Source organism: Lygodium microphyllum, chromosome 20, assembly GCF_053477565.2.
Source record: "Lygodium microphyllum isolate KBCC chromosome 20, Lygodium_microphyllum_v1.1.10, whole genome shotgun sequence".
NCBI lineage: Eukaryota > Viridiplantae > Streptophyta > Polypodiopsida > Schizaeales > Lygodiaceae > Lygodium > Lygodium microphyllum.
This window is the reverse complement of record NC_141154.1, coordinates 76,493,380-76,565,468: the sequence shown is the minus strand read 5'-3', so window position 1 is coordinate 76,565,468 and position 72,089 is coordinate 76,493,380. Positions and strand designations below refer to the sequence as shown.

The 72,089-nt window shown below is 38.6% G+C and overlaps 1 protein-coding gene across 3 annotated transcripts; it reads left to right on the top strand.

The window, feature by feature from the left end:
- The first annotated feature begins 25,852 nt into the window (after positions 1 to 25,852).
- On the top strand, positions 25,853 to 60,860 carry LOC148019048 (glucose-1-phosphate adenylyltransferase large subunit 3, chloroplastic/amyloplastic-like). 3 transcript variants are annotated; one of them, XR_015695070.1, is made up of 15 exons: positions 25,853 to 26,407; positions 27,515 to 27,628; positions 27,715 to 27,888; positions 29,055 to 29,147; positions 30,751 to 30,834; positions 30,977 to 31,032; positions 52,232 to 52,325; positions 52,411 to 52,523; positions 53,377 to 53,449; positions 57,041 to 57,121; positions 57,350 to 57,646; positions 57,767 to 57,873; positions 58,012 to 58,072; positions 60,079 to 60,585; positions 60,681 to 60,860. XR_015695070.1 is itself a non-coding variant. In XM_087701604.1 (15 exons), the coding sequence occupies exons 1-15, from the start codon at positions 26,168 to 26,170 to the stop codon at positions 60,178 to 60,180; spliced, it is 1,584 nt and encodes a 527-aa protein (XP_087557730.1). In that variant the 5' UTR covers positions 25,862 to 26,167; the 3' UTR covers positions 60,181 to 60,860. The 3 variants fall into 3 exon arrangements, 2 of the variants coding, with proteins under 2 accessions (XP_087557729.1, XP_087557730.1); XM_087701604.1 differs by having other exon boundaries at positions 25,862 to 26,407; positions 57,350 to 57,436; positions 57,542 to 57,646; positions 60,079 to 60,860; XM_087701603.1 differs by having other exon boundaries at positions 60,079 to 60,860.
- The last annotated feature ends 11,229 nt before the right edge of the window (positions 60,861 to 72,089 follow it).

Genomic DNA, 72,089 nt, shown 5'->3' with positions numbered 1-72,089 from the left:
AGTTCAAGACAAGGGGAAATTTTTGAGTAGATTGAGAATCCATACGATTTAGAGAAACTTATGGAGAATCAACTAGTAGCCACTCATGCTAATGCCTCAGAAACAAGTAAGGAGGAAACCCTAACATGACAAGCACGTTCAATAGAGGAACTTTGACAAAGTTGAAACAATGCTCCTCTACTCCATCAAGGGACATAAAGTAAAGATGAAGTTTAATGAACTTGGACCTTCAAGCTTTGTTGCATTATCTGTAAACATAGAGTTTAAAACTTTAGTTGGAGAGGAAATTCGATATTTTAACGGAAGTCAAGTCAAGAAATATTATACCCCAAGAAATCCTATGCATGAATCAGTGACAATGGATAACAAGAACAAGAAGATAAGAGTAAATGTAGATTGAATAATCAAAATAGACCCAAAGGGCAAATCAATCGTACTTCTTGTCTATCTTAAGATTAGATAGACTACCAAGAAGGTATATTATTATCAAGATCATGGGATTGCACAAAATGGCCAAAGGAATTAAATAAACTAAAGGAAAAAATGATAAATTTGAAGGAACTAAAGGAAAATGGGAAAAAAACAAAAAAGAATGAACAAAAACACAAAACAAAGTAAACAAGCTAATGCATGCATATACTAGGAACTCCGCACCTAGATTCTCACGATGCTTCACACTAGGATTCAAAGCACATGTGTCAATCCCAATTAAGGCACTTCACATTTGTGCACATTTCATGTGAAAAAAGGGCTCATGGGTGGTTGAGGCACAAAGAGACCAACCAAGAGACTTTGTCTGCATACCTAGAATGGGGTGTCACCTCCCTCACAACAAAAGTAGCATGATTCTCTAGTTCACCAATGCCAATGACCACTGTGCCCTTCAACACAACTGCTTATGATGTAGTGTGAAGCACTCGTTGCCATCAATAGTCTCCCCTGAATATTATGAATTACTGACCTCTCTCTCTCTCTCTCTCTCTCTCTCTCTCTCTCTCTCTCTCTCTCTCTCTCTCTCTCTCTCTCTCTCTCTCTCTCTCTCTCTCTCTCTCTCTCTCTCTCTCTCTCTCTCTCTCTCTCTCTCTCTCTCTCTCTCTCTCTCTCTCTCTCTCTCGTTGCCACACACACACATACACACACACACACACAACATCAACACCGATTCTTTAGGCCTCAAGAGGACCAAAGAAGTTAAACTCGAATGCATGATGTGAAAAGTAAGAAGAGAGTAGGATGGATAATATTTTTAGGATGACATCTAAGGGAGGATTGCTTTGGATGGAAGCTTGTGAGAAGGTGGGCCTTGGTCTCTAGGTTGTCGACATGCCTAAAGGGTGGGTCTATGCTGTCTACATGTCCCTCAAACAACAATAACATGATTCTCCAATGCACCAATGCTAACAACAACATAATGGACACATGGCTCTACAAATATATATTTCAAGGCTAATTCTTAACAATTGCATGATAACATAATTTGATGATCTAATATACTTATAGTAACTTAATTATCTTGGCGGCGAGAGAGAGAGAGAGAGAGAGAGAGAGAGAGAGAGAGAGAGAGGATACATCTCGATAATTAAATATATTATTATATAATAATTATATAATGTATTTATAATATTATATATAATATGATGTACCTTTAATAATTATATGAGGCAATTATAATACAAGTAATATAAAATATTTAATGTAACTATCATCATATAACATAATTATTATAGGTGATCATTATATATATATATATATATATATATATATATATATATATATATATATATATATATATATATATATATATATAGAGAGAGAGAGAGAGAGAGAGAGAGAGAGAGAGAGGTGGGGAAGTGGGGGCGACTGAGTTGGGGAGGTGGTGGGGTGATGGGTAGTGAAGGGCACCGAGATGGGAAGGTCAAGGGATGGTGAGGTCAAGGGGTGTAGAGAGAGAAACACACACACTAACCTACATCTCCATGTGGGGTACCTTGAATTGTGCGCTCGAGGACCTCAAACGACGAGCAGACATGTCAAGTAGGTCGACGGGTGGGATGTTTTGTGGTAGGTGGGTAGGCAATCCCATTCCTCATCAGTCAGGTAGGTCGTAGGGTCCATGCAAATGAAGATGACAATGTGTGGCACCCCCATGGTCATCACCAAAGGGGTCATGGGGGGCTACCATGTGGCACTAGCCCCACCACCCCCCTTAATATTACTATAGATTTAAAAGTGAAAATGAGGTATCCCATGCAAATTTTCAAAGGCATTGGCTAAATGCTAAAGATTATAAATAATCAAATAAGGGAATTAAGAATAAATGGAGAAACATCAAACCTAATATAATGTATATGTATTCTTATGTGTGCCAAACTCTTAGTTTTTGCTATTTGCTAGTTTCTTCTTCACTCTTTGCTTGTTCCATGGTATTTGTAAGAGTGAGAGGGACTTAGAAATGGAGATTGAATGAGTCTGTTGGCATGGATCTCTTTGTCCACTTATCTCTTATTCCTAATGGGAGATCTAGGAAACATGACTTGGTGATTGGAGAGCTTGAATACCATTCAAGGATTCAAGGAAAGGAGAGTCTTGAATACCATTCAAGGATTCAAGGAAAGGATGCCAACCCAAATATATACATTGTCTTAACTACAATGCAAGGATAGATTTGATAAGTTCAAAGTTTGTCTTATGAGGTTATAGGTTGTTGGCATCTTGTGTAAGAAAATGAAGTGCATAGCTTGCTAGCCTAGGAAAAGGAGAGGGATGAGGAACACTTAATTGAGAGGTAGGAAGAACCAAGTGTGATGAGCTCTTGGAGGGGTAAGAGATTCATTCATGTCCCATTGGTGCTAAGGCTTGGGGAAAACCCCAATGTTTTTGTTCTATTGTTAGATTAAATGGAATCAAAGCACTCACAGGTGAGTTCCATGTCCCTTCCACATTGTAAAAATAATCAATGTGATGATTGTGAGTTGGAAGAGTTAACTCTTTGTTATGAGGAAGCATAAGCATCCCAAAACATGGCTAATTTATAAAGGGAAAGTGTTTTAGGATTAAGATTGATTTGGTTATTAAAAACTACAAAAACTTGCTAGAGAATCAATCGAGTGGGTGTATGAATCATCATGTGTGCATTAACAATCAATAATGGGACTCACGCTACATCAACCATAAAACTCCACAAAATTTACTTTGGTTTGTTGTTGAAAAATATCAAGTCATACAACATTGCAGTTATCAAATCATAGTCATGTTGTGGTGGTCATAATACTAAGATACCACTTATTGTATATAATTTGCCAAGCTTAAGCATTAGTTTTGTTTTTCCTTGTGTCTCAGAGAAAAGCATTGTGGTCATCAATCGGTTCTCTCAAGGGGGTGCTTGGTAGTAGTTGCTTCGATTGAAGTAGGGTTGTGCAGTCAATGTGTACCTTTGCTCTCCTCACTTTGGTCAAAGGTGCAAATTTGACCATTATGACATCACAAAAAAAGACCACTACAATATCACATTGATTTGGGTAGTTTTATACATAAACTCACAATGCTAGCTACTATTTAGCTTCTTATGGCATCAAGCTACCTAAATTTTCCACTTAAATTATCACTTTTTCTAGCCTTTAATTCACCCAAAAAATGAACTTTTTCAATTTGGAAGGCAATCAAGACTTTTCAAAACATCAATTTTATTGGATTGTTCTATAAATTGGGGACTTAATTGTGCTATCACATTCATCCCCTTGATTACCCATTCCAACTCGTGTGCCAGCTCCCCTTCTGTATCACCAATATCATCTTCTCCTTCCTCTAATACAGCTACCACCCAACCCTCTAGATTTATAACTCACATTTGCCAATGGTTGCCCTCTTCCTTGCTACTATTTCCCAATGATCTACTAGTGCTACTACAACATGCTCTAGTACAAGCTATGTTCTAAAGCTAGCCATTGTCAATGATCTGCTACTATTGTTGCCCAATGGTGTTGCCTACAACATACTCTACTACATGCTATGTTCTAAAGTTGGTTGTTGTCACTTATTTCCTAGAGCTTTCACTAAATTCTTGGAGATCATCTAGTGGTTATGTTTTCATCAACCAACTTCCATCACCTAATCAACCTATACTCCACTAGTTGTCGCACTTGTAGCATCCACATGTTTCCTAGATATCCTTAACTACCACCTTACTACTACTAATTGCCCTTATGAAGACTTTGTCATTGAGGGACAATTGTGTGCTACTATTTGTGATTCTCCCTCATCCCCACAACAACCCTTATGGTTGACATCAATGACTTGTTGTACTTGGGATCCACTCTCGAAGGATGACACTCAAGCAATTCCCATGAGAAGTAGTACCTATTGGATAACCTTAACTTCTCGAGCACACTTAATTGTACATCTTTTTCTTGTTCGTTCATTCCTTATTATCCTCTTCATTTGTAATCTTTTTTTTGTTCATTCTATTTTCGTTTTTTTGGTACACTCTAGCATCTACTTTACAAACTCTAGTGTACCTTCACATTCTGTTGTTGATTGTCATCTTTTGTACCTGGATTACTCCATATTAGAGGATCTATTATATTCTTTTGCTATTTGGCATCTCCTCAGCCTCAACGTCTATCTTCACATCAAGAATTTTTGTATATTGAATCTCGTGTTGGTTATATAACCTAAAATGTTATTCCAAACATCAACCATTAGTCATTTTCTAGGATATGGCACACTCCATCTCCTCCCTTGACTTAATGGTACAAGACAATGGTTATTGGATGGCCCATTCCTTCTTCAACATCTATTGCATCACACTTTGCAAACGTGGGTTGTTCATTGAGTTTCCTTTCAATGGTTTTCTTTCTCTTTATTCTTCATTTGTGTTCTTATCTAAGCTCATTTGTTAGTCATGTTTGTACACTCTTTGTGTTTTCCCTACAAACTTATGTATCATCACATGGTATTAGACTTGATACTCTTGTAAAGAGGACCCTAAACCATCATGAAATTTATGTTTGCACAAGTGATAGAAATCAACTTGTGGCATCTCAATTAGCCTCATCCTAGGATTATCTAGTGTCCCACCATGTCTCTCCTTCTATGGAGGCCTTGAGGTGGCACTATTCCCTCAACATGGAGGACAGCCCTTCATTCTCTTCTTCTACCCCATATAGACATCTCAAATGTGGAGTGTCTAATTTATTCCAACAAGCTTTACTTACACATTATTGAACTTTACTTCTCAACTCGACACAAACTACAATCAACTCACCCATGATAGAGGTGCATATTAGTCACAACAACTAACTCATGTAAGGATGTGTGCCTTTTAGTTGGAATAGGACAAACCACTTTCAAAGTGATTGGCCTAGATTTCAACCAACTGTATGGGTTTGATTTGTACGACACAAAAACTTTCAATATTGCTCCTTCAATTATGCAAGAACTAGTTGTGAGTTATGTCAAAGATAGAAACTTGTACCAATACGTAAATCTTAATAAAGGATGTTGTTGAAGTAGAATTACTTAGATGTTTATACTTGCTTAGGCTTGAGAGTTTACCTTCTATTTCATATGAGTATGGGTCTTATGCTTTGGCGTTTAGGTTCTCCTTTACCTTCCTTTGGAAATTTAGGCTTATATCCTGCTTTTGCATCATCTAGATTCAATTTAGGTTTTGATCGTACTTTTGCATTTGCTTCCTTCAGCTACTTTTCATTTCCTCAAGCTAGCCCAGACCCTCTTGTAGCTTTTAGGAGTTCGTTAGCTTTTCCTTGTGTCCCATGAGGGAGTAACAATTGCACACTAGTATTTTGTTGTTGGGAATGTCTATCATTAAAAATTCACATTCAATTACGCAAAATTGAGTACCCTTCATTTCCATGTGCTATTTTGTGGGGCATCCACCTTGTGCACTCTATACCTCAACCTCTAGCCACTCAAATGTAGGGATGTCCATTTTGTGCTCATCGCATGCCATCCTCTACAGGTACTGTGGAATTGGTCTAGGGTCTTTTACTCAACTACCATTCCTAATTGCAATATTCCCCCCTTGCATCTAATTTTTTGTCATTTCATTGATTGTGATGTGGAATAATACCAAAAACCTAACACATCACATTGATCATTAGCTCCAATAATTTTCCATTATAAAAGAGGATGGCTCGAAAGTTAGGTCAGCTCAACATAGGTATCTGCTTGTCAAGTTGGCTACCACTACCTTACCCAAGCTAGATGGAAAACATGACACTTTACTTCTAAACAAGCTACCTCCCATCTACCTTGTCTTTATGTAGCACATCATCTTGTGCTTTGCAACCTTTCACGACTTCAAGGGCTAGCACTTTGTCTTTATGTAGCACATCATCTTGCACTTTGCTAGACTTCCATGAATTCAAGAGTTAGCATTCGTATCATGCACGCTTGCATGACCAAACAAGTCCAAAACAAAGCTTCTCCTCCTCTATTATCTTTAGTAGGGGGCTCTAAATCCTTCTTCAAATAGGCAGTCAAGGGTGGTTAAGAACTCTCATGATCACATGACTCAATTGGGAGTCATTGATAGTGAGATCTATAGATATCTCCCTTACTCAAAGCCTTTTATGACACCTTAAGGCATGGTTGATTAGTGTCTCAAATCTCATATGGGCTTAAGGCCCAATAGTCAAAGCCATGAAAACTAAAGGCCTCATCAGTAGGTGTGTCAAAACTCACAGGGACTTAGGCCCTAAGCCCATTTGGTTACCCTTATACGAGAACTCACAATGCATCCATGAAGGTTTCCCTGACCTCCATCGATTAATTATTTCTTATCTATGTCTTTTTGTAGAAGCAAGTTTGTAGTCAACTTCTTTCATGACAATGAGGTTGATTGAGAGCCATACACCGAACTCATAGTTTACCCCCACTCTTGAAACACTTTGAAGCTACCTATAGCAACTTCCACCACTTTATCTATTATCCCATCATGAGTTGAATTCCTAGGGTTGTCACAAAAAGCATTACATGTGGCTTTGCTCCCTCTGAGAATGTATCCATCCCCAAAGCTCCTAGGGATTTGCTAGGTTTGATTAAAGGTGTTGGTAAGCTTAATGTCCGTTCTTTTTACACTTTTTTTTTCATTCCTTGTATCCAAGCTTTGGGACTTAGTTGGATGGCTAATTTTCCTTTTATCAACAATCCAAAAGGCAAGTGCATCTTTGTTGAGGATATGTAAAAGTGAGTTATAGGATGCACAAAGTTTTTTCCAGGCTGCAACTTTAGAAATTTTGCTCTAGTGTCTTCATGGAAGTTGTAGTTTTGAACCGTGGCTAAAATTTTCCTTCAAAAACCTTGGTGATCTGAGTTGTGGATAAACTTTTTTTAGAAATTTAAGACAATGCTATCCTAATTGACAACTTTTTAAGAGAAAGAAATGCCTTATCATGATGGATGCAACATATTAACCCAAACTATGCATGATGATGCTACCACTCCCTCAATGAATTGGATGGTATAGGGTTGAGGATACCAATTGCAAGGGAGCAAATCATGATCTTCAAATATGTGAGGTTGATGAATATGAGGTGTAGGAGCTGGAGACCAGTATACTCATGCCAATGATAAAGAGGATGATGAGGATGAAATGGAGATGTCAAAATGAGGCTTACATGTACATCTCCAAATCCATTTTTCTTGGGTTGCCATGAAATTGAGGCTATTGCCTAGGTGTACTATGAGACTCTTTTCGCTCTTAAGGGATGGGTCGTAGTACTTCTAGAGTTTCTATTCTATTAATGCATGAGGGGGTCCATGTGCACAAGCATAGCCACATTTCTTTCAATCTCCTCAACAAATGTTTTGGACATTTTTATAAGTGTCTCAAGCCCATTCTTTCAGATTGTCAATAACTTCAAGTTGATTATTTGGATTAGGGTAGTCTCCTATGTTGGCAAGATTTTTGAATGTTTGTGAAGGAGGTCTTTTACTGCTCCCTCCATCAAGTGTTGTTCCCATAGTATTACTATCAACTTTCAAGTTGACCTTGTTTGGGACTTTTCTTCAAAATCTATTATTTTCGTTCTTCTTTTGGTAGTTTAGTAATCTCATTAACTAACAATTCAACTTATTCAAGGCAAAATCTATGACCATCAGGGTATTCCTACCAAATGATACCTTAAGGATATTTTATAAGTGGATATGTGAGCTAGATCCAATCTATCACCATCCCATATGTGTAGTAACTCCATCTCCACCCCATTTCATTGGCATTCATGAGCGAGTCCAAAGCATTAGTTCATGAAGCTTAAGAATATGTTATTCATGCATCAATAAATCCCACAAATATTTTTGAGATTTTTCCAATGTTCTCTTTTTTCTTTTTTTTTTGGGGGGGGGGGGGGGGGGGAAGAGGGGTTTATGGACAAGAATAAAAATTTGAGTGAAGGGGAGAAGCCTCTCTCTCTCTCTCATATGAAGAGGGAGAAGAAGAAGATAGGATAGCAAATGCTTTGTTAAAAGTGGACAATCATAGGTTCACGGGCACCCATGGCGTAATTTATGGGCACTCTCTTTATTATTTATTTGGTAATTGGCTAGCCTCTTTTGTGATAGGACAACTCCTTCATTTTTGTGTATATAAGGAGGGAGTGTGGCCATAATCCATTATCCATCCATTCATGTACTTGCAAGTTTTTGGCATAGTGTAATATTTCCACACAATAAAAGTTAGTTGGTTAGTTCGAAAGTTAGTTAGTCAATTAATAAGTTAATAAGATTACTAATTAAAGACTAATTAAATTAAAAACTAACTAACATTAATAACTATTAATTTTTATTTAATTAACAACATATTTTAAAATAAATCGAGAGTCATAACCCGATATTTTTCTCGGATTGACAAGGACCGTAGCCACCCTTCAGGGAAGTTACAACATGAATGAGGCTTATGAGCCATATTAATCACTAGTATTAATGTGTATAGTTTTGATGGTCCAAAAATATTAGATTTTTGGGCAAGAAAAAACAACTAGTATATTTTAGATATTATTCTAAAAAGATAGAACTGAAAGTCATTTAAAAGAAAAGACAAGTGATGTTTTAGTTAGTTTTGGAGATTTTATAAAAGGAAAAAAATAAAGAAAAGTGACTAGTGAAATCACGCACACCACGATCGCAGTCTACAAGCAGTAGACAACACTTCGAACAAAGAAAAGAAGAAGGAGTGAAGAATTGAGAGCTTTCTAACCAAGTGTCTTGGGGTTTTATCCCACCAAGTGTCTTGATACTTTACCCCCCTTTTGGAGCCAATGCAACCATCGGATTTATGATCTGAGCATCAGATCACCGAGTCTTCCAAGAGCCCCTCCACTCTTGTTCTCAGCCTTATCCCCTCCTCTCTAATTCATTATAAATATGAGGCATGGGGAGGCACAAGAGAGCATAAAGAGACCCCGAGAGGCTGTGAGAGAGAGCTGGAGAGAAGGATACCCCTCCAAGAGATTGTGAGAGAGCTTGAGAGAGAGAGAGAGAGAGAGAGAGAGAGAGAGAGAGAGAGAGAGAGAGAGAGAGAGAGAGAGAGAGAGAGAGAGAAGAGTTGCCCCGAGTGGCTACACAATTCCCTCTATCTCGATCCTCGACTTAGCCATCTTCTTTTACCCTCTCCAATCTCAAATCTATTCTGCGGGCTCCAAGCGAAGAATGTCACGTGCGGATGGCAATCCTACAACCAACAACAAAGCTTCGGGCAAAGGCATCACTGTCAATCCAATTGTGGTACGGGTCGTAAGTAATGTATTTTCAAATTGATAGATGCTCGTTTTAATGCTCGCAAGAGATACGTTAGGCTCTATACCTTGTGGTGCTAGAATAGGTCATTGAAAAGGATAAATCGCATCTCAAATATTCAAAGATGAAGTTTATGAAGTGCTTGTATCAAAGGGAGTTAAATTGCACCTAGTTGCTATGTGATGAATCCATGCATAGCATAAGCGGCATATGGGACACTAAAGTATTGAGCATTGATGAGTCTTTGATTAATCTTTACATAGGTCGATATTGTTTAAGTATCGCAAATGCACACAAACGGTACATACATGGGAGAGATTATGTGAACTTTACATCAATGACATGCAACTCCTTGCCTTAGGAGAAAGGAAGATAAAGCCAATATAAAATGTTGCGTATAGCATTTGAACATTTAGCATATGCCTTAGGCTAAAGGAGGGAATGTTAAGTAAAGTTTACTCCTTGGTCCCAAGGGGGAGAGCGAATATGCGATGGAATTATTATCGTGTCTATTCTTGTATTGTTTGGGAAAAATACAATTAGTTTTGTTGGTTGATTGAACAACACCCTAAATGTTTTTCTTTCAATCAATTGATTGTTGCATTGTGATTTGGATAAATATTCCAAGGCTTGTGTTGATGGCAAATGCATGGCAGGGGTCTGTAATGACAAGTTGCCATGGAAATAAATGAATGTTTTCCTAAAAGATGATATTAGGGCTGATTGCCTTGATTGTGCTTGACTCTTAATTGGATTAATTAAGGAATGATATTTTACACGCGTGGATCATCTCCAAGATTGCACCGTGGATTACCCCAAGAGGGCACTGCTTGATTCATAGGCCAATGGTCGAGTGGTGAAAAGTCCAACCATGGAAATGGCATCTCACTCCTAGACTGCTTGTGGATCAGGTGGAGCTCTGGACACCCCTTGCTTGTCCAGAATGGAGTTGGAGATCCCCGTGAGCCCAACGTCCCCAAAAATATTAGTTTTGTGGAAATAGGCAACAATCTAGTGTATCCTATTGCTCATGTTAGGAGTGTCCCATTATCTATGTAATAAGAAAAAGTGAAGTGTTTGATTGATATGCTACATATACCTAATGCTGCAAATAACCTAATTGAACAAATGATTGTGTAATGTGCCCGCCTATCGGTTATCCAAGCACATTTTTAGTGGTCCATCAAGAGACGAAACTAAGCGACGCCACCCGGCACTCCCATGGAATGCTACGGGGCTTGTCGCCTAGGGTTTCTCGAGTCCACCTCACAACGGAACGTTCACAGTCGAACCCACTAGAATCGACCTGAAATTTGGGTTCCTAGTGGTTAAGGTTTCCTAACAGCATTCTAGCGTGGGATCTTGGTCATCTTGCTTTTTGCACAGATACCCAATCCGAAGCAGATCCATGCCACACTTGGTTCAAAGAGAATGAGAAATGAAAGAGATGTGTCGCTCAACCTCTCTACCCGTGGGGCATAGTCCCATTCCGGTCCCCTAAAACAGCATGAATTGGGGTTCTAACCTAACAATTTCTAAGGTTTAGTCATCAATAAAACCTTGTGAGAAGCCTCCCAGTTCTCTAGGACCACCCTGCCACTCGTCAGCGATTCTACCCACTTGTTTTCCTCAATGGGCATTTTTTAATTATCTAATTAGGTCATATCACATTTATGTATGGCATTTAAAATTAGCTTCCTTAATTAAGCCTTTTAGAGAATAGGGTTCATTCACGTAATTTACGACACAAACACAAATACAGAGCAAGCAGTTCTTTTGACAAACAAGTTCTTTAACTGATGTTCAAGTTAATCTTTGTCTCTTGCCCATATAGGAGAAATTGTATATCCCATCTGCCATGCAGAAGTAATTGGTCCAAATCACATGGCACCACCAATTCCATCCTTTATCTAGAATAGGATCTTCTAACGCCACAGACATTGGGCTCATGGCAGTCTTCAACTCTGTTTTTTTGGATTGACAAGGGGTGTCCAAAGCTCCACCTGACGCACAAGCGGCCTAGGAGTGAAACACAAATTTCATGGTTGCCTTTTCACCACTCGACCTTCGGCCCGTGAATCGAGCAATGCCCTTTTCACGTTAATTCGCAATGCAATCTTGGAGATGATCCACGTGCGCAAAATATCATTTCCTTAATTAATCTAGTTAAGATTTAAGGACAATCAAGGCAATTAGCCTAATATCATCTTCCAAGAAAACATTCATCTATTCCCATGGCAACTTGTCATCATAGACCCATGCCATGAACTTACCACCAATCACAAGCACTTGGAATAATCATCCAAACCACAATGCAACAATCAATTGAATGTAAAAGCATTTAGGGTGTTGTCCGATCAACCAACAAAACCAATTGCATTCTTCCCAAACAATGCAAGAATAGATGTGATAACATTTCCATTGCATATCTGCTCTCCCCTTGGGGATCAAATAACGATTCTATGTAAAATTTACTTAACACTCCCTTCCTTTGGCTAAGGCATATGTCAAGGGTTCAAACACCGTACAAGACGTAAGTCCTATCATTTCAATGCGAGATAATCAATCGAGCAAGAGCATTTATGCCTCTTCTCTAAGTGATATTTATCGTTTAGCCTTTCCCTACTATGCAACATTTTATATTGACTTTATCTTCCTTTCTCCTAATGCAAGGAATTGTATATCATTGATGTAAGTTTCACATAATCTCTCCCATGCATGTACCGTCTATGTGCATTTGCGAACCTTAAACAATATTGTCCAAGGTAAAGATTAATCGAAGACTTATCGATGCTTAATACTTTAGGATCTTGTATGTTGCTTGTGTTATGTATGGATTTGTCACACAGCAACTAGGTGCAATTAACTTCCTTTGATACAAGCACTTTGCAAACTTCATCTTTGAATATTTGAGACAAAATTTGTCATTTTCAATGACCTATTTTAGTGTGGCATAGTATGGGTCTAATGCATCTCATGCATGAATCAAAGCAAGCATCTATTAATTTGGAAATACATTACTTACGATCAGTACCGCAGTTGGATTGGCAATGATGCCCTCGCCCGAAGCTCGATGCTCGTTGAGGGATTGCCATCTGCGTGCGACATTTTCCACTTGGGGGCCATTCTCAATCTTCTTCTCTCTTAGACGTGATTCGTACAAGACTTCAATACCTCCTTACTCAATAGCGGGGCCCAATTGGGAGAAATTTTGAGCTTGCGGGGTGAACAATCTCGCGGGAAAGGGAAAAATATAGGTATGTGTGGCCACCCTCTAAGGAGGGGAAGAGAATGAGATCATTCAAAAAGGCGCTCTCTCTCTCTATATATATATATATATGTATATATATATATATATATATATATATATATATATATATATATATATATATATATATATATATATCACCCTCTCTCTCGCCCTTTAGTGTGCCGTTCCTCCTCCTTTTCTTATGATGGGGGGGGGGGGGGACATGGTATTGCATGGTGGCGGGGAGTTTTTGGGGCCTCCCAGTCGCCCACAAACTGGCTGTTATGCCCAAGGGCTCACCATCGTCATTGTTTCCATCTCCTTCATCATCTTCCTTGTCATCGTCACCTTCCCTCTCTAGTCCTTCCTCATCAGCTTCGACTCCTCCTCCTCAACGTCATCCCTCTTCTTTCCCCCTCGCCACCTGTCGGCGATGACAGGGGGGAATTCCTACGCAGACAGGGATGTTACTAATCAAGTAGGTATTACAAGTAAGGTTCAATCATGATTGTTATTTATGGAAGATTTGAAGAATGAATGTAAGCTAATTGCTAAAGGTAAGGTAAAATGTTTGCCTTGGATCTAAATGTACCCACGATAGAGGCTTCTATGTTTGCACATGGTGTAGAAGTTGTGATTGATATTGACATTCGGCATAAATGTATTAGTCATCTAAATGTGCGGTGATTGAAGAATATGCAGATGTGAAAATTTATGATAGACTTGCATAAGTTTAAAGTGGTTGATATACAAAAAGTCTATGAAGCATGTCATTTTGGAAAACATACAATGTATGCATTTTTGCATGATAAACATGTAAGTAGGCTTGGACAGTATACTCAAATGTGTGGGGTTTTACAAATAGTAGATCATTAGTTGAATATGGGTATTTTGTGAAAAAGTAAAGTGAATCATTCTCTCACTTTCAAGATTTTAAGAATATTGTTGAGAAACACTAGGTGTGCAAATTACATGGCTAAGGTTAGATAGAGGAGGAGAGTACTCGTCCAATGACTTGAGTAATTTTTTGAAACAACATAGAGTTCAAAGGAGGTTTATGTGTAGGTATACTCTATAGCAAAATGGTGTTGTTGAAAGGAAGAAGACACACATTGTAGAAATTGCATAAGCTTGACGGAAGAAAACAACGTGCCTGATTATTGTTGGGTGGGCTGAAGTTGGGGTTGAAGTTGTCTCTCTAGCTTTTTATATTATGAGTAGGATTCCCATTGATATAGTATATAATGTCACGTGAGGAGAAGTTTCCTAGCAAGGAGCTATATTTCACACGATAAAGTATTTTGATGCATTGCATATGTATCTGCACTTAATGAGTTAATGGACCCAAATTCTAAAAAGTGTGTTTTCATTGGCTATTCACAAGAGAAAAAAGGTTATAAGTGTTATGAAGAGCACCCTGCCACGGCACCATGAAAACCACGAACCGGCCAAGAGAGGCTGCAAATACATTTGCTGGCCACAAAACCTGCAAGAAAACTCTTCTTCTTCTCACCAAGAACCATGCTCTCCAAACACACAACAGAGAGACACACAAGAAATTTGACAATTCTTCCATCCTCACCCTCTTCCTCTTCCTCACTCTCCATTAGAAATGAGCATGAAGCACAAGAGAGGGAAACAAGAACAAGAAGGCAAGAGTTGTGCCAAAATGAGAGAGGAAGAAATGAACCGTGAGAGGAGAAGATAAAGGAAGAGAGGGTGTAACCACCTCAACCTCCCACCTCCTCAAATCCCACGGCTGCAACCACCTCCTTTTCCTTTCTTGAATTATAAAATTCAAATTTGCATACATTGGCTAAGGTCTAAAGACCTTTCAATTTTTAGCATGAGACAAAAGGATTTGACCTTTCCTTTTCCTAGCAACATTTTATAGTGTGAGCCTTTTTGACTACACATTTTACATTGCTTCATATTTGATTTTTGACAAAGGGGTACAAAAGCAAAGTGTTAGTTTGCAAAGGATGTTTCCATGTTGAGCACATTTTTGTGCCTATTTATGCACATATTTCCTGGTCATCATTCCTCCCACGCTTAAGTGTGAAGCGTCCTCGCGAACAAATTTGAAGAAGAACCACGATCAGCTCTTGAACAAATCTTCATCTTCATCTTCGGTCTTCTTTTTCTTCTTGGATCTTTTAATTTCCATTGAATAAGGAAGGAAATAACACACAAAATAGAATCACAACTAGGACGTTAAAGCCTAGGTCACAAACACTCCACAAGAAAAATTCATCGAGTACACAAAACATAGGGCTCTTAATCAACTTGCACGAAAGTTAACATCACACCCAAGATAGGTTGAAACACAACCACACCATGAAGCTCATTAAAACCCAAAAAGATATAACCATCCAGCATCCCTCACAAAAGATATGGCAATTACGCACTCCACCCGGAAAAATATATTGTAGAAAGAAAAGGAAAGTAAGTCAAAAAAATGAAAATTGACCAAAAGAAAACTTAAGGAGATTCAATGTGTGTAATGGATGACGGTCTTGGTAAAAGAAGGTTGAATTGAGGTAAGATGAAGATAAGCATATGAACCCCCAAACAAGGTATTTATCTAAAAGTAGAATAATCAAGGCCTAAATTTTTTTAAATGCCTTTCTTAAGGTGGATAAAGGAAAGGCATGTAACTGCCGCGTGGAGATAAGAGGAGGGGAAGATAAGGCAAATGATTTCGAATGCGCCTGCTTTTCTCTGCAACAAGGACCAGGAATTTATCCAGCATGAGTACATGCTTCTCCCCCATCTCTTTTCTCTCGAAGTCGCAGAAGCCTGGCATCTGCAGAGCCGCACCAGTGCATTACCCCGTCCTTCCCACACACGCTATTCGGCCTGAAGCAGCTTGTTGGACATGGCGTCATGACCTTGCTCTCGCTGTGCAATGCGGCCATGACCGAGGTGCTTTTCCCCATGGAGCTTCCCTCCCCAGCCTTCGATCTCACGACCTCTCCTCCACCAACTTGCTCGACAGCACCACCATTAAGGCCACCACCAGATTATTTGGGGTTGTTTTGCGCACACGTCGGACGGAAGAAGAGTACATGGAAGGGGCGAAAGAAGAGCAGTAGATGGGAGATGGGGCTAATCGAATGATCTGACTTGCATGTCGTGGACATGAATTTGCAGATAAGATTGGCGAGATAAATGGGAGTTTAGAAATAGGCCGTGGAAATGGAGGAGGGTAGGGAGGAGGCGGAGAAGGCTGTAGGTGGGACAGAGGAAAAGAAGGTTAGAAGGTGGAGGAGGAAGAGTTGGGGTCGATGGGGGAATTGGAGGAGGTGGAGATGTGTTGGTAGCAACATGAAGAAGAGAAGAAAAGATGAAGGTGGAGGAGACTACGAACATGGTGGACATGGCGATAGGACAGCCATGGGAACCAGCAATAAATAAATTTTCATCTTCTTGATCCTTGAAAGTTTGAAATGATTGAAACTTTTCCTTCTTTGTCTTGGAACGCACCCAAGAAAGATGTCATTCCATGTCCAAAAACCAGGCTGCAAACATTTCCCTTGCAAGCTCCATAGCCACCTCTTTCCCGGCCAGTGCACCAAATGAAGAGCACCCTGCCACGGCACCATGAAAACCACGAACCGGCCAAGAGAGGCTGCAAATACATTTGCTGGCCACAAAACCTGCAAGAAAACTCTTCTTCTTCTCACCAAGAACCATGCTCTCCAAACACACAACAGAGAGACACACAAGAAATTTGACAATTCTTCCATCCTCACCCTCTTCCTCTTCCTCACTCTCCATTAGAAATGAGCATGAAGCACAAGAGAGGGAAACAAGAACAAGAAGGCAAGAGTTGTGCCAAAATGAGAGAGGAAGAAATGAACCGTGAGAGGAGAAGATAAAGGAAGAGAGGGTGTAACCACCTCAACCTCCCACCTCCTCAAATCCCACGGCTGCAACCACCTCCTTTTCCTTTCTTGAATTATAAAATTCAAATTTGCATACATTGGCTAAGGTCTAAAGACCTTTCAATTTTTAGCATGAGACAAAAGGATTTGACCTTTCCTTTTCCTAGCAACATTTTATAGTGTGAGCCTTTTTGACTACACATTTTACATTGCTTCATATTTGATTTTTGACAAAGGGGTACAAAAGCAAAGTGTTAGTTTGCAAAGGATGTTTCCATGTTGAGCACATTTTTGTGCCTATTTTTGCACATATTTCCTGGTCATCATGTTATGATCAAGCTACATATATGAGATACAAGTGAGCAAATATGCAATATGTGATGAAATGGACAATTGGCACACTACTAAAAAGCAAGTTATCATAGATTATGTAAAAGAAAAGCTAGTCACAAAAATGCAACTCCTTAGTTTCAAACATTGAGTGGGCAAGTAGAGTTATTTTAGTAGGTTTATTGGGAGACCGTGGAATTGGTGTGATGGATGCTTTTCCAAGTCACCCACTATAAATGGTGAGTCTAATGGCTCAAATTAGAGTATAGATGAACAATTTGGGATTCTAGCTATTCGTATACGTGGCATGAGGACAACCAAGGTTGATGTAAAGGCACCATATCATGCTCCAGAGGTATGTAGGTCAACTAAAATAAGGCATCTTGTGCATAGGGTGATATATGATGGATATGCTGCTCATCGTTAGATAGCAAATATTGTAAAATTGGTTGAACCCACTTGTTTTGAGAAAGTTGTTGGTCATGAGCATTGGGAGAAAGACATGGACGAGGAAATGGTTGCATTGGTGTCATTACTAGAGGGAAAGAAAGCTATTGGTTGTAAGTGGGTTTATACGATAAAATATGATGTAGATGGAAATGTAAGGAGGTACAAAGCAAGGTTAATTGCCAAATGTTATGCACATACTTATGGGATTGATTGTGAGGAGATGTTTGCTCTTGTGGCAAAGATGGCAATTATGAGAGTAGTCATTGCAATGGCTGCATCAAAAGGTTGGGTATTGCAACAAAAGGGTGTAAAAATGTATTCTTGCATGGTGAGTTGCAAAATTGTATATGGACTAGGCACAATGCTATGAGATCATGTGTTGCATTGATTATAAATATGAAATTCCTTTGTCCAATCAAAATGTGCCAAAAAGAATCCTTTAATTGACTTTTTTTTAAGAAGTTCGAACACTATTTGTATTTAAGCTATGTAAAGCCTTGTATAGGGTTGAAACAAGCATGGCATGAAAAGATAACATAGTGTATTGTCTCCATTGGTTTTCATGTTATGAATATTGTGATTACTCACCTTATGCGCATTAGAGTGATAGAAGCATTGTTGTTGTGATTATATTGTATGTGGATGACTTGATCAATGGGGGTAACAACGTGCAAGGGATGGAGCGTGTGAAGAGTCTTCTCAAGTAGAAATTTGACATTTAATATTTGGGAGACATGAAGTACTTTCTTGGCATTGAGGTCATTAGGACATCTAAGGGGATATGGTTGACACAAAGATAGCACTTTCTAGATATGTTGATGATGGTATGGCTGATTGTAAGCTAATACGAGAACCATTGGATAAAAAAGTGATGATGTAGATGAGATATTGGAGAATCCCACAATATATAGAAAAATGGTGGAAAGGTTGATCTTCACTATTATTACTAGTCTAGATTATGACTACACAATTGGTTTAGAGAGTCATTTTATGTAGATACTTTGTAAGACTCATTTGGATAATGTGCATACCTTGCAATACCCGAAGGCCATAGTGGATTATGGTTTCTTCTAAGAGATAGATTTGTTTGTGCAATTATTTGGCTACACCAATGCAAATTGGGTATGCAGAATATTTGATAGGAAGTCTACTACTAGTTATGCATTTTCCTTTGGGAGTAGGGCAATGACTTGGTACAAAAAGAGATAACTCACCATTGCATTATCAAGTATAGAGGTAGAGTAAAAGGGTGTTGCCATGATACCATGTGAGGTAGCTTGTCCATGAAATCTACTCAATGATCTAGGGATGTAGGTAGACACCAGAGTTGTCATTTATTATGACAACATGAGTATCATGAAGTTGGTGAGGAACCCAGTGTTTTATGCATACATTGAGATTCATTACCATTTCATCAAAGAGTAGGTCTAGGGAGGTGACATTGATCTCACATGTGTGAGGATAGAGGAGCAACTCACATTGAGATTCATTACCATTTCATCAAAGTGTAGGTCTAGAGAGGTGACATTGATCTCACATGTGCGAGGATAGAGGAGCAACTTACAAATATTTTCTCCAAGGCCTTGGGAGTAGAAATGCTTCGATGATTTCAAAGCTTAGTTGGGATACATATCATGGAATTGAACTTTAGGGGGAGTGTTGATATGTCAAGCTCAACACAAGCCAACACTCTCGCACATAAATGATCATTCCTACATTTGGTGTGGTTGATACCAACATTGGCATATGCTTCCAATAATACTTTATATGAATATCATCATTTGGAACCCTTTGGATTTATGCACTTGGCAAGTGAGTATTCTTTTGAGTCTACCTCATAGTAGCACATTCAACTTCGATCTAAAATTGACATGAGGGACCTATAATCTAATAATCTCTATTAGAAATGTAGTGCTTAGCCAAGAAGATCACTTTGCAATCAATCAAGGTTAAGAGCAAACTTTTATTGCACTTGGTTCAAAGAGAATGAGAGGCCAAGGCGTCTTTACTCCTCTGCCCATATGGCATAATTGTAGCTCTAATATCCTAAAATGGTGTGAATTGGGATCAATGACACAAAATTTAGGTAGTCATCTTTCGGCCATGTTCCTATTTCCTTCTTTTGAAAAGCACTTGACTAATCGGGTTCACCCATCCATCAAACAGTGTCATGGTGATGACTCTTCACTTGCTTTCCATACACACATTAAACATGCTTAATTATCCACTTAAGGTCCTACCACAATGTGAAACATATAAATATAGATTCTTTAATTAATATTGTTCCAAAAGGATCATTGAATGTCTTTAGATCGTGTAAACAAAAACATTGAAAACAACATTTTCCAAACAAAGTTAATATAGTTTTGCATTTGACATTCCTCTAACCAAGGCTATCAAGTACTCCCACTTCATCTTAAAAATTCTCCCACCTTTCGATACCCCATTATTGTATATTCAAACCTTGAACCCAATCAATCTCATTCTTTACCTCTCTTCTTATATCAATGTCTCTCTGGTGCCCATCACCATGCCGGGTGACCTGACAAGGATCTCTTTCCTATCATAGGACCATCACAAGTATTACCTAAAGGACTAGAGCTCCAATAGTTCTCATACTACCATAAGGGGAAACCTTCCTCATACATTTGACCTCTTGTATAGGTAGTAGTCTACACTCTAGATAGCAATAATCAGTTGGGTTGAAAACATGGCAACAAGGCCCCAAGGTGAGTATATGCCAGCAATAATTCCATCTCATCACATTTAACATAGATCTCATCATTCACATCCACAAAGAGTCATATCCAAACATCATAATTTCTAGCAACTTGTATATTTTTCATTAGCACCAACTAGCTTTTAACAACAATACCATTGCATAATCTCTAGCTTTGGAAATAGGAACAAGGTACTATTTATAGAAGCAACCACCATGTCTACTTTATTCTTTGTCTAAGATGTTTCCACTTTTGCGAGGGACCAAGCACCTCTTTTGAGACATTGTCTAATACCTTCTTATGAACAATTATTTAGCCCTAGTCAAGCAAATAATCCATGAACTAGTTTAGGCCTCTTCCCCTTGTATTAATGGTATACTAAATGGCTCCAAGAACACTTTGCATTGAAGTGTGTGAATGGATGATTAGTTAGGGTAAAGGGGCCAATAGATTGTCATCTAACAATCCTCCATTATAAATTTTTTTTCAAGTGAGTTGCATAAATGGTTTTTAATAGTCAAACTATTTATATTATATAGAGCTCAAAGAAAAAATATTGGGATATTTTGATATTTTTATCAAGTAGCCTTAGTTACAAACGGAAGGTTCATAAAAGAGGGGCAGTGAGGGGCCAATAGAGTGACACTCGAGGATGCACTGCTTAAGGGTTTTACAAAATCTAAAATATAAAATTTTTTACATGGCTCAAGTGTTTGACTTAGGTTAAGCTCATATGTAATTTAAAAGAATCATATTATATTGTTAAGCAACTAAAAAAGCCACATCTTTCTTGTAAAACTGTCACTCAATTGGGGTAGGGTGTGTTTTCCTTTTGGAGGGCACTACTTTATTGGCCCCTTTACCCTATTCCCTATATATATATATATATATATATATATATATAAACCTTCCCTATAGTAGGTGTTATTGTTACTCCATTTGGTAACAACCAATCCAACTTAGGAATATCGATTTCAACAAGGTTTAGTGGGTTTGCATGCTAAAGTACTAGGGTAGTTTCCTTTTCTCTCCCTTCTCTTGGCATCATGGTTTGCAAGGAGAAGTCACCTAATCAATTTAGCTCATTTCCTAGTATTCTTGGTGCACACATGAGTTTGGTAGCTTCCCAAGCTAGGCTTAGAAGGTCATGTGTGCATAACTCCTAATATCCCTAAGGTCAAAACCTTTAAAGTAGTAGGGTACAATATTCCCTTCAAGGTGCCTCTACCTATTGCTAAGAACCAAACAAGGAACCTTGCCCAAACTTTAAACATCAAATGCCCATACATACTCACCTTTACCTATTAAAGGGGAGCATCAACTACACTTCTAAGTTCATCAACTTAGCAAATCAATAAAAAGTTGTCTTGTATGGCTTAGGCCTAGTTGCTTCCAGTAGATGGTATAACTTTTTGTAACTTAATACATTGTGAGAATGCATTAAAAAAAGAAGAGACCCTTTTATTTCAAGAAGTCATTACACTAAGGGTTGAGTGTCAAGTAAAATCTTAATTTGACCTAATCTATAATTATGTTCTTGTACACAAATAAGGAGGTAGAATAACAAGTACACTAGTGCTCCAAGATGGGACCCACGCAAGCGCAAGTCATTAGGCTCTCTCTCTCTCTCTCTCTCTCTCTCTCTAAATCCCAAAACACTACATCATTCCTAAAATCCCCTTACACTTCTAAGTCACCTTGGGCTTACAAATGTTTGCAATCAAGGACCATGTTGACAGTAATTAAACTAAGGAAGAGACTTATACACATGTATAATTCTCTCCATCAAACGTATTAATACTTGTCTCTCCATCAATTGTAACCTAGTTTATTTTTAATAGTTGAGAGAGAGAGAGAGAGAGAGAGAGAGAGAGAGAGAGAGAGAGAGAGAGAGAGAGAGAGAGAGAGAGAGAGAGAGAGAGAGAGAGAGAGAGAGAGAGTGTGTGTGTGTGTGTGTGTGTGTGTGTGCATGTGTGTGTAATAACCATTGTGAGAATCTAATTCATGTTGCATGTGTGCTATACTTATATGGAGAGAGTTCTCTCCCCCTATCTAGTGTATGTAATTTGCAAGACTTAAGCAAATGTTAAATAAAGTGCAACTTGAATTATAAAGCTAAGAAGGTACATGACCTAAACATGCCCATTAAAGAAGTTACTCTAGCACGTTATTAGTAGAGGTAATACGCTTCACTACATAATTACATTCCTACTAACATATAAAAGTACCATGAGTGTGAATTTTTCATTAATATAGCATGTTAAATCAATCCCTAGCATGCTTTTCTTTTGTTTCAACACTTAATTTTATGCAATAGAGACCTCCTCTTTCATTCTCTCTCCATGTCATAATGTCCACAAAATACATTAACGCACTTTAACATGATGATGGGAAGGGATGAAGAGATGGCAAGAATGGGGATATCTACATAGTTGTACAAAATAAAAGATAAAACAAAATGAAAAGGGGACCATTAGGGTGAAAAATATCTCAAGAACTTTAAAACTTGACCTTTGAGATTTTGGTCAAACACACACATTGCATTCACATTGTCTCCAATTGCATTGTTAAAGCACATAAATTCCATCATTGTTCTATTTCACACATTCATGTATGCAATCAAGGCATCCACAGTTAATATACACATAAATGGAACCAAAGCCATCTTACAATGTGTCTACCCTAACTTTACTAACTTGTCCCTCATACGATAGTAGCTTCAATGTTTCCTTTTCCTACCTCGTAAAATAAAGGAGAAGGGGTAGGGGTGGAGGTTGGGAAGCAAAAAATGGAGAAAGGGCTCTCAAATAGCTCCTCTTCCTTCTATCTTGCACACGAGCATGCACAGAGAGAGAGAGAGAGAGAGAGAGAGAGAGAGAGAGAGAGAGAGAGAGAGAGAGAGAGAGAGAGAGAGAGAGAGAGAGAGAGAGAGAGAGAGAGAGAGAGAGAGAGAGAGAGAGAGAGAGAGAGAGAGAGAGAGAGAGAGAGAGAGAGAGAGCTCATCCATTGCAATGATTGTAAGGGAGAGGTGATCTCATTTGCATGATGAGGCAACCCAAGGATCAAGGCTAAGTTGGTAGTAGTTGTGGATTGTTTGCTTTCTTTGGCGGGGGGGGGGGGGGGAAGGAGATGATAGCAAGACATACATGGAAAGAACTCAGAGGTTACACTTGTCATGCAATTGAGGTGTTCACCAAGGTGTTGGAAAAAGGCATTTGTGAAGGGGAGGTGGACTCACGAGGAAGTGTTGTAGAGGATGAGACAGCTCTGTTAGCACATGTACTTGAGGAAAGTTGGGTGTCTCTACCTATCATAACCACGTGGATTGCATCTTGTAATTGACCTTTTCAACTTATTATCATTGTAAAAGTTAATATGGTTATTTGTGTTCTCTAGCACTTCCTATGCATTGGCCTTGTGTGTGCCTTGCCTTGTTGTTGTGTTGATGCAACCTAATACAAAATTATGATGCTAGATAGGAATTTATATCGAGTAGAGAGAAGCTCTTCTGGGATGAGCATATTACGTGACAAATTGAGCAACGGGCCTTCAAAGCTATCGAGGATTACAATGCACATGCTCATGAGATCTAACATGCAATTGATGGCTCTACATGTGTGTTAGAGGCTATAGTTTGCAAGCAAGTACACAAGTGTTATAGGTGCGATAGGTGCTGCACATGACACATGGAACTATGTGTGTTAGAAGTTGCAAGCATGACAAGAAGCTTTATGGGCATATTAGACTTGGATTGTTGTGTAGTCTTACAGCTTGTGTCCTTGGCAAGTTTGTCCAAGAGGAAGTTATTGACTACATACAAATTTGCATGTAGGCAAGAGTACACTTAGGTAGGATGCGAAATGTCACATCAGCCACCAAGAAGACTAAGTATGGACATGCCACAAACAATTTGAGAAACACTGATGTGATTATGATAATACTGAAGGATTGTTGCTCAAGAAGAGATAGGGATGGGGAAGACAAATGGGTTGAGAGAGAGAGAGAGAGAGAGAGAGAGAGAGAGAGAGAGAGAGAGAGAGAGAGAGAGAGAGAGAGAGAGAGAGAGAGAGAGAGAGAGAGAGAGAGAGAGAGAGAGAGAGTTTTGACTACAAACAAATTTGCACATAGGCAAGAGTACACCTAGGTAGGCTGTGAAACGTCACATCAGCCACCAAGAAGACTGAGTATGGACATGCCACAAATTATGTGAGAAACATGGATGTGATTATGATAATGCCGAAGGATTGTTGTTCAAGAAGAGATAGGGATGGGGAAGATAAACGGGCAGAGAGAGAGAGAGAGAGAGAGAGAGAGAGAGAGAGAGAGAGAGAGAGAGAGAGAGAGAGAGAGAGAGAGAGAGAGAGAGAGAGAGAGAGAGAGAGAGAGAGAGAGAGAGAGAGAGAGAGAGAGAGAGAGAGAGAGGCGCTCTCGAGTCTTAAGTATCAAGAAGAGGCTTCCACAGATTTTTAGTGCTTGTCACCCTCCCCACACAATGAGGCTTTTCCCACATTCATCTCGACTTCACCACACTGAGGTCTTCACCATCGATTTGAGAAGTCTTGTGCATGTCTAGCATCAGTGCCTTCTTCCACCCCACCTCTTGATTTGTCCTCGAGTGGCAGCAATGATGGACGTTGAGGTTTTGGTGGGGTGGAAGGTGGGATGGAAGAGAGAGAGAGAGAGAGAGAGAGAGAGAGAGAGAGAGAGAGAGAGAGAGAGAGAGAGAGAGAGAGAGAGAGAGAGAGAGAGAGAGAGAGAGAGAGAGAGAGAGAGAGAGAGAGAGAGAGAGAGAGAGAGAGAGAGAGAGAGATTAACATCACTCACATGCGTGCCAAGTGGGAGGGGAGAGAATGTGTGAGAGAGAGAGAGAGAGAGAGAGAGAGAGAGAGAGAGAGAGAGAGAGAGAGAGAGAGAGAGAGAGAGAGAGAGAGAGAGAGAGAGAGAGAGAGAGAGAGAGAGAGAGATGAGTTGCATTTTCTCTCAAGACTCCTAGAATGGTGCCACATAGGATTTTGCGAGGTCCAGTGATAGGCTCGGTAGATCTCAAAATAAGAGATAATATGTATACATTATAGTGCTTAGTGAGTAACGGTTTGTGCGTGGTGTGTAATGGGCCTTCCTAGTTGTATCATACTTTAGGCACTTGATATACAACATAGGAAAGAGCTTTTGTGTCAGCCTCCTTTTCCATCAACCTGATTGCGAAAGGGTGTTTGCATATGCCCCAAGATGCTAGAACCTTAGTAGATCTTTATATTCGGAAATATTAAAACAGCGTGACAGCACCTTCGAAGTTCAAACCACAAAAAATACAAGTTTCGCGGGAGAAAAATTGGAGAAAAATTGGAGAAAAAGAGGAGAAAATTGGAGAGGATCTTGTGAAGGACTGCAAAAGGAGCCCAGGCACGGACAAAAGAACGCCAGCCATTCGATGGGCGAAATGGACGCCTGGGATTGAGGATAGAGCGAGCTGGCCTTTTCCACCGAAGAAGCTTGGGCTTGTGAAGTGCACAGTTCGGGGTTATGCATCGCCACCAACAAAAAACCCGACAGAAGAGAGAGAGAGAGGGACAGAAGCGGACTGATCAAAATACAGTATATTTTCTTCTCTGATTGGCGTAGCTATGGCGTAACGACACCCTAGCCGTCTCCATTTGCTCATTCGTCCAGTGTTTCACTTGCGACCTGCCTTTCAAGCTTTTCTTTTCACTTGCAAAAACTGCCCGACTTTCAAAGCATTCCTTTCGAACTCCGAACTTGCTGCCTTTCTTGCCATGGCTACAGACTCCCTCGTCTTGTCGTCCTCTTTCATCTGCACTTCTGGCTGCACGTCTTCATCTTCCGCCACGTCTTCTTCCTCTTCTTCTTCCTTTCTTGGCACTGGCATCCTCGGTGGCTCTCACCACCGCTTCTGCTTGGCTGCTTCGCCTTCCTCCTGCGGCCAGTATCGCCAGCAGCAATGGCAATGTCGCGCCTCTACCTCTGTTTTGTCCGACGTCGCTCAGCCGCTAACGGTGAGTTAATTATCCTCGCTATGTCCGTGCTATTTTTCAAGCCTTAGTTCTCACATTTGTTTTATGCCTATTTCGATTGGTACGTTTACAACTTCTCGTTAATAGTCTGTCAATCCTCGATCAGAAACTGTACTAGCACCGTATGGCCCTTGCTTCGTGCATTACTAGATCGGTCAATGGCAATCGCAAGTCGCAGCTCATCGGTTGCAAACTTGTAGCTTTGAGAGACGAGCCCCACGGTTGGTAATTTGTGCCTTGTGCAGGCCCTTCGAGAGAGGAGCTCCTTGGTCGAAAATTTGTGCTTCCTACAGGGCCCAGGCTTTTGAAATGCAAACTTACGTTTTCCGAGAATGCTGGCCTATTGCTGCAATTATGTTTGAGTCAGGAAAATAGTTTTGCGAGTTTCTCCTAATTATTGATGCGGAATCCCTGCCTTTTGAGCGTATCAGACCAAGCGGCAATTGCTCGTAATTATGTATACGAAGTAAAGCCTCAATGTGTATGGCTGGCCAAATTTAGAATCCGATACGTTGGCTTGCACGTGTGCAGTTCTTCTGTCTTCGTTCTATTGCCCGAACTATGTATAGGAAGTGGCTAAAACTCAAACATTTTCTTCAACCAAGATCCGGTGAAATAAATATTAACCAGACCTGCTTTCGATTCACCGATGTAACGTTCCTTCGTGGTTGAGGGTTATAGCCACCTATAGCCTACTTTGGTGGATTAGTCTCTTGTTCACACTTTTAACCTCAATTTGGATCGTCACCGTTAGTTGTACAAGCAATGGAAGTGGTTTTGTTCTTGGTTGTATATCAATGGCGCCATTATTCACTTAGGAACTATCAAGTCTGTTTTTCTTTCCCGTAATGGATGAGCTTCAGATTTCTTACATATTCGCCCTGATCGTAGCGATACGACACGGCTTCACAGGTCACAACTCTGTTTAGACAAGTAATCAACGCTAACTGAAAAGAGTATACAATCGAAGGACAGAGATGCGGACAGTTTCGGATTGCAATGTTTTAGTTGATTGAGGCTTTCATGGTAATTCATGTTGTTCACAACATCGAGGATCGCAGCTAATCTTATAAGGGTTGCTGCATGCAGGTTCCTGCCGTGGAGAAACCTCGCGCAGACCCCCGGACTGTGGTTTCCATTATTCTAGGTGGAGGAGCTGGAACTCGACTGTTTCCTCTAACAAAGCGACGTGCAAAACCAGCAGTATAGTTCTGCCTCATAAGCTATCGTGAACTTGATTATTGGTAGTTTGTCCCATGAGCTTTTCTAACGTTTTGATGTATGGTTAGGTACCTATCGGTGGTGCGTACAGGCTTATAGATGTACCTATGAGTAACTGTATCAATTGTGGCATCAACAAAGTTTTCATTCTTACCCAGTTCAACTCAGCTTCTCTTAATCGACATCTTGCTCGAACATACAATTTTGGCAATGGTGTCAACTTTGGTGATGGCTTTGTGGAGGTAACCGCTCCAGACCTTACACTCAGAACTTATTGTATGGAGTACATGATTCAAAGAGAGTTAGATGGTTATTTAAGTGGTACCTGTCTGCAGTCGATTGAGCATAGGTTGAGTGTGTAGCACACACACTTGCAGAATGCCGGTCCATTCGTAGTTAACTGGTAGTGGGTATATAGATGATTTTGTAGGTATGCTGTAGGTTTTAAGTGCTGGTACCTGGTTAGATTGTCTGAAGGTTTCCAAGAATGTAGGTTTTAACTGCTGCTGCTGCTGCAGGTGGTTAGATTGTTTAAAGATTTGCAAGTATGTATCTGTGTCTAGTTGCATAGCTTGTCGCATTCTTTTGTTGTACTTGTAACATGCCTTTAATTCAAAGGGATTGTTATTCGTGCTAAGACATAAATATTTGTGAGTGTGGTTTATAGTAGGTTATGGTCTGCGATGATCTGTCTGCTTCTAGTTGCATAGCTCTGAATCTTGCATTCTTTTGTTGTACTTGTAACATGTGTTAAATCTAAGGGAGTGCCATGCTATCACACAAATCTGCATTTTCTGAGTGTGGGTGTCCTTACATAAATGATGATCAACTACATTATGGTTTTCAAGAATGCATCTGTTTCGAGTGTGGTTATCCTTTACATGAATGATGATTACACTAGTGTTTTCTGCTGAGGGGGGATTCAGAATTTTATTTCTATTCATTGTAACTTGGAGTCCTGGCAGCCACATGTTGTGGCAGCCTCTTTTCCATTCTTAGAAGCCTTGTTCTGTGGAAATTTTGATTGTCAGATGCAAACTTTATATGCTTGACTGGTGCATGTGTCTAATCTGCATCATCAGTCTTCTTGTTCTGTGATTTGAAGGTAGCCTGGAGTTTTGGGATTGGTCTGCATCAGTCTATTGACCTCATGTTGTACGGTTGCAGCACTGTAGGTCTGTAGAACTGTTGCAAACATCTGTATAGGCAATCGAATTTATGCAGATGCTAAAATGCAGTGGATCATGACTTGTCTGAGCAAACTTTGCACAGTTGATTTAGATATGAAAGAGTTGTCACGGTTTGGATGCCTGCTATTATTGTGACAATTACACATGTTTCCCATGGAAGCCTCAGTACTGCATTTTCTTGTGGTATTTGAAACTGACAAGATGACAGACATGATCAGGTATTGGCAGCTACACAAAGACCTGGAGAAGCGGGAATGAACTGGTTTCAGGGTACTGCTGATGCTGTGCGGCAGTTCACATGGCTCTTTGAGGTGACTATCAGAGGTCTTCTGAGCCGATTGCACAGATTTGACTTCCTATAAGCTAATCATACTAATAAAGAGTCCAACCCATGGGTCTTGTGAAGTCTAAAGTCATCTGTGATGCTTTTGAAAAATTTCAATGCCTTAAAGTGTATAATAATCCTTACCAATGTGGGGCTAAATCTCAAAGACTCTTGCTTATCTTGTAAGTGCTTTTAGAAGTCTAAAGGCATCTGTGATGCTATTGGAAATTTTCAATGCCTTAAAGTGTATATTAATCCTTACCAATGTGGGGCTAAATCTCAAAGACTCTTGCTTATCTTGTAAGTGCTTTTAGAAGTCTAAAGGCATCTGTGATGCTATTGGAAAATTTCAATGCCTTAAAGTGTATAATAGTCCTTACCAATGTGGGGCTAAATCTCAAAGACTTTGCTTATCTTGTAAGTGCTTTTAGAAGCTTTATACAGCCAAGCCAGAAGTGCCTATATTTGGTACAACTCTTGTAGATGTGATAAGTTAGGATGTGTGAGAAATGATACCACTACTGAGCTCACAGTGGGCACACTTTCATGTGCTAATTTGTAGTTAACTCTTGGTGACATAGTCAGGTTTAGGAACTGTAATGAAAATTGTGATTTCCAAAATAAGCAGCAGGAGAATAGATGTATAACTCATCGCAAACCAACAATTTACCCTTGAAGTGTTCAAAAAACTGTATACACATAACTGCAAATTTATACTCTTCATGTATATTAATCTTCATATAGTAAACACTCAATTGTTAATCACCTGGTGAAATGTTTGTATTTGCTGTGAGTTATGTGTGATGTCTCCTGAGGAGCGGATTGTCTAGTACGTGCAATTTGTTAGATGCTTGATGAACACTCACTCTGCTGTGACTTGTATGTGTGATGTCTTGTAAGAAGCCAATTGTGATAAGACGAGTTGTGTGTTGTTGTGAGAAATGGATTGTAAGATGCCCTGTGATACTTGATGAATACTCATCTCTGCTGTGACTTATAAGTATGATGTCTTGTGGGAAGGGGATTGTTATAAGAAAGAGATTGTGTGTTATCTAGAGAAATGACTGTGATGCTCTGTAAAGAGTGATGTTAGTGACTTGTGAGGATGGTTGTGATGGTAATAATGGCTAGAAACTTAATTTTAGCAGATTACAAGGTTTTCATTATCATGTCAATCTGCTTGTGTCATAATGATATTAAACGATCACATCTGAGGTGTTCATCGTTTTTGGATATTGATGGTCTGCTTAACCTATTTGTTGGTACAGCAATTTTTTTTGAAAATGTGAATGTGTGTGCTCGAAGATATCAAGCACCTATCAAAGTGGTTTACTATCTCTTGTCTATCTTAAATACTAGATGTTTGTTCAGTTTTGTCAGCTGTTTTCCTCATGTCCTTATCATGTTGCCATATAGATAATGGGTTAAAAATGCAGTACAATGCGGGTCTAAAATTCAATTATTATTGCAGAAAGTTGGTCTATTGTCAAGGTCTGATGGCTGTATATTTATCAGAAATGAATGTGATTTTTTGTTGTTCTTTTGATCTTGTCTTTGTTGCACTCATAAATTTCACTTTGTTTATGTAGGATGCTAAAAATGCAGACATTGAACATGTTCTCATTCTTTCTGGTGATCATCTGTATCGGATGGACTACATGGACTTTGTGCAGGTTAGCTTCTTTTCTTTTTGGGGGGTGGGGCAACTTTGGCATGGCCTATATTTCCTTTAGTTAGAAGTTCGTGATGGTTGCTAATGGTGTGTGATGAATAATGTTTCCTGATAATAATGCCTATTTTGTGTTCGTTTTGCAGAAGCATAAGGATAGTGATGCTGATATAACAATATCTTGCGTGCCTATTGATGACAGGTAAGCTACGTACATACCTGCCCTGCTATAGTGACTTCTGTTGAAGTGTGCCTAAAGCACTCTTTCTGTCTCATCGGTCATTTGGCTGTGCAGTTATCTCAGTAGTCTGAGATGCTTTAGTTAGTGCATGATGACATGAATTCTTGGACCAACCATCTGTTGCTTTATATGTAGCAGGGTTGCTTGGTCCAGGTTTCAATGACTGCAGAGCGTTGGTTGCACTTGTAACTCAAAGAAAATGAGCACTGAAGAATGAATAATAAATGAGCACAATGCTCAATGCAGTAAACACACTATTGAAGAGTGAATACAAAACCTTGGAACCCCTAATCTTAGAATCGAGTAGGGCAGAGATGAGCTGGAGAGTTTTTTGTACTATGAACAGACCCTGAAGTGCAATAGGTAGCCTTTGTAAGCAGTCAGCACCTACAAACACAGATCTGATAGTTTGGATCAGACTGAAAGTGGCAGTTGCAGCAGGGCAGCTTGTGCGGGAGGTGAAAATGGGAGGGCAGTAGTTGGAAAAGCAGACCAGCCTGCAAAACACAAGGGTCGACAGCAAACTGAGAGTGCCATGACAGCAGACAGCTGCAAAGGCAGCTCTTTGGGGCCGCACTTGACAATCGCATGCTATGAAAACCTCCGGACTGAGCTGAACGACAGTTGACTGCAGCAAATGCAGGTGTTAAAGGCTTCAGAACAGGCTGCAGATGGTGGGGGACAACTGCCAAGGGTGCACCTCAGCTGGGCAGGCTGGATATGCAGTCCACAAATTGAGATGTCCTCCTTGCGGGGTGTAGACAGCAGTGGAACAGGGCGCAAGCTGATCGGGTGTGTGTAGATGTGCAAAAACAAGGACGAGGCTGAGTGGTGGGCAGTCTTCTATTTATAGATGTGGATCCTTCCAAAATTAGGGTTTTGGCTTATCGGACACAGACATTCTCTAGTAAAGTTTGGTAATTTACAGTTTTGGGACTCTTTTTAAGAGCTAATTGAATGTTTTAAGCTTGCAATGCACTTCGTGGCTCAACATCGGTCTTGATTGTTGGCAATTTTGGATGCTTAGGGATATTTATAATACTTTCAAGAAGAGGTCACTTTTTTGACTGTTCAACACAGGTTCCACCCTTCCCATAGAAGCATACAAGTACTGGAAAGGTCATTTGTCACCAATGAGAGCATCCTTGCCATGCGCCAACTTGTCTCCGCAACATCTTCATTAATTTCATTGCCTACTCCTTGAGCAACTGTTTAGTTGTTCCTCACTCAACCGTCTTGTCTTAAGACATGGATAAGCCTGTTCAAATGCTTTTTGACAACAACTGTCATAGGTTCAATCCACATTTTAAAGGTTTAGAAGTTTGCTTGCACTTCAGGATCACACCTTGGGTGTGACATTAATGTGACATTAAAGTGATATTTAATGTGACATTAAGGTCACAAACATTGAATGTGACATTAAAGTGACATTTAATGTGACATTAAGGTAAATCAAGGGGAACATGCACGAGGATGAGCGTCCGGGCTCTTGGGCGCCCGAACGGGGTTAAGGGGAGCCTAGAACTGAAGAGAGTCCAAGAATAGTAGGACTCACTAAGGTTTGACGGCTGGCAATCGGATCACGATGGTCTGGCCAGCAAAATACTAGGCAAGGCTGGGAGGTGAAAGGAATCACTCGTGCTCATCCATCCCGACTGTTTTCTTCGGACTTATAGTCTTCTTATTCTGAGTCATTTGACATTGGTATCAGAGCTGACGGGTTTAGCCGTGAAGGATCCGTGGAGTTCTTCTACGAAAAGGCAGTCGATGGTTTCAGTCGTCCCGCTATTCATTCAGTCGACGGGTTTCATTCGTCACGCTAATCATTTCAGTCGACGGGTCTTGCCTCGTCGACCCGTGAAGGATCCGTGAAGCCGCTGGTCAAACACTTGGTGACATGTCACGTAAAACTTGACGTGACGATTATCTACGTCATGTATTAAAAGGCGGGGAAGATATCTTTTATAAAAAAAACGCCGTATGCTGGATCGTGCGCCGCCGAATCCTGGTTCACGCCCGTCTGTAAACGCACCAACGGATCACACATTCTTTTCCCTTTTCGCAGGCTGAAGCTGAAGCTATTTTCTGATGTGTGTCTGATCAGTCGACTGTACGTTTGGAATTTTTCTTATCAGCCTCGACTGCACTTGCATCACAAGTACAAGCTCAGCAGAGAGCAAGTTCAGGAAAGGGGCATTGATGGCCTGCGTGATTATTAAAGAAGGGGGCTGAATACTAGTCGTTTCTGCAAAGAAGCTCCATTTCCTGCATGACCGACTTTGTTCAGGCGATAAAATTTGTTCCTTACTCTTCGGGTTTATTTACAAACCAGCAACAACTGCCTGCCATTAAAATCAGGGAAGTACTTTACTTTGTATGCAAATTTCTTATCTTTGCTTTCCAATTCCAGTGTATTAATGGCAGAAAAAGGGAAAAAGAGAGTAATGGAAGGTTCTAGTTTTGGGGACCACCCTATGGCAGATCCCCATGAACCAGAAATGCAAGAAGAACAGTGGGAAGAATTTTTTGCTACACGAGAGCAATTTGATGATCTTACTGCTCGTGTGCAAGCTCAGGGGGTTCAAATGGAATTTTTAACCCAAACACTCACTGAAATAAAATCTCAATTAACTTTATTATTAGAAAGAGATAAAAATAAGATAGAAATCTCGGATGTCCCATCTTCATCGAAAGATTTAGATGTGACTACGCGAGATCCTAAGGAACCCCACCATAAATTGAGGGATAATCAAGTTCTAAAGGATATGAAACCACCTCAGTTTCACGGGGAGGAAAAATATAGAAATAAAGATACAATCTTTAATTTCCTCCAAAAATGGGAAGATTTACATAAACTTAAGAATACCCCACCACATCTCCAAGCACTGGAGGCTAGTTTAACTTTGGGGCCCAAAGCATATAAGTGGTGGCGAACTTTAAAGGAGGCAAATAAAATACTTGAAACTTGGGCTCAATTTGAATCCGTCTTTTTGAAAGAATTCCTTCCTGAAAATGAAATGGAAAGAAATTGGGAAGATTGGGATTATGTCAGACAAAAGGGAAGACCCCTGCTGACATATCTGGAGGAATATCGTGAGATAATTCTCAAATTGGAAGGAATAGATGAATTTCAAAAGACAAGAGGATTTATTAGGGGACTAGACAAAGCTTGTAAAAAGGAAGTAAAAAGGAGTTCACCTAAGACGCTGGAAGATGCAATAAAATTTGCATTAATTCATGAAGATAGTATGCGTCCAGGTACACTCACTAGTCTCACTGATACGGAGCCCAAGTCTAAGGAATTGGAAACCTCAAAATTTGTGGGCAAATTTAAAAGGAAAATGCCATTCTTTAAGGGTAAAAAACAACCTTTTGAAAAGAAACCATATGTGAGGCTAAAGTTAAGTCCTGATGACTTTGATAAGGCCCAAAAAGAAAAGTTGTGTTTCAATTGCCTATCCCCTAACCATGCTGCTTGGAATTGCCCTCAAAAGAAAAAGGGGGAAGACAAAGGAAAGGATAAGGACCGGGCAAGGGAAAAGAAAAACAAATCCATGTAGTGCAGACCTTAGAATTAAAGGGGCATGAAAAGTACAAATCTTTAGAGGTCTTGCATATGGATGTACAACATAAGTGTTGCATGGCAACTTCTATGTGGCAGCCTAATTTTGGGCCACATGATTTACTTAAGAGTACATGGATTGATAGTTGGAAAGAGGGTTAGAGTCATGATTGATGACTTTGCCACACATAATTTAATAAATTATGCACTTGTCAAAAAATTGAAACTTCCCCAACAAAAGAGTGGACATCAATATGTTGTTCGTATGTTGCAAGGCCAAGACAATAAAATATGGGATACAATGGTATCCAATTTGGAAATTGAGATTCAAGGATATAAAGATAAACTTGATTTCCAAATTATGAACATGGAAAGAGCTGATATTGCTCTAGGGAGGGAGTGGCTATGGGGATTGGAACCATCCTTAAAACGTAGTTATCACCATAATACACTGGAATTTGAAAGGGATGGTAAGACTTTTGTCATTCAAGGTGAACATGAAGTATCTGATAATCCTTTGCTGTGTGTTCTACTGAAGTTCAGAAGCTGATAAAGAAGGAAGTTTGTGAGGTATATATGTTATGGTCTCTTCCTGTATAGAACACTTTTACTTTCTGTAATATAAAGCAACAATTTTCTTATGTTTGTGAGTTGAATGTTAATAATGAATTAAGTAGTTTGTTAGATGATTTTAAAGATGTGTTTCCTTCAGATTTACCAAGTGGCCTTCCACCAGATAGGGGTGATATAAATCACCCAATTGACATAAATAAGGATACACACCCTATTTCTAAACCACCGTATAGGTTAAGTGAAACACAGCATCAAGAAGTTGAAAGACAAATTAAGAATTACCTTGATAAAGGGTTTATACAACCGAGTAATTCACCTTGGGCTTCACTAATTTTATTGGTAAAGAAAAAAGATGGTTCTATGCGACTTTGTGTTGACTATAGAGCACTTAATAAAATAACGGTGAAGAATAAATTTCCTATGCCCAGAATGGAAGATCTTTTTGATCAATTGCAAGGGGCAAAATTCTTCACAAAGATAGATTTAAGATCAGGTTATCACCAAGTAAGAATTAAGGCACAAGATGTTCCCAAGACAGCATTTCGTACTAGATACGGGCATTATGATTTTTTGGTTATGCCTTTTGGCCTCACTAATGCACCAGCTACCTTTATGAAGCCGATGAATAGTGTTTTACGGCCCTATCTAGGACTTTTTGTAGTAGTCTTCTTGGATGATATCTTGATCTTTAGTAAATCAAGAGAAGAACATTTAGAACACTTACAATTAGTATTCCAACTGTTAAGAACACATTCCCTTTATGCGAAGAAAACTAAATGTAAATTCTTTGCACAAGAAGTCAAATATCTGGGGCATATTATCTCGAAAGAGGGAATAAACATGGATCCAGAAAAAGTAAGGGCAATTATTGAATGGCCACCTCCAGGGAACCTGGAAGAGCTGCAGATCTTCCTAGGTTTATCTGGATTTTATCGTAGATTCATTCGAGATTATGCCAAAATAGCTGTTCCAATGACAGGCCAACTTAAAGGGAAAGGAAAAAGGTTTAATTGGCGAACAGACCAAAATGAAAGTTTTCAAAAACTTAAGGTAGCTATTGCTACAGCTCCAGTATTATTAATTGTGGATCCCAATAAACCGTTTGTGGTTGAAGTTGATGCCAGTGATAAGGCGATAGGCGCGGTCTTATTACAAGAAGATCGACCAGTTGCTTTTGAAAGCAAGAAATTAGATCGTGCAAAACAGAATTATTCTGTTTATGAGAGGGAGCTGTATGCAATAGTATATGCAATGAAGAAATGGAGGCACTATCTGTACGGTGCCAAACTTTTGATTTTATCGGATCATGAGTTGAGTTTTACTCAATTCACTTCCAACTTGCTTGAATCTTTAAAAGGGAATTGCCAGGTTGATCCGGCATATTCTAACATATGGGAAGCAATAAAAAATGGGGATCCAAATGAAAGTGCTTCTACTGAGGAAGAAATATTTGAGGATGTTCAATAAGGAAATGGAGCATCAGGGGTTGATCAAACTCGATTCAAGTGGAAGAATTTTACCATTGATAATGGTTATTTACTCTACAAGGGTAGGATATGTGTCCTGAAAGATACAGAAATAAGGCGCCAGATACTCTTTGAGTGTCATGATACCCCTAGCGCGGGACATCCAGGAGTTAATAAGACTTATAGTCTTATTAAAAGGCAGTTCTATTGGCCTGGAATGAATAAGGACGTCCTTGACTATGTGGTCAAATGTAATAAATGCCAGGTTAATAAAGCTGAAAGATTGAAAATGGGAGGACTTTTCCATCCACTAGAGATTCATTCGGGAAAATGGGAGAGTATCTCCATGGACTTTATTGCTGCTTTACCTAGAACACAGAGGGGGCACGACTCTGTGTGGGTGATTGTGGATAGGTTAACCAAAATGCCTAGGTTTATTCCAACTTCAATTGATGTTAAAACACCAGAATTGGCTAGATTGTTCGTAGAGAACATATACCGATTGAATGGCCTTCCGGCAAATATAGTTTCTGATCGGGATAGAAAATTTGATAGCCAATTTTGGCGTGCGGTATTTAGGAAATTGGATACTAAACTTAGCATGAGTACGGCGGATCATCCGCAAACAGATGGGCAAACTGAAAGGGTTAACCAAATTCTTGAAGATATGCTCAGGGCATATGTAAGTAAAAGGCAAACTAATTGGGAAGAGTATCTACCGATAGCAGAGTTTGCATATAATAGTGCCAAGCACTCTTCCACTGGATATAGTCCATTTATGTTAATGTATGGGTTTCAGCCTAGAGCTCCTTTTGCAGTAGGACTGCATAACGAAAAGGTTCAGGCAGCTAAAGACTTTTTGGAGGATATGAATAATATGTTAAAATTTGCTCAAGAAAATATTAAAAAGGCTCAAAACCGAGCTAGAGCATATGCAGATCCTCACCGAAGAGACATCTCCTTTGAAGAAGGAGAATTGGTCTATCTTAAGGTGTGCCTGAACAAACTAAAACTATGAAAAAGGGACAATGTCCAAAGCTTTCACCAAGGTATTGTGGTCCTTTCATAATACTTAAAAAGGTGGGAGAATTGGCTTACAAGCTCCAACTACCTGCTGGTAGTAAAATACATCTAGTTTTTCATGTAAATAAATTAAGAAAAAAGCTGGGTGATTTGGATAATCTAATCTTAAATGATGACATTGAGGAGCTATTCAATGACCAATCTAATCTACATGAACCAGAAAGAATATTAAATGTTCGTAATAGACGAACGAGGAATACTATTTATCAAATTTGGTTAAGTGGAAAGATTGTTCAGAAGAAAGCTCAACATGGGAGCGAGTAAGTACTTTAAAGAAAAGGTTTCCCGATTTACAGTTAGACCTTCCAAGTATCGTTTTCGAGGACGAAACCGATTCTTAAGGGGAAGGAAATGTGACATTAATGTGACATTAAAGTGATATTTAATGTGACATTAAGGTCTCAAACATTGAATGTGACATTAAAGTGACATTTAATGTGACATTAAGGTAAATCAAGGGGAACATGCACGAGGATGACCGTCCGGGCTCTTGGGCGCCCGAACGGGGTTAAGGGAAGCCTAGAACTGAAGAGAGTCCAAGAATAGTAGGACTCACCAAGGTTTGACGGCTGGCAATCGGATCACGATGGTCTGGCCAGCAAAATACTAGGCAAGGTTGGGAGGTGAAAGGAATCACTCGTGCTCATCCATCCCGACTGTTTTCTTCGGACTCATAGTCTTCTTCTTCTGAGTCATCTGACATTGGGTGATCGATAGGTGATTGGCAATGTGTGCCTTTCATTCTTAACTAGCTTGTTCATGTCAGAGTGCAGTGAGTGCAGAAGCGTATGGACAAAATTGAAAGACAATGAACACGAGAGAAGAGGGAGAGAGAAAAGAGACAGAAGAATGCAGAAACATGCAGTCAATGAATGCTGAAATGAAGAAGGCATACATCTAAACGACCTATTGAAGTATCTCCTCGAGCCAATCTCTCTCTTTGCCACTTGAAGACACAAGTGAGGAGGGTGCCACCTCCTGCTGCCAAAAACAATAAAATTATAAAATAATGAGTGATCAGCCTCTGGCTGCCATGTGGCACAGCCACTTGCTTGCCTCATGCTTGACTTGCCCAATAAATGATAACTGCTGGAAATGCCCCAAATTGATAGGAAAAATGCGTAACACTACTCATGAGAACTGTTTGCACCAACTATAGCCTGAGAATGCTAGTCCAAGTCACGACTTATCTCTAACACCCCTTCTTAGTTCTTAGATGCAGCACAAGGCTAAGCGATCTGGAATGCTGTCGTAGAACAATCCGAGGAAGTGCTTTCGTTAAGAAAATGGTTAGATTATCTTGTGGCTTGCAGTAAATCACATCAATAGTCTCATCCAAGATCTTTTCTCGAATGATATCGTACTGTATCTCAATAAGCTTTGACCTAGCATGAAACACAGTGTTTCGTGCCAAAGTAATGCAATTCTCATTGTTGCAATGAAGTGTCCTAGGACCTGTTTGCGGGCAACCAAACTCTTCTAGCAGCCTCCAAAGCCACACAGATTTACATGTGGTAGAAGATGCCACTCTATACTTTGCCTTTGTAGAAGAAAGGGCAACGATTGGTTGCTCCTTGCTACTTGAGATAACATCAGCATCCAAAGTAAAGCAATATCTTGGTGTCTTTTCTTGGTTACCATCTTTGACCAACCGTTGAGCTTTCACATCTTGTTGACTCCATTCCCCTCATGACTTACACAAAGAACTTGTCTCAAATTCCCATCAAGAACTCGAAAGGAATCCTTATTGAATTTGACCATGAGGCTAAGTGCACAATTCTTGCTCACTAAAAGTAAATGATATCCGAAACCCGACACATAGAAACCTTTGATGTGTGAGTATCACCATACCCATTTGGAATCAACTACATATCGACTTTGCCTTTGATGGGAATCAAAGAACTATCACCAATGAGAAATTGCCCATCCATCAAACACATACGGACAATACCATTGTAGAAGGCATCATTTGGCAAGAATCATCACTATCTACAATCCACTCGGAAGGCTATGGGGCCATCATTGCTGCATCAAAAGCCATCGGCATTGATCCTCAATCACCTGCAAATGTAGGAAAACTGTTGATGAAGGAGCAACCAGTGCTACTAAGTCCTTAGTAGATTTCTCCTTCTTGGTGTCCTTCTTGGGGCAATCCTTCTTTCAATTGCCTATCTTGCCACAAATGTAACAAGTAGACTCCTTTTCTTTGTCTTGCTTGATCTTTTTGTCCGTCTTTTCTTGTTGTTCTTCCTCTTCTTTTGAAAAGATTGGCATGTTAACGTCTCCATCTTTGGAGCGTTCTGTTCTTTGACTTGTTCATCCTAATCCAAGATCATGGGAATCAACTCCTCCCACTTAAGGGTGTCTATCTACATTGAAGTAATCAAGGTGGAGCAGAATGTAATAAATCACTGCGATAACTGCGAGAAAAAAGTTATCACCATGTCCTCTGAGGTAAGCATATTCCCTATGTTTGGACCTGCATCTACAATTTTGCCAAAACTTATTGCCATGATCCCACATGGAGACGGACTTTTTCAGATTCAATGTCTACATCTGTACCTCCAAATACATCCACTTTATCACGATCATCTGATTGTACAACTTATCCAATTCCAGCCATACATCATTAGCAACAATCAAATGCTCTATGTGGACTATCATGGCCAATATGCATGAGAGAAATGGGAACAATCAAATACACACATTCAAGTTTGTCCCAATGTGCTTGAATGTTTGCCAACTGAGCTTTCTCATCTGAAGAAAGCTTGGATAAGTCGCGAGTTATAGGACGGTCTATAGCCATGATAACGAGCTATGCCAAATCATAGGACTCCAAGATGGCAAGTATCATTATCTGCCCTATGAAACAATTCTCAAGTTTTTGATCTTGAGGAAGAGCCAATAACACGGGAAACCTTACAATCCATAATAGCCTTGAACTCCACACCGAGCTTGAAAGACATTGTCACCTAAATAACTTGCACAAAAACAAGGGCATCCCCCTCTTAACTCCAAAAATATAGCTTGCTAGGGCTTTCTTCTCTCGTCCTAACCTGCTCCAACGGCCAAAGACAATGAAAACTCATAATCTGTAGCAAAAGGCTGAAAACACAATCTTTTCTCCTTCACAAATAGCAAAAAAATCAATTACTTTGCTCCTTTCCCAAGCTTCTCCATTGTTTCAACCTTATGTCAAGATGCAACTCTCCCACTCACCCTTCAACACTAAAAACACATCCTTTTGTTGCGTTGAAATCTTCTATTTAGGTATGCCCGTGATCAATCAGCCCTTCAAACTACTCTCATACCTTGTCAAAGTACAAAAAATGCAGAAATGTATGACCAAATCGAAAGAAAGAAAGGAACAAGGGGCCCGACCAGGGGGGATTGTGTGAGTGGAGAAGGAAAGAGACAAAATGCAGATATCTGCAGTGAGAACGAACGCTGAATAGGAGAGGAGATACGTACAATAGGTTGTCGAATGTATCTCCATCGAAGATCTCTCTCAGTGTACAAATCACAACTGAGAATGACAAGGGGGCAGACCTGTCATAAACAGGCCAAAAGCAATGATAAAAAATGACCAAGCTAGCCAAAAAAAGCTAGCTGATTGTTATACAAGTAATTGCCAATAATAAAATAATAAAATAATGCTTCAAAAAAATGTTGCATGCCATGTGGCACTCTTGCTTGGCTATCCAACCCAACCTAATCTGCCTATTGTGAAAACCGCCAAACTATTGGTGACTACCCAAACTACTACAAACTGTCTAACTTGATCAAGAAATGCATAAACATGCCCTAAAATATTCACAGCATGTTTGTGTCCAAGGCATGACGAAATCTCTAACATGACATAGTGTTAAATACAAGACACCTAAGTGTGGAAGGGGTTGCTCAACAAATATGAAAGCTTTGAGCCGGTTGAAGATATATTCACCTCAACACACAGAGTCTTAGATTGTTATTATACATACAAAGTGGCTTGTTTGTCATCAAGCTTGGGTAAGCCAATGGTTGCAAACCCAACAAGTAGATGTGTATATTATGCCACCTAAACTTCTAGATTATCTTCCATCATAATGGAAAACCCTTGAAGTTCAAAACGGGTTCATTTTGTGCATTAACGGGACCCAAAATTTTGAAAAATTACTAGAAATTTTAATCGATGTAACTATCAAATCAAAGCGACTCTTATAATAATTATTTTATATCACAATTATTCATTTTTTACATTACCTAAGAATGCCACTACTTGGATTGACAAGCATACATTTACATTGAGGGGTAACTCATCTTGAATTGTAAATGCAAGGAAGAACGTGAGAATGATGATTCTTTGAACTAACCAACTCGGTCAATTTTCACCATGAAAATTAGGAGAGAGAGAGAGAGAGAGAGAGAGAGAGAGAGAGAGAGAGAGAGAGAGAGTTGACAACACGTTGAGAGGAGATTTGACCCCTCCTCTCTGACAAAGACTTATTGAAACAAACCATGGATATGAGTGACCGAATCATATACAAAAGGGTTGATTTGCTGCAATTTTAAAAATTAGGATTTTTGAAATTCTAGTTTTTGCAAACTTAATGTAGCAAGCTATTTTTTTTCTTCAGTGCTTGGATCAGATCAAGCTAAGTAAAAAGTGCTTCTTGGATGAGAGATAGATAGGAGAGTACAAAGCACATGGTTGAAATTTCAGGATGAGAGCTTATTTCAAATGAAAAGAGAGATCTTCAGTATATAGGTGTGGGGCTTGGGTGCTCAAAAGAGAAAAGTAAAGATTCTAAATGACAAGTTTTTATTGAAAATAACAAGAGTTGTCGTGTCGCAACGAGCACATCGTGTGAAAAAATCTAGAGTGTGGCTTTCTTATTGATTTAGAGGGCCAATGCCATTTTAGACATTAGTGTTAGTGTCCATGGTTTAAAATATTGGATTTTTGGACAAGTTTTAGTCAATTTTTGATATTTTAGATATTTTCTCTTGTAAAAATTCATAAAACTATAGATAACTTCTAGATTAGAATGACGTGTAAAAGAAAGCATGTAGCTTTCATGCAATTTAAGAGAATTTTATGTAAAAAGAGAGATTGGCGAAATCGCGCGACGTGAATCGGTATTTTCAAGTAGTGGACAACACTCCAAAGTGGGAGATGAAGAAGTGATTTGGCTGAAATCTGGCCAAGTGTCTTGGTATTTTACCCCTCTTTCGGAGCCAATGGAGGCATCAGATTGGCAATCTGAGTAGCATAGAGGAAGGTATTATTTTATACACGTTTTTGTCTATTAGAGTTTTATTTTCTCATAATGTAGGAATAAACTGACAGTCTTCATCTTTGTTAGTATTTTTCTATATTTACTAATTCTTTTTGGGAGTATTTCTCTATGTCTTCAATTTCTTCGAATCTTTTTTCTTTCGTCTACTCCTCTCCTTGAATCTATCTTCACCCTGCTATCTCTTACCCTCGTGGTAGACTCTCGACACCAAACGCACCGACACCGTGTTAGAGGAGGCTTATGCTATCACTAGAGGTGAATTTTGAAAGACATTTGGGCTGATTTGGGATTGATATCTTCAGCTATATTTAGAGAATTAGCTACATCAGCATTCTTTTAATTCATTTTTTACTCTACAAAAAACATCTTGTCAAAATATGTAAGTATTATGTGTCTTTATGGTAGAGCAATGCTTGTAGATCATTCATAGATGCTTTGAGTTAAATTAAGAGGAGTTTTTACTCTTATTTCTTGGTTGTGGTAACTTATCCTTATCAGGAACTCAATTTGAAGCTCTCTTGAATCAAGTCTCTTTGCCGTACAAGCCTTGTAATTGACTTATAAGCTTTTGTTCCTAACAGTCTACATTGAATGTAATCATGTAAAATTGATTCATGTTATGGCATCATGTATGAATGATGGGATGCAGAGTTGTTTATGATACATGATAGCATATTGTATTTGATTTTATAATTTGTGATTACTCTTTACAGTCAGAAAAACAAGCTTGATTTGAGTTAGAACTTATGAGATAATACTCTTGTGACATTTGTTAAGAACATGCAGTTGGAAACTCTATTAACATCTTCAAGTGGCTTGAAAACTTCAACCCTTCTCTTATCTCTATCATCTCCGGAGTCTAAGCTCTTGAACCCCCATACATTCTTCTCTCTCTCAAATCCCTGTGATTGACCGTGAAGTATCTCTTGAACCTTTAACATTCACTGTAATCTGCTTATCTCTTGAAGTCACATCTCCATTTATCTTGTCCAGTTTTCTTGCCAAATCCCTATGGTGACCTTCAACCCTACGCACTGCGACAACGTAGAGACACTTGTCTCTTCAAAATATCGCATGGCCATGCTACTTTTCTAAATAAAGAAGTTTCTAAATCTTCTACCTTAAAAATCCCTCACATGATTAAGAGTTTGAGATAGATACTAAACACAAAATTATTACTCATGAAATTTCAAAGTCTTTGGTTTGAATAAAATTTTCATTTGGGTGAATTTTAAAAATAGTAAATTTTCTAAATTTTAAAAGTCGCCAAATTTAGATTTTGAAGCGCTTCCTTATATAGATTCACCAGTTTGTGGTTTGTTTCTTTGATCATAAGCATCTAGTTTTACTATTTAAAACCACTGAGCATATGTGTTTCTAGTCAATCTGACTATCTGTCTATAAAGTCTTAGTTATTTGGAGCTTTTTAGCCAATCTGGCCACTGACTAAACTTTTAATTTCTCTTTGGCATCTTGTCCATGACAAGCCATGTATAATTATTGGGTGTTTTGGCCATTGTCCATCCTTAAATAGAAAGACAAACATATAATCGTATTTTTGAAACAATCAAGTTTCAACAATACTAATCGCCTTTCAAGGTACATGAGCATCAAATTAATTTGAATCATTAAGACCATATGTCTTGGTAGCAATTTATATATAAAAGGTTGGGTACATTCCTTCCTTTTGAAATCGATATTGTTCTCGTGACGTTGCTTGAAGTAATTCAAATCCTACAATTTCTTCATAAGCTGCAAGTATCTCTAGATAGTCTTTAAAATATGTTTCTAGCATCCATTTAGAATCTAAATAAGAGTAATTTTTACATTTCAAAAAGATTTTTTAAAAAATGTTTATTTATTGTTTCTTGATCATATGAAAGACTATTTGCTTTGGTTGAAGTATCTTCTCCTATCTACTTCAAGTGGATCCTCTACTACAAGTTTTATTGGCTCTCCATAAGGTTTTAAAAGATGGATATGAAAAACATTGTGAATTCTCCAATGCTTTGGAAGTTGTAACCTATAACAAGCATCATTAATCTTTCCAATGACTTGAAATGACATATAATTTCTTACTATGAACTTAGTGACTTGGGATAAAGGGTTATTAGAGCTTCTTAAACAAGCTTTGTAAAATTTGAACCACACCTAATCTCCTTGTAAAATCAAGTACCTTTGATACTTATTTGTTGTTTTTTTTTTTTACTTGAGATCTTTGGATACCTCATCTAACTTTAGCAAAAGCTATATCCATATCATGTACAAACTCATCAGTATGAAATATTCCTTGAGATACAAGAGTTCGAGGTATAATATTCATTCACTACATAGTGTGTTTGCTGCATGAGCATTGTATATTCAATAGTCATATTACTTCATCCATTCTCTATGTTCATTGTCTTTGAGTTATCCTAACCTTAACTGTGTTTTTCTATCAGTTTGTGCTTTGTCGTATGGTGTTATTTGTGTTTTTGTGTTAGGGTATTTCTTCACAAGGTAAATATTTTTTCCATTGTTGATCGGCTTCATGACAATAGCACTTTAACATATCTAATATTGTCAGGTTAGCACTCTCACTATGACCATCTGTTTGAGGATGATAAGAAGAAGAAAAAGTAAGCTTCGTACCATCCAAATTCTCAAAAAGAGCTCACCAAAGAGACTAGTAGTTGGTGGATCTCTATCACCCATGATGGATTGTGGTAACCCAACATACTTAAAGATTTGTTGAATAAATATTTTAGCCATATGTTGAGACTTCATAGTTTTCTTGACTGGAATCAAATGAGCATATTTGCTAAACTTGTCAATAATATTTCATATATCATCATTGCCATTTATTAATTTTGGCAAGTCAAAGATAAAATCCATAGCAATGCTTTTCCAAGGTTGCTTGAAATTGGTAATGGTTGCAAAAGCCCTACAAGCTTTTGGCATTCAAACTTAATCTTTTGGTATACAAAGACATTCTTTGACAAATTATTCAATGTCTTGTTGAAGACTTGGCCAAAAGAAATGCATTTCGAATGTCTCGCTTGTGGTGAAAATACCATGATGAGCCATGTAAGGAGCAGCATGATATTCTTCCACGCTTGAAATATTTAGTAACGCATAACTTATTCTCCATCAAAAGAAATTCATCTTTGATAGCTTAAGAGTTTACCCTTTATCAAGTTGTAAACTCTTTCAAATGATTTTAAAATCTTCATCAAAAGTATTCATGTCTCTCACACTTGTGAAATCTATATGATAAATCATGGATATTGCATAAATCTGAAAACTTTTTGATAGAGTATCGACTACCTTGTTTTGCTTTCCAAGAATACATAGTATTCGAAACTTGATTTGAGGTAAATAATTGGCTTGTCGAATATGCTTCTCAGAAATCTTTGGTTGGTTGAGAATGTCTCAGACTACCATGGTCCATCTTGATGAAAAATTCACCGCCTACAAAATAATGTCTCCAATCTTTTAAAGCTTGAATGATGGCCATTAACTCTTTTTTATAGGTAGTAGCATTCTTTTTTGCATTTTGTAATCTTCTGCTTACATAAATAATTGCATGTTCTTCTTGGTTTAAGACTGCACCAGTACAACCTTCTGAAGTATTACATTCCACAAAGAATGGTTTTAACAAATTAGGTATAATCAAAACATGTCCTTTATTGATATAGAACTTTAGAGCCTCGAAAGCTTACTTTTCTAATTTGGTTTGTCGGACTACTTTACTTGGTTGGTTAAATCATACAATGGTCCAACAAACATTGCAAACCATTTAATGAATCTCCTGTAATAAGAGCATAATCCCAAAAGACTTGGAACTTCATGAATACTAGTCAATTTAGGCTATTCCACGATAGCCTTGGCTTTTTTTGGATCCATTTGAATCCCATCTTTGGATATAATATAATCCAAGTAGTCAATATCTTCTAGGAAAAATTCATTCTTTTTGCCATTCATATAAAGTTTATATTTGTAGAGTTTTTGAAATACTATTTTTAAGTGTTGCTTATGCTCTTCTTCATCTTTTGAATGAACCAAAATATCATTAAAGAAAGTATCTTTAAACTTTCAATGTGCTCTAAAGATTCTTTCTATCATTCTATTAAAAGTTACAAGAGCATTGATGAGACCAAATGTAGCACAAAAAACTTATACAAACCAAAAGTTGTCCTAAATGTTGTTTTATGAATATCTTCAAGAGTAATCATTATCTGATAGTAGCTACTCTTTAAGTCAATCCGGCTAGATACTTTGGATCCATTCAATCTATCCAAGATGTCATCAATTCTCGGAATGGGAAACCTATTTCGAGTTTTGATTTTATTGAGCACCAAGATCAATTTTTCTTCTGCACTAAGAGGACTAGAGAGCAAAAAGCTAAGGAACTGGATCTTATTAGATCCTTTTCCGAGAGCTCATTCACTTGCTTCATAATCTCCTCTTGTTGTGTTGGATTCACATAATAGGGTGGCCTATTTCGAGGTGGACTCCTAGGAATGAGATCAATATGATGATCTTATGGCCTTTTTGGTGGTAACTCGTCAAGTAAAGTGTCTACAAAACAATCTTCATACTCCTTTAGAATCTCATTTACTCCTCATTCATATCTACGATGGACTCTTTAATTCTAGACTCTTTATCCTTGAAAGAGAATCCAAATTTATTTTGATTTCAATTAATTGTTGGATCTATCATTCGAGGATCCACCCAAGCGGTGACTTCAAAGTCTCATCATACACAAGTTGCTTTCTCTTCTTCCAAGAATCTCTCCATGGAGAGGGCAAGGAGAAAGTCAAAGAACCGGCCATTTTCATGGTAGATGAATCTCCAAATATGCTTTTAGCAAAGGAAAACGATGCTAAAAGAAACTTTTAGCTAGGAGAGAAGAGCGTGAAGTTTGACGTATGTTGTGATAAGAGAGATTCTTAGAAAGCTACATGATATACTAGACAATTTGATGTTGCTATTGGTGGTGGAGATTATATAGAAAAACCGAAGATTAGGATGATTAAAATGCATCTAAAGAATGTTGCTTTGAATTGGTGGCTCAAAGTTATTCAAGAGAGAAAGGAACCCAAGTCTTGGAAAGAGTTTAAGGAGATATTTAATAATAAGTTTCTACCTTCACCCTTTGAAGCCGATGTGCGATAAGAATGGGATGAGTTGAAGAAAAGCCATGGAGACAATCTTGAAATATATATCAACATGTTAGCAATTGTTTCTCTTAAATTTACGTCTCTTAATGAAGTTTCATTCAATATGGAGATGACGAAGTTTATCTATGGATTACATCCAATAGTATGGTGAGTTGTCAAGATGACAAAAGCTTGATACTTTGAAAGTAACTCAAGATGTAGCTTTAGAATTTGAGGAACTGCATATGCCATGGATGCTTGGCAAAGCCTTAAAAGAAAAACTACAAAGGAAGAAGACTAATATGTTTGACCAAAAGAAAGACAAACAAGAATCAAAGCATAAATGGATGTATACCACCTTTGCCATCCAAACAGAAGCTAACACTTCAATAGTTAGCAGAATATACAAGAGAAGAAGAATGTATCTCTTTTAGTTAAAAAAGGACACATGGCTGGTCAATGTCCTAATAAGGCAAAGAAGGAAAACCAGTCCCAAATGACCCCTCAAGTAAATGTTGTACCTAAGAGATCCTTACAACAGGATAAAACTTCGCGTCAGAGAAAAGAAAGCTTTTTATGGCTTGGGGTACGATCGCTAATTAACTTGCTCTCATTCATGAGTGGAATTTGAAGTTACTTCCATTCTTGGGAAACTATGAATCAAGTAGGAGATTATGTAGTCATGAGATTTTTGCCATGGGGGATCTTGGTCATTGCGATGTTATATTAGGAATACCTTGGCATAGAAAAATAGGTTTCTTTTCTTTTCTTGCAGATTCTCTCTCTCTCTCCCTCTGTGTTCAAGTTTCTTTTCCCATTGCGCACTCACACCTTCCCCTTTACAATAACTTGTTGAAACAAACCGTAGGCCTGGAGTGTATGAACCATATATAAAAGAGTCGATTTGCTGCAATTCTCGAAATTAGGATGTTTAAAGCCCTAATTTTTGCAAACTCCGAGCAACAAGTTGATTAGCCCTAATTTTTGCAAACTCCGAGTAGCAAGCTGATTTTCTTATTTAGTGCTTGGATTAGATCAAGCTAAGTAAAAAGTTTCTTCATAGATGAGATAGAGATGAGAGAGTACAACGCATGTGGCTGAAATTTTTGCATAAGAGCTTATTTCAAATGAAAAAAGAGACCTTCAATAGATAGATGTGGAGCTGAAGTGCTCAAAAGTGGAAAGTAGATGTTACAAACTACAAGTGTGCACTAAAAATAACAAGCGTAGGGATACTTATCTCTTCAGAATGACGCATGTCCTATTTGATGCCATATGTCACTTTTCTAGAGAAGAAAGCTTTTAAACCTTCTACTCTAAAAATCTCTCAATTGGTTGAGGTTTTGAGATAGATATGAAAATAAAATTGTTTCTTGCGAAATTCGAAAACTTTGACGCAAGCAAAATTTTCATTTAAGCAACTTTCAATAATAGTAATCCCCTAAATTTTAAAAGTCTCCAAATTTAGATTCCGAAGAGCTTCATTATATAGGTTCGTTGGCTCATGGCTTTTTCCTTTGATCATGAGCATTTGGTTTCACAAAACCTTGCCTAAAAATCTCTCAAATGATTAAGAATTTGAGATAGTTGTTGAAAACAAAATTGTTTCTTACGAAATTCCGAAGCCTTGAACAAAAATTTCAATTAAAAAACTTTCAAAAATAATAACCTCCTAAACAACAATCTAATGGTCAAAGATCTGCAATGGAAGTTGCCTAGCCAATTTAATTATTGGCTAGTTAGATTATTTGACACTGAAATAGTTATTAGATTAATTCTCAATATTTAATTACTGAGAATTAATATTTAATTATGAATAATGCTGAAAAACCACTTGAAAAGGCTACCACTTGTCAAAAATGCTCATGCAAGATTGAAAAACGTCTTTAGGAGGTTGGAGAGACATTTTTAGTGCATTCAGCCTACAAAAGAGAGAGAGGAGATGTTCTTCAAATATATAGCCATTAGAGGATCTTTTGAGGGAGCAGGGGCAAGAAAAGACCAATCAACAGTAAGTAATAGCATCTACAAGTTGTTGAGACAAGGCAGCAACAGTAAATGATAAAATTTTTTCCATTCTTCATGAAGAAAGTCTGAATTTCTCTTTCCTCAACATTTTCTCTCATCTCCTAATCTTTCTATAGCCTTGCTTTGAATGTTACAGCATTGAGATCACCAGAGGCTAAGAAATTTCAGATTTTTGTGTTGGGGTTTAACAACAGCTTTGGAAAAAGTGTGCCAAAAATTGGAAGCTCCAAGACTTGCATTCAACAGGGTTGAAGTTGTTTTCAGTCAAATTCAAGTGGAGGGGCCAACAAATCAATGAATTCGAGGTATTTTTCATTTCTATCAAAGTGGGCGAAGGCTAATTGACTATCTGAATCAAGTGGCAAATCAAATTGAAGACTTGTTGGTCATTTGGATAGCAAGGGAAGTTGGAATATTGAAAGGGATTGGAAAATTCTCATTGTACATCAATTTCTTCTTTAATTAAGTTTAAAATTTACCGAAAAGGACGTCAGTTTTGGAGCCAACAAGATGTCCATTGTCCAAGATCGTAAGATAATTTGCATTTCTTAGTTTTGTAATAAATGTTGTTGCTATAACTAGGTTGTAATCATGGAATTATCATCCATCCATGGAAGGAAGGCTAGTTTCATGGTTTCATTGCTAGGATACGACTCAATCCCTTGATTTGGTGGGCCCGAGGTACCTAATTACAAGCAAAAGCTTTGTACTAGTGCTGATTTTTACTCTCAACTGAGAAATTATAGCAATGTGTCTTGATGCAGTGAGATAGACTCAAGCAGTGATGATGCCTCTCAGTATAAACATTTATATGGGAATGAAGGAAATACAATGTCTAACCTTGAACAAGGCTTAGTTTACGGACAAGAAGTTGGAAATGTTGTTGTTGGGCAAGATACACGGCCTTCAAGGTATAAGGAGGCTAATGACCAACAAAGCATCACATGTGTTAAACAACCTTGCACATTCGGTTAATATCTTAATCAAATGTTATCGGCAAGATTAGAGCATCTCAAAATTTCACGTCTCCGTGTCAAGGTGAGCCACCCTTTGAGCTAAACATGCATTATAAAGTGATCAACTCTTTAAAATAGCCCCAAAATATGTAAATTACCAAAAGTTTAGTTAAACGCGGCATGGTCCTAGAGAGTTTTTGTGTTCTATAAGCATAACCCTAATTTGGGAGGATCCTTTGGCATCTATAAATAGGAAGCCTGCCCACCATTCAGCTCTATCCTTGGTCTTGTTGGAGAGAGGGAGCTGATGCTAGTGCCCGCTCAGTGATGACTCACTATTGTTCTTGATGGTCTCGTGTCTTGGTATATGTATTCCATTTCTTGAGCATTCAGTGAGTTCTCTCTTGGAGCGTTTTTCTTTTCTTTGCAGTCTCTCTTTTCTCGTGCTGTGTAGTCAATTACAGCAGATTCATGCGTTTCTATTGCTGCACCCACTTTGACACTAAGAACATCAATCAGGGCTTTAAAATGGTCAGTAATGTTTATATAGGCTTGGGAAGGTGTATTTTGCACAATTTTTTGTTTGATCTTACTTAACATAAATTAAAGCTTTCAGATATACTGCCTTCCAGTCTATGGACTCATGAACTGCAGTGTTTTATGTGGGAATGTTTTTAAACTTGTGAAAACATTTTAAGATGAGGCCAAACGTGCTTGGAGGCTGGAATCGACTTCACACTCCCATGCTTTTAAACACAAGCCTCAACTAGTTGGGCTATTCCGCTGATCTCTCGATGTGGGAATATTGGTAATGGCAACTGCTGTGTGGTCTCCTTAAGGATGGTCAAATAAGTTGGTTCTTGCATCTAAAGCTAGTAGAGGGATTGTTGACTTTCAAACAGAAACAAATCGATGATTGAGCAAAGACTCCAGGAAAATAAAGCTATTAAAAGTTTGTTGATAGGCACCAGACAACAGAATGGAGTTTACGAAGCATCCACTGCATTCATTGCTGTATTGTACAGGATGAAGTTGGCTGTTAATAATGACTTGATTTTTCTTGCAATTGCAGTCGAGCTTCGGACTATGGTTTAATGAAGATTGACAGCAAAGGTCGTGTTCTGTACTTCTCCGAGAAGCCTAAAGGAGATGACCTAAAGGCGATGGTACTAGTGACAATTTTTGCTGTATCTGACGTTTCTTCCACATTGTTTGAAGATATTTTAACTTCAGAATCTCTCCATTTATCAGGAGGTGGACACCACTGTTCTTGGTTTGTCTGCAGAAGATGCCAAAAGAATGCCTTACATAGCATCTATGGGGGTTTATGTTTTCAAGAAGGACATACTTCTGAAGCTACTTCGGTAAGATGGCGGTTCATGAGTTTACTTTCACTGGATGAAATTTTCATATTGTTTTCCTCAAAATTCTAAAAACTGAATAATGGAGCTTCTATAAATTGTGACTCTTTCTATATGTTACACATGTTGCTGCCAGGCATGCATCATACATTCATACATATGTACACCCATCCATCCAAACATCCATGCATATAGACATACATCCAAGCACACACACATGCAGACGTACATGAATACAACATTGGCACATTCATACGTGCTTCCATCCATCCATTATTGACATGATGTATGCACAAAGAATAACTGACAAACAAACCAATACAATCAAATCATGAGAAAAAGTCCTCGATTCTTGATTTTGCTTCTATGGTATACAATTAACAACATACTTTCTTGTTTATGGATTTGATCGATTCACTCTATTGCAATTGCAGTTACCTCCATCCAATTAAACTAGGCATTAGAAGAAGTTCGTTGATGTATGCAGAAACAATATCAGCTACACACACGCACGCATGCACGCACGCTGCCCCCCCTTCCCTTTCTCCCCCTTCTGCCCTGCAGCCCCCAATGAAGAAGCTTAAATTAAATGAGAATATTTACATCAGGCCTCTTAGCCAGCCAAAGAAAACCACATCATCATAAGTGAATGCAAAAGGCTACCAAAACACACACACACACACACACACACTCTCTCTCTCTCTCTCTCTCTCTCTCTCTCTCTCCAAAACACCAAAAAAAAAGGAAGATCTCTTCTGCCCACTCTCTGTTTTCTTCTCAATTCCTTCTTTTTGATCAGAATAGAGGCAGACCTTTTGTTATAAGTATCAACTTTTTGTTGTTGTCTGTTTTGCAGGTGGCGCTATCCCACAGCAAATGATTTTGGTTCTGAAATCATTCCTGCCTCAGCCAAAGAATGCTTCGTTAAGGTGATTTAAATGTCAGCTGGAAGGCAATTATTTTGAGGTTCTATCTGATCTTTGTGACCAGCACATACTTGTTAGAAAATGTGTGTGAAAGCAGAAACGCTGAAACATTCTCAAGAATATAGAGACAAAGCAAGTGAAAACGAGAAGTATGCGTAAAGAATGGATGTATCAATGTAATTTTGACCTGGTACAATGTTCCATAGAGTCTCAACTATTGGCACCTCAGGATACCAGGGTTTGGAAGTGATGTGTGCCAAGAGTTAGAAGGGAAAAAGCTGCAGCCTCAGTATTTAATGTTGGTACTCTTTCTCATAGAGAAAGCGGTTGTGACACCTTGGTGTTGCCTTCCATGAGATTGCGGCTCTTGTTCTTAATAGACATTCCTATGGGATGGTCCTACTTCTTGCAAGGCATAGATTGGTTCTGTTTCTTGTGAGGTCATCTGTGCTGACATAGCTCAATCCAATGTTTGAAAGGGCATGCACCTGCCTGTTGTGAGTGTTGTATGCATGGGTAGTTTTTGAAATTTCAAAAGGCTACGCCTTCATTTGGATAAGAGCATCTATATTACCAGCTGAAAAGATACATTTTTGGATCGAAAGCAACTTGGATGAAATCAAGTGATTTGATCTACTCCGTCAAGACTTGTTTTTGACCTGATCGTTGTAACCAGCAATTGTGTCAAAAATAGTTGTTAAAGCAAAAAGTTTGAATTACTGCACCTTCTCTAGAAGATGGAGGTAAGGAATGTAATTTGAGATACACAGAGAAGTAGATTTTTATGCAATAGATGTTGGGAAGATGGTATGTGCATTTCCTTAAAAAGCCTACACCATCCTTGGGCAATACCACCTCATATAAGTGGAAATTTTCTGGTAAAAAAGGATATGGTATTTTATCAGAATTCGTGTATGGACATGGCAGAGGATTGCAAGGGACTAGTGGTTGCTCAATGACTAGTACACAATTGCACAGGTAAAATATCTGAGCACATAATTGTGCAAGTAAAATGTATCATGGGTCGCCACAGTGCAATCAGAAATATTAGTGTATTGGAAAAGCAAGTTGCACTGGTGGAGGACTTGCACTTAAAAGCCATTTATTGATGATTTCTCACGAGAATTCTAGCATATACATTTTCTGGCCTGTCAGCATGTAGTGTTTACATGGATCGTTTCCAATAATGGAAATCAGGACTAGACACTTAGACTAGTTACAAGTGTGTTTCATGGAGGCTGGTAAGTTCTAACATATTTAGTGGCAGTAATTCATCAGTTGTAGTCCTTATTTTTGTTTTGTTCACATCAGCTTGAGGGGAGTGAGGATAGATAGATAAGAGGGTAGGTTTGGTCCCTGATATTTACAAGGTAGCTTGTTTATTTGTTAAGGTTTTCATGGACGTTTTGTCATATGCTGGTAGCGTTAGGCATATTAAAGGGCAAGAACTGAAAAAAGGGAGTTAGCTCATTGAAAGAGTTTGCAAGAGAAGCAAGATTTGGCTCTTTTTAAAGAAAAATCTGCTAGATAGCAATTGGCTTTGGAAATACTTGATGCTGCATACTCTTAAGTAGGTCTCTACTGGTTTGTGAGGAAGTTGTCTCTAGATAATAGAGTTGCATGCTAAATTTTTTGGGAAAGAGTACAAACCTCCAGTATTTGACTTTAGCTTGGGAAGATTTCAACCTACTCTAGAATGGTTTGATTGCATGGGGTTCAAATCTTCCAAAAAACTTCCACAACAGCAAAAGGAGTTGATCCCTCTGCTTTAAATCCTTCATGAATACTAGATCATGGAGTTGGGTTGCTGGCTATTCCATCCAACTTCTGTGAAGCCAAGATGAGGTTTGTGCTGGCGAAAAAATGTGCTTGATCATGGCTTAGCTTTAGGTGTTCAATATATCGAGTATTTGCTGTGAATATTTGCAGTTACCATCATAGTGAGCTGGTTCATTGGCTATTGAGACCTATGTGCTTTGCTCTAATGAGAAGGCAGACTTGGCTCATGTTGGCTGAGACTTAAATCATTCATGTCATCATCATGCTCTTTTGGCCTACAACAGGTGGCCATCTATCAGTGATATTAAGCCTTCCAAATTTGCAATCTTGCTTGTGCAAGCACCTCCTCTTTTTTTTCACGCCTTCATCATATTTGATCCACCTCACACCTAGCTCAGCATCTAACACTAGTAAACTTTTACAAGAAAATGCTACATGATAATGTAGATGATCATGTGCCAGTTGGGATGGCAATACATTGGTTAGATGACAGCCATGTGGAAGTTTTGCCCTCCCTTACAAACTAAGGTGACACATGTACTGTCTGCCATTCTGGTTCTTCCCACCACCTCCAATTTATATAGCTTGGGCCTTTTGTATACCAGTCACCTCAGAGAGATGACAAACAAGAAGTGGACTAGTTGCTCTCGTCTTTCCTATTTTGACATGTGTAGTAAGTTTTTTCACATTTGTTTTTCTGTTTTTTTGTTGTTTTGGGTGGCGTTTTCCCAACTGCTTTCTCCCTGTTATAGCTTCTCTCCAAGCAGTTTTGGAATGGTCGCCCATGCTGTTCTTCTTGGATGGACAGTCTTCTCTATGTCTTCTATGTGCGAAGGACTTCCTTCCAATATGATCACAGAGAGAGCTCCCTGTGTCTTTGTACCTCTTGACAGTGGCTGCTTTCAAGGGCTAAAGATGATCTTACCCCTTGATCCCAAAAACTTGGACAAGTCACAAGCTTAGAGGGAAATGTGAAAAACTATGTGGAAAAGTTGCCGAGAATTTTCTGAATTAATGTGATGGGTGGTACTTTCAAAAATCTGCAAATTTCGAGTCTGGAACTGGTCCAAAGTTTGGAGGTTGAAGCTCAAAATCATTTAAAACAAGCTGCAAACAAAGGTTATCAAGTCAAAACTGTACGTAAAAACTATGTGGAAAAGTTGCCGAGAATTTTCTGAATTAATGTGATGGGTGGTACTTTCAAAAATCTGCAAATTTCGAGTCTGGAACTGGTCCAAAGTTTGGAGGTTGAAGCTCAAAATCATTTAAAACAAGCTGCAAACAAAGGTTATCAAGTCAAAACTATACGCAAAATTTCCAAACCAACCCCCAAATGTCCGTGTTTTTGACAAGTTTGAAGGTTTGGATGTAGTTTTTATTTCTCATGTAAACTCTCCCATTTCATCTACGTAGAAGCTTGTACTGATGTGATGGCAAGGATCTTGACGTAAACTTTTCCATTTCATCACTGTAGAAGCTTGTACTGATGTGATGGCAAGGACATTGACCTTCATAGTTGGATGGTCCACGTTTTTTAGCTCCCCTTATTAAGCATCTTCCTAAGCATCTTCCTTATGTTTATATATTGCATTGGGAATTTTCAAAGTTATGCATGCCAGTTTGAAGTATATAATGGCAAGGATGCTGACCTTCATATTTAGATGCTCCATGGTTTTTAGCTGAAGTATGCATGTTCTAGTCTTATATTACATCGTTAAGTGTCTTCTTGATGTCTATAAATGCCACTAAGAATTTTCTAAGTTTGATAATTAGGCATGTTAATTTAAAGCATATATTGATATGTGGGTCAAGCAGGCTTACCTCTTTGATGGCTATTGGGAAGACATTGGAACTATCCGATCATTCTATGAAGCTAATTTAGCTTTGACTGCCCAGGTACTTACAAGTCAGTAGACTTGCCAATTGATCATGTTTGCGAAACACAAAAGTGTGCAACATTTGTTATTGTACATTTTCTTGTATTGAAGTTCTGTCTCCTTCAACAAAATGTGCTTATTCTTACTGCAACATCCTTCTAGTATATTATATAAAGTTTTTAAAAAATTTTCAGAACCTGAGAGAGAGGCTTGTTTCATATCCTTATGTTTGTCTTTTAATCTGCAGCCCCCCAAATTCAGCTTCTATGATGCTACTAAGCCAATTTATACTTCTCCCAGATACCTTCCACCTACTAAAGTTGATAACTGCAAGGTAAGAGAAGGAAGCCGTATTTTCTGTGTGTTTGAGAGCACGCAAGGAAATCAATGTTTATGTCATCATTGTTTAATACTTTCCATTTTGGGTTGGGTCCTACAGGTAGTTGAATCAATTATTTCACATGGTTGCTTTTTAAGAGAGTGCTCAGTGGAACATTCGATTGTGGGAATCAGGTCCCGCATTGAAAACGGGGTTGAGCTGAAGGTAGTGGCATGCAAATATATGATTATGTGTACTGTTGGTTTGCAGCTGATGTAGTGTGTTTCTGTGTCTGTTCGATTAGACGAGTTGGTTTAAATGAACTCTGAATCTTGTCATCATCAGGACACTGTCATGCTTGGTGCTGATTATTACGAGACTGATGCTGAGCGGGCAGCCCTTCTTGCACAGGGGAAAGTGCCAATAGGAGTAGGGGAAGCTTCTAAAATCAGGTGAATGGCACTGATCCTGTTTGCAAAACATGATGCTTTCCTCATGTAACATTTGGCCACTGGTTTTGATTGCAAAACGTGATAATTTAAGTTGCATATAATGTCTGCCCAACTTCTGTAACCTCTCTGCCTTTGCAGGAACTGCATTATTGATAAAAATGCAAGAATTGGTAAAAATGTGGTCATAGCAAATTCCGAGGTAAGCCATTGTCTCAGTTTCTGAATGGCTTGTAACCTTTGGTTTCTAACTGGATTGACCTTGTGAACAACTAGCAAATGCCATATTGGTAATTTCAGTTTTGTGATCCTCAACGATGACGTTTATCAAATGATTGATTTACCCTTACTTGTCTTGATTTTTTGTCTCAAAGGGGAGAGAATTTCATTAAGAATACCTCAGAGAAAATCCGCTTGAGGTAAAATAGAAAGTACAAGGAACTTGTTAAGGGTAGCCAACTACATCACAAATACAATTGTTGTTCTCACAACCAATTTGGTGGGCTTTAATGCTAGACCATCTAAGGGGCGATATAAAAGAAGGTGCTGGAGTCCTAGGTCTGCAAGAAGGCATCTCTCCTCCTCCTCTTAAAGCCATTTTGCATCCTCTTCCACAGAGTGTGGATGATCTCTGCCCAAACCCTAGAAAGAGTCTCTTGTGGATACATCCTAAAGGTCTATAGCATGGCTGTACTCAACCGTCCAAATGTACCAAGCAATGATCCTAGCAATCAACTCCCATCTTTGATAGTGTCCTTAGGTCCACGTGCTTGCAAGTTATTTGGAGTTGGGATCTTGCTCAGATACTCTCAAATGATGAAAAAGAGAGGCTCCCGGAAAATCCTCGCGTTCACATGCTAGGCCTTTGTCTCTGACCCCAGCTAGTGCCCCCTGAGTGGCAACCATGGTCTTTGTTGTTCTGTGAGAGATCTTCCTAAGGGCTACCCTCCTTACCTCCTAGGCTCTGAAAGTCGGGACAGCTCCATAGGTAGTATCTTTGCATCTCCTCTAGCTCATCACATCTCGCACATGCAATTGCGTCCTTGCCATATCCAAGCCATCACCAACTGCTAAGCTTCTATGAGCTAATGGCCATGGAACATAGTTGCAACGGGTTTCAATCAACATGGAAAATAACTATTGAACTTTATATACGTATAAAGTATGACTCATGCATTGTATTGATCATGATTCGTGATTTTATACAATGCAAATGAATATTCAGCTTAGCATGGACATTCAACATTGCATCATGGTCGATTATCCATGACCAACATTAGCTTTAACCATAGAAGAGTCCATCAATACAAACGTGCCTCATGAACAACTCCTCAAATAAAATTCTTGTAATCAATGCAAAATAATGATTGTATCATGTCAAAGATCCATGATAAGCAAATTACAGGACTTTAGACATTTTTTAGGATAGGGCTTTTTGGAAAGTTTAAAAAGGGTATATTTATGAAAATACCCAGGTATGAAATGAGTTTCCTAACCTTATGAAATCGCTTCTTGGCAACTATGCATGATAGGAAGAGAGAGATCTTTTTAGGCCTAAAACCATCATCTAGCCTCCTCCAAAAGTCTGATAGGAAATGATTTGAGATACCATCATGAATATGCCAATGGGAGGTGGCTGCGGGCTGTGCTCTGATCCTGCTCATCTGAATCTTCCTCCCCAGCCTGTTAGTCTTCAGCCAAAGCCCTATTGAGAAATGGATCCCTCCACACGTACTCTCCTGGGGCCCACTGTTATCTCTGAAGGGGCCTGTCTCGATAAGCTCAATGTCTCCATCCAACTAACAGGCAGGTGGCTGGGTCTAGGTCGATGTACCATTTCCTATTGCAATGTGCCACTACTCTGATCCTCTGTCTAGAAATGCTGTGAACATCCTTCACAGAAGTCACTGAAATTGGCTTTTAGAAAGGCCCTCACTCTATGTCCTTATCTCTGTACTTGTTGTCATCGACTTTTAAATGTGCTTTTGAAAGATTTACATGATTACCTCTAGCTGTGAGATTCAAGTTGTATGTGACAAAAGTTCAGGCCTATGTATTACTTATATATCACTTGTCAAGGTTATCCAGACGATTTCTGTCATTGCTGAGGACTGTTTGTGATTCCACTTAGCTGCAATGATCTCGTTGGACCTTCCCTGTACTTGGTTCTGAAACTTTTCTGGTTAATGGGCTTGTAAATCTTTGCAGAATGTCGAGGAAGCAGACAGATCTGCAGACGGGTTTTATATTCGATCTGGCATTACGGTTATATTGAAGAATTCCACGATCAAGGATGGAACAGTCATTTGAAGTTATTGTTGCGGAGTACTCTTGGATACAATACCAATGGCTATTAGCTGGAGTGGGCTCGCCATGCCAGATTTTAAATGTATGATAATTTGAATGTTTTAGCTCGAACGTTTAGGTGGCTGAATGCTTCCATCCAGCAAGAAGCGTGTGGATGAGGGTTTCCCTTGAATAATCAGCACCGGAGGGAAAGGCAGGCTAAAGTACCCTGTTCTGCAAGGCGAGAAAGCTTACAGCGTACACATACTTGGGAGTAAGTTGTGGGAAGTAGCAGCTTTCAGATCCTGTGGAAGAGTAGCCGTAGCTTGAAAAATAACGAAAATCTGCAAGTTTCACGTCTGTACCTCAGTTTTATAGTCCTGGCCCTCGACAGATGGAGGGTGCTGGAGGATTAGTATAGCGCCGCCGGTATGTATTTATATGCAACGTATGCAAATTTTGGCTACTATACCAGGGTTTGTGTTTTATTTGATGTCTCAATGTTTCGCCATGGGACTTTGTAGAAGCAAGCCAGGCGTCAAGTGTTCAGCTATGGCACTTTGTAAAAGCGAGACAAGAAGGCAAATATTATCACAAGGGACTGCCAAGTTAGGACTAGAGGTTCAATTTCGAAGGCTGTCTAAAGTGGACGGAATTATCTTGGCATAGACAAAATATAATAAACTGAAGGTGGATTTCTAATAGGAATGCATTCGAGCTCTAAAATGGTTAGGATAAAACTGCTATTCATAGATGGTAACTAGCGATGAATAGACACATTGATCCATTTTGAGCATGATGGGCAATTTAAGCATGAAAATCTCACACTAGAGTTTGAGATGGAAATATATAAATGGATGCCCTAAAAATGTATCCCAAAGATGCCTTAACCAAGAGTAAATGTTATTCTTGTACTTCAAACGATGTATATACATTAAGCACCCTTAGAACTCTCATGAGGACCTATTGATAGAATTTTATTTAACAATTTTCAAGGTACATGTTTTCATATGTATGTGAGGATAGATGATGCTTAGTTGGTGTTTTGTGCATGTGCATATACGAGTGCGCTCACAAATCCATACATGCAAGTTATGTACACGCTTGTGTGTGTGTGCATATATATTCATATAGGTTCGTGAATACACGTGAGTGTGGATATAAATCTATTTATATCTAGCTATATTTAATCTTGCATGCATGTAGAGTGTGTCAAGTGTTTACCAATGTCAATGTATGTAGAGGAATTACATGTGGATTTCGGAAAGACTCAATCTATTTCTACTATAAACAATACAATAGTATTATATTTCTACCTATTGGATGTCTACTACAAGGCAATTGCACACGCATCCCAAAATGTATTAGGATGTGCCATGTGGCACCCATCCTAATAATGATATTTATTGATATTGATATTGATTATTGATTATTGATATTGATGGTAGTTTAAAATTTATCTTTTCAAGGCTGTCTACAACAAGACAATTGTGTATGCATCCCAAAATGTATTAGGATGTGCCATGTGGCACCAATCCTAGCAATGATATTTATTGTTGGTAGTTGAAAATTTATCTTTTCAAGTTGAATGCGTGTGCGTGTGCGTGTGCGTGCGCGTGCGCGCGCGCGCGCGCTTGCTCTCATCTCTCGTACAGCTTGCTCTCATCTCTCGTACACTTGCATTGTGGACCATAATTGTGAACATGAAATGGCACTTAGAATTTACACCACACCATCCAGGTGAAGTATCTCATTGTTGTTGTTGGCTTGGGAGTTGTGGGAGAAGCATACAATGTTAGATTCATGCATTGATCATGGATGGATGTTCTTGTCTCTTATTCTCCATGTTTATTTGTTTGCTCATTTGTTTTCTAAGCTTTTACTATTTGGCACCTTTCATTGTGATGTTATTGCTCTTAGCTGTTAATAGTATGACATTCCTCACATGATAGGTGTACCCTTGATTTTCAAGTTGAAAGAAGGAATCTTACCTATGATATGCTTAAAAAAGAAGGCTCATCATAGAGATTGCATCCAATTGAGCATTCCATAACTATCGCTACTTGGAAGTGTAGCCATGGTTGACATTGTTTCCCTTATCTATTGCCATTGTTAGTAGCCCCATAACTTGCAAACTTCTCTTGTGCAATAACGATTTGTGTGATAATACGTTGGACTTTAGCTCTTTAATGATTGCCTTTTGACATGGAGTTGACATCAATTTAGTGATACTAATTTGTATAGAAAGTAATCTATCCACATGGGGTTAATTAAAACCTTTTTGTACCAACTAGATCGGAGGGGCAAGTGATATGAGCATCCCACTTCATAGCATATTCTTGTGGAGCATCTTAGAATGCTATCCAACAAAGCAAATTACATGGAGGAGAGCACATTATCTTGATTTACCTTTGAATGCTATTGTTTCAATAAGGAAAACTTATTGTTGTCAACCATAACCATAAAGGATATGCTCCTTGTAAGAGTGCTTCCACTAACATCAAAGGCCATTTAATGCGGCTATTGTGATGTGCTTCTTGTTAGAATGCTTCCACTAGCATCATATGTCATTTAATTTGTTGAAGGTGTTGAATGTGAGAATAAACATAATCAATTTTCTTGAGTTTTAATCACAACACCCTCTTCAAACCCTTTGTTGATACCTTAGAGAACACTTTATTGCTTTGAATTTTCTTAGGTGAGTACATTTGTCCCAACTATGGGGTTGTGAGTAGGAATTTATCCACAATGGCTTCCATGAACAAGTGTCTACATAGTTTGTTGGACACACCAATGACAAATGGCATAGTTTATGTACATATGCCATGATGTATTATGCATTTGGATGTTACATGTCTTTTTTAGTAATTTTTGGGTCATGTTCTCATTGGTATCTTTGTTGCCACATCATCCCTTTGTAGTTGTCGATCTTGGCCAAAAAAGTGTGGGGTTGGAGTTCTTGCTTGTCATGTTGATGCATGTTGATTCAAGCTGTTGATGAGATGGTGTTTGTTATGATATTTCTTGATTTAAAAGAACTATCTCCAAAGATTGTCCAAAGTCATAAGCCCATAAAGTAACTTGCTCCAAAATACATTTAAGCAAAGACCAATAAGAACCCCTTTGCAAATAACTTAGAGATGCCTACAATGCAAATAACTTAGAAATGCCTACAATGCTAAACCGATGAAAAATAATATCCTTTTATAATCTAACAAGAGAAAATTTACGGACTCGCGCTTGTGCATGCGCATGTGTGCTTACACCTTAAGTAACAAAGGCCTTGTAGTTATTGAACTATGAGAGTTTGAAGGCAACACCTTCACCCTAAAAGTTGTGCATGTGTTATCAAAGAAATGGTGCTATATGCATACTTATGTACTTTGATCACATATTGAAGTTTCCTATAAGACATAATGGAGTGTACTTGCAAATTCTTGATGTTTGCGACTTTAATTTGATGGAGAAAACTTTATTTAAAAAAGCATTTAATTATTTCATTGCAAACCTTCTCATGCTAAAACTCCCAATTTGAATATGCCAATGAAAGTAAACACTCTAATTTGTGTGTGTGTGTGTGTGTGTGTGTGTGTTGCAATATAAGATCTATCATATTGTTGCCTTCGTCCATCCTATACAATAGGAAGATTGGGGCCACAAAGAGAAAATATGATGCCTATGCATGGAACAACATGCCTTCAATGCTTTTGCCACATGAAGTGTAGCTTGTAGTGTAAAGCACACTTCATTTTCACAATGATGACGCGCAAAGCATAGTCTAGACGAGTAGCACCCAGTTTGGTATTATGCTTTAATAGATACACAAGGACAACAACAAAGCTCATTGTGACTCAAATAAGACATGGACACCAATGTGATACAGTGAGAAGGATTTTCTAAGACAAAAGTAGACCAAAGTTCAAGCACTTAATAAAAACTAAAGTGTAGGCTATGGTTTAAGCACTTATCCAAGTAAACTAAGGTTCAAGCACTTACTAAAGAGCGAAGTGTAGCTATAACTAGAGCTTTAACTTGGTTGGAGTATCCACGAAACCTATTACAAATGCAAAGTGACATCAAACACCTTGGTCTAATTAAGCATAATGTGTATTTTTAGCAAGAGAATATATTGGGACAAAGTTTTAAAACAAATCTTATTAAACAAAATGCCAAATTTTCAAGCTAATGTACATCCTAGTTGGCACTTACTCAATTCGGTTGCATTGAGTAATATGTAGTCTACCCACACATGATAAGTAATTCCTAAATTAATTTTTTAATGATTAGAGCCTGGGCTTGATTCGTGTGTGTTGTGTTGGTCGTTCCGCTCGCCCCTCCAACATTGCTGGTGGCTAGGACGCCTATGCTTCCCGCGACTTTCTTCTTGGGAGCCATTCGCCTTGCAGAGATTGGGCAGTTCGGACCTTAATGGTTTTGGTTTGACACGTTCGGTTGGGAAAGACCACTGGATGGTTCGTTGTCGAGAGAGTGGTTTGGGTGACTTGCGGTGGTTACTCTCTCTCTCTCTCTCTCTTCTTCTAAAGATTTTCCTTGGAAGTTCAAAATTTTGGATTTGCATGTGCAAATGGTGATGATTTGTTTTGAATGTCAAGTATCTTTTTGGAAGATATATAAGGTAAATAGTTTCTAATGTGGACATAATATCAAAATACATATCTATTTATTTTGAATGTAGTATCATTTTGGACACAAAAGGTACGTAGTTTCTAATGTAGATATGATATCAATTTTTGTCTACTCGCACCATGTGTGTGGGTGTAAGGAAGGCAAACTAAATTGCTAAGTGCTTCATCATATGTATGTTTTATGTGACATCTCTATGCTTAAATGTATGCACATATATATACATGCATGAATGCATATGTGAGAGAGAAGTTATGAATCATGATAATTCAAATTGTACACGTTTACATTACACTAGGATAGACATGCTAGAAAGAAGGTTGCTATCAATGAGATCTCTCTTGTAATATTAATAAAACTTGGATAATGCATCCAAGAAATAAGGTTCATTTTTAAGCTTTAGATTTTGAAGTTAATGGAGGGGGGAGAGAGAGAGAGAGAGAGAGAGAGAGAGAGAGAGAGAGCGAGAGCGAGTTCCAAAGCCCCCCTATCCATTGGATCAATGTCTCTTACATTGAAATTTTCTCTCTTCATTGAAGAGGCACTTACAACAAGATTTTCGTTGGTGAAAAAAAAAACCTCCAATGGGGTGGGGCTCGAAAATTTGTTTCGTGAGAAAGGGGTTTTCTAGCAACCCCCTTTCCGCCATTAAAAAAATTCTACCTTGCATTGCTTCATTGATATGGGCTTTTGGAAGTTGTTCTTGAGAGAGGGGGTTATTATAGTGACCCCCCTCTATGGTGAAATGTCCCACATAGGTGCAAGGTAGGGTTTGCAAATGTTTCTCACCAAAGAGGGGTTTGCTAGCAACCCCCCTTTTGGATCAAAACAATTTAAAACTCCCTCTTCCCCATTGATATAACCCAATATTAATATAAATAGGTAAATAAGTTAATATTCTTATTATAATATACTTAACTAACATAACATTAACATTATATTAATTACAAAAAATATAATAATCATAACTAATAAGTGATATAAACTAATAAATAATATGGTACTAATAACTAGTATATTAATATAACCAATATAAATAATATGTTAAAAATAAATTAATAATTAACTAATTAGTTAATAATAATAAACTAATGTTATATATTAACAACTAGTATCAACTAGGATTAATTACAACATAATGTATTAATCAATTAATAATAAAAAATGCATAACTAATAATTAGTAGATTAATAATAACTTCTGTGTGCGTGTGCGCACGTGTGTGTGTGTGTGTGTGTGTGTGTGTGTGTGTGTGAGTGATCATCATCATGAGAGAAAGAGAGAGAGAGGTGTTGCATTATTCTTTTTTCGAAAAGGGTTTGCTGATATCCCCCATTCTTGCCAAAAAAATTCCCAATATCCTTGCTCCCTCTCCCTCTCCCTCTCCCTCTCCTTCTCATTCTCTCTCATATCTAAAATGCATTTAATGCTCCACTAACTTTGAGGTGGTTATATAAAGCTCCCCCCTTTTCGAGTGGTCCTATATTTCTCAAATTGTTGTGAACATAATCGTCGGATTGAAGAGAGAAGAGGCCCCTCCCCTACATGTCAATTGTTGCCACAATTCAAGTGCACACATGCTCTCTCTCTCTCTCTCTCTCTCTCTCTCTCTCTCTCTCTTTCTCTACTTGTACACACACACACACACACACACACACACACACACACACTCTCTCTCTCTCTCTCTCTCTCTCTCTCTCTCTCTCTCTCTCTCTCTCTCTCTCTCTCTCTCTCTCTCTCCCCCTTGTGTCAATCACACTCAAAATGGACCCATCATCATCCACAACATCAAAAGCTTTGAATGCGGTCCATATACTTGTAGTCTCTCTCACTTCCAAACCCATAATGTAGTATATAAATATCCAGTTCTTGATGGTGAGGGGGAAGGATGTTCACATTGGTTGAAAGGTGAGAAGGATCAAAGATTGCACTCGAGAGCTATGGCAGGAGAGCAAGAGCAAGAAAGAGAGAGACAAGAAATGGGAACTCCAACAGTCACAATGTGTGACTGAGCCTTCCTTTCTTCAAACAGTCACTAAAAGAATAAAGAATAAAGTGACGGTGATGGCCGCCCACCACCTGCAGTGTGTAGTGCCGGTGACTGTCAATGTAGTAATACACGGGCGGCTAGGCGGAGGTGTCTTTACCCCCAACATTGGTAAGGGTAGATATATTCTTGCTATCACCCTTATGAATCGATGAATACAAACTAGACCAATCCATTACAAGAGCAACATGGAGGTTGGTGAAGTATATGTTTTAGATACTTTAGTTTTGCGAGGCTATCTTGTTGAGGAAGGAAACATGACCCCATCACAATCATCACCCATCATAGATGTCACTAGAAGCTTAGGCAATGTGGGACCAACAACAATAAATGTAAAAGGCTTACTAAACCCTAGAATTGCCATAAATAATGCCACTACAATGGCACTTAAATGTGGAAGAGGGGCCATGCAGCATGGGGATAAAGGCAAGCACTCAAAATGCAAATGTGGTTGAGTACATAGTCCTTTGAGGGGCATCATGGAGTCTTACATCATTCACTTTAGAATGCAAGTGTTTTAGAGGAGGTGCAAGAAATCCTATCTTTGTACAATGGCAATGTGGCATATAAGATTCCACAACTAGGGCAAACAACATACATCCTATGGAGCATAAGTATGATAGGCATTAATACACAAATTCCACATGAATGCAAATGACAATTCCTAGCAGCAAAGTTTGTCAAAGCAAGTGCATTGGAGCAATGGAGTGCCCAAATAGATATTGCTTTGGCTCCTTGGTCAATGGATTACCAAATTTTTGGCATGGAGAGATGGTACACATTCTACTGCAAAGTTAAAAAAAAACTATTGGATAGCTGCTTACCTTTTACACCATATCTCTTCTAAGTTCACTAAAATAATACCTAGCTCCTTCCAAGTAGGGAAGCTTAATACCAACATACCGGCTATTGAAATGACATTCGGTGGTTTGAGAAGCCTTATACTTCTATTGTAAACAATATCCCCCATTTTGCTCTACAAGTGCGAGTGTGTAGTACATTGTGCAATGTTTGGGAGCACAATGACAAGATTGTTCATCCATCAAAGCACACATAAACATGAGGTGCAGAGAGACATGTGTAGAGCCAATTTGAATGAACTTCAAAGAACTATAGAGGAATGGTGAGAGACTTTAGTGTAGCTAGCCCTTAGCACTCACCTACAAATGTTAGTGGCTAGAAGACTTGTGACAAATGCCCTAGTTTATGAGCAAAGTGTTCCCATGATTGATATTGAACTCTCAACAATGCTCAAGGAACTCCAACCACTTATTCCAAAGACATGGAACATATGCTTCCAATCGAGTTGCTCAACTACCCATATGATGTTAATGTCATAGTAGAATATCTCAAAATTTTCCCAAAGGTTGAATTTGACTATTCCAAGCATATTGCTTAACTACCCATCTGATATTAATGTGATAGTAGAATATCTCATAATTTTCCCAAACATTCAATTTGAGTATTCCAAGCATATTGCTTAGATTTTAATTTGTGGCTATATTTTGCAGTGTATAAGAGTTAATGACCATGGCCACATGTGAGATGAAGGAATAAAATACAAATGCACAAGTCTTGTTTGGGTCAAAGTTCAATGAAATGATGGAGAAGTGTGTCCGCCCAAAATGGATTTTCGAGGGTTCATGGTAAATGATGCGGGTGCCAATTGGAGGGTAGGCCACACAATGTTTTAAGAATGGTCTAGAGAATGTCATGTAAGAGGGAGAGATCTTATTTATTTTGTTGGGAACAAAGTCTTCAAATACACGCCTTCTTGAGTATATGCACAATAATTTCCAAGATGAACACAAGCATTTGTGCTTGCGCATGTGGGGATTTGCATTAGCAGGAGATGATGCAACTACACACTACTAGTTCATTTAAGCATGGTGAGCTATAGGGAAGGTTGCACATTGCAATATTCCTGCAATGGATTGTTGGCTTAATTAGTGATATATTTGATATCCATGTTAGAGATAACACTTTGCTAGGGTAAGTTCTATCCTTAAGACCATGTAGTTATATGTGTTGTTATACTCTTCACACACTCTATTTTACATTCATGTTATTTTATGTAGGTGGTAGAGGACATTGCTCATATACTACAAAATTGGTGGAGCAAGTGCATGCAAGCTAGGTACTAGCAATTGAGGGCTTCAAAGGGACTATTTGCTTGTATGATACATGTACAAGTGATCTAGCAAGTGTTTTGTTACAAAGCACAAAACAACATGCATTCATTGGAGAAAACGTCCATGGTGCAAGACTGTGGAAAAGTATGTAAGCCGACTACAAGAAGGGAGTAGCCCTACACCAATAGTGGCAACAAGGATGGTGAAGGAGGTGACAGCTGGAACTCAAATGCATTAACAACTTGATTTTAGAGGTGACAACATAACTATGGGGAGGAAATGAAAGAGTGATAGGAAAATGAGATTAGAGGAAGTGAATGCCACTCGTAGGCTAGAATATGTGACTCAAAATTAGCCTAAAAGAAAGGGTACAAAGAAATTAAATTTTAAGGGCCCAACACTCTTAAACCAACCAAGGCCACTATCTCCAATTTCTTCATGAGGAAGTGATGGTAGAGATTGACTTGAATGACCTTGTAAGAAGAATTCTAGCCGATAGTTATGTCCAATAGTTGGGAGCTCTGTAAGGAAAATGCAAGAAAACAATTAGAAATATAGCATATGGGGCACTTGTAGCATCATTATGGGGTGTGATTGAGTAGCCCAACTCACAGAGATATAATAATAATCCACATGGAATATAACATGAGCTCATGTGGTTTTGCAATGATAGTGTGGACCACACATGGAACATATATTCTTCCATTAAACATGTGCCACCTAGTTTTCCACAAGTATGGTCAGTGGGATGGTGGCACAAATTTGACTGTAGAAGAAATCAATATGTTAGAGAGTGGTAGGTTTTTTTAACATAAGGGATCACAACAAGTAGGCGCTAATGAAGGCACACATAGATATTGACAAGGTGTCTCATAGGTTACATGGAAAAGGATCGATTTAGCATTGGCTCTAGATGTGACTATGAAGAGACACTATGGTGAAAGTGATGAAACATGAGGTTTTAAGCTAGACACATCCAACTCAAGTGCTTTGCAAAGAATGTTATGATGTGCACATTGCAAAGGATCAAGTCAATGATGGCTCTAGATGCAACCATCAAGGGCCACAAAAGTGGTGAAAGCAATGAAACATGAGGTTCTAAAATAGAGACATCCAATTCAAGTGTTTTGTAGGTATGTTATGATATACACACTACAAAAAGAACCCAACACATAAGAGTCGAGATTTTATGGATCATGCTGTAGAAGGGAAGGTATATTTGGTATGCAAGAACTTGTACTATGTGTAGCTTTGAATGTTTGGAATGGATGATAATATAAACACTTTTGTACACCAATGCATGCTTACAAAAAAAACTTTCAACTTATATTTGAAAGCATAATAACATTTTTAAGCATCACCTATCGTGTGATCAAGATGAATACAAATCATTGTGTTATGTTGAAAGATATGACAAATGATGTATGCTGTAGGAAGGGATGCTTTGTATCCCATAAGCACAGTGAAGAGAGTGGAACAACCCAAATGCTATATAAGCAGGTACTTGGTTCTTATTTCAATGCAATGCTATTGTATTTTGTACTTCCAATCAGTGTCCTTGTCATGTCCTACTCAAGATTGTGTTTATGAGTCCAAGCACTTAATCTTGGAACCTAATTCACTTGAGTGAAAGTCATTGTCTCTTGTCTCTGTCATCATCGTTCATGTCTATGTATTCTATCCTCCATAGCTAAACCATGCTCAAGATCCATGTTTCTCAACATGGTATTAGAGCCATGGTGAGCATGGCCAAGCTCATCAAACTCTTCCTTTAGCTCCTCTTCATCTCTGGTTAGCTCGTTGTCAGCTCTCATGAGCTCCTTTCTCACTCCAACTCCACTCTTTCCTTCATGGCAGCCATAGCAAACCTCCTGCACCTACCTTGCTTAGAGCTCTCATATCTCTTCATTTAAGCCAAATCTCTACAAGCTTCCTTTTGGAGATTTGTTCCTCACCTCTCAGGGCACTCCTCTATGTCACATTGTAGTTTGACATTGGTGATTTATAACTCCAGCATTGCATAAATTTGTCGTTGCTATCCAAATCTGCACATGCACTAGTTGTATGCTCCCAGCTCCTAACACAAGGCTCAATTCAACTTGCGACCATAGGGCTTTTAAAGCCCACCCTATAGGCTCACTTGTCATCCAATATTTCACCGAATGATCTATCGTACGAGCTACAATATGATGAAAAACCAGTCACCCATTTCTCAAACCCTAGTCCATCATAGCCTTGAGATTCAAGCTCAAAAATCTCTTCACTTCTCTCAACTCTCTCTCCAAATGGAGTTCGTATCATTAAGATCTAATCAGTTCTAGTAAGTGTAAAATTCAAGAAGAAGATTTGAAGTGACCTGCCTGAAGATCAAGCAACCTACATGAAGATTAGGCATCATCAAGCTTGACATCAAGATAGTATATCTTGATACTTATCTGGTGCTTCTTGGCACTTGTGTTTCTTAACACCTCCAAGAACAATTCATTTGTTGCTTTTACTTCAGTTCTTGCAATGATAAACACGAAGATTTTTAATGTGGAATGCCCAATTGATTAAATCCCTTGTAAGCCTCAATCTCATTGTAAAAGGATAGACATTGCTTGAGTATACTCGTGGTAAGACCTCCTTCAAAATGTCTGAACTTGAGGAAATAGCCAAATTCAATGGTGAAGGCTTTCAAGCCTAGAAATAAAAGACAATGTACCATCTCATGAGGAAAGAACTCTAGGATCTATTTGACGATGATACATGAGATGCAAGAAGGAAGATGATGAAGATGGGTTCGTTGAAGAAGTCCAGCTCAAGACAAAAGAGTGGAAAAAGATGAACAACAAGGCTCTAGGCATCATTGCTTGGGGACTATCTAATGATGTATTGCACCATATCTCTAGGCATGGGATGAGCTTGATAGGATCTTCGAAACTCAAGCTAAAAACTCAAAAGTAAAATTACTCATGTAGTTCTATAAGCTAGATGTAAAGGATAGTTCTTCTATGACCATGCACATTAACAAGTTTAAGAGCCTAAAAACTCAACTTGCAACTTTAAAGAAGAACATAGATGAGGATGAAGCCATAGTAGTGCTACTAGCAAGTGTAAATCAAGAACGA

Bases quoted from the DNA above. Each gene is read 5' to 3' on its own strand.
- LOC148019048 (XM_087701603.1), top strand. From the start codon at position 26,168: ATGGCTACAGACTCCCTCGTCTTGTCGTCCTCTTTCATCTGCACTTCT. The intron at 29,148-30,750 runs GTGACTATCAGA...TTGTTTATGTAG, and splicing joins AGTTCACATGGCTCTTTGAG to GATGCTAAAAATGCAGACAT. The intron at 31,033-52,231 runs GTAAGCTACGTA...TTGCAATTGCAG, and splicing joins TGCGTGCCTATTGATGACAG to TCGAGCTTCGGACTATGGTT.